The 72089-nt window shown below is 38.9% G+C and overlaps 1 protein-coding gene and 1 long non-coding RNA gene across 3 annotated transcripts in view; one reads left to right on the top strand and one right to left on the bottom strand.

The window, feature by feature from the left end:
* The window catches only part of LOC114003745, a 12542-nt gene extending 11576 nt beyond the window's left edge, over positions 1-966 (top strand). Inside the window, exon 3 of the long non-coding RNA XR_003546341.2 lies at positions 1-966. This exon is cut by the window's left edge and continues 3530 nt beyond it. This is a non-coding gene — a long non-coding RNA (uncharacterized LOC114003745).
* A 29256-nt stretch (positions 967-30222) lies between these two features.
* Positions 30223-66575, bottom strand: MED23 (mediator complex subunit 23). Of its 2 annotated transcripts, XM_027751929.2 has the most exons (30): positions 66464-66542; positions 64907-64938; positions 64715-64802; positions 63763-63887; positions 63513-63624; positions 62624-62722; positions 61965-62066; positions 61146-61215; positions 59447-59559; positions 58273-58368; positions 57703-57720; positions 51086-51286; positions 49498-49641; positions 47891-48036; positions 47080-47325; positions 46767-46909; positions 46058-46232; positions 44593-44756; positions 43343-43467; positions 42660-42865; positions 41553-41733; positions 39881-40051; positions 38535-38751; positions 37472-37708; positions 35928-36093; positions 34883-34955; positions 33486-33700; positions 32832-32952; positions 31998-32129; positions 30223-31334 (listed from the first exon to the last, which is right to left on the bottom strand). In XM_027751929.2, the coding sequence occupies exons 1-30, from the start codon at positions 66521-66523 to the stop codon at positions 31161-31163; spliced, it is 4152 nt and encodes a 1383-aa protein (XP_027607730.1). In that variant the 5' UTR covers positions 66524-66542; the 3' UTR covers positions 30223-31160. The 2 variants fall into 2 exon arrangements, with proteins under 2 accessions (XP_027607730.1, XP_027607734.1); XM_027751933.2 differs by lacking the exon at positions 57703-57720 and having other exon boundaries at positions 66464-66575.
* Positions 66576-72089: the final 5514 nt, after the last annotated feature.

The raw sequence follows: 72089 nt of genomic DNA, 5'->3' as shown, positions 1-72089 counted from the left end.
AATCTGTTTTCTAATGCAGTGACTACAGTGTATTGCAGTTCTATTCTTGATTATTCATGAAACAAATTATTATGTGTGTCCTATTACAGGGGCTGGGACCAGTTTATTGCTATGTGGGTATAGCCAAAACTGTGTATTCTATACCCTCTATGTAATTTCTGATGGACTGTTAATAAATGGATTGTTTACAGCAGCTACCCAGGGCACACCTGACACCTCAGTCTACAAGCTGAGTGTTAAAACCCTGTGAGGCAGAGGAGTGTTTTCTTTGTTTTCACACCAATGACTGTGTGATAACTGTGATAACTGTGTGATAGCTGTGATAACTCCCCTCCAGAAAGGCATTAACACCTTCACACCCAGCCTGAGGGGTCATCTCTGCTAATGGGTCACTATGGACTGGTATAATAGGCAGCTGCAACATTCGAAGATTCCAAAAATCTCCCATAACTCGTAGAGTTAAATTATCTATTGTGAAAGTCCTTGTTCTGGGGGAGGTACTGGGCATTCCCACCTGAACTTGAACATATATAAACTTCAGGTTTTGAGACTTCTGGTATCACTCACTGGATCGAGAAGAGGACCAGAACTTCAAGAGGACTGTGACTGCCACTTTCGACAGGACTGCCAATCATCACCCAGACCAACAGGTTTTCCTTTTCTTTTACTTTACACCCAGTGGGGCCACGTGGTGCTCAGCATAGGGGCTAAGGAACACCGTTCTGTTCTTGTCCCAGAGTGCTGGGTTATATATCTGTTTGTTGGGGGTGAAAAACAGTTTTCTCTGTACATTGCATTTATTGTAATCTTTTTTAGTAAATTGTAACTCTGACTTGTAATCTCTCTTGAGTTGGGTTAATTTTTCCCACTGGTTTACTTCTAAACCAGCACATGTGTGTGAGCTGGATGGTATTATTCAATGTAGAATACTTACTTCAAAGTATGGGTTTCTTCTTTTTGTGTTTGAGTGGAAAACTCAAACTAGTTCTTAAGAAAAAGAGTCTTCATGAAGTTGAAGGATTTGCTGCTTTAAATTTCCACTGACATCGGCAAATGTCTCTTGCACCTTCCAGAGTATGCCCTTTAGCAGGTCTTCCCTTTCCTTTCTGCCAATCCTTCTAAGGTGTTGAATCCGAATATATGGGTGCAAAAATCCATTGCAGAACAGGTTTTGAACACCAGTTATTTCACACAAACCATTAGCAGATATGGGTGATTGAATAACAATTTTCACCCAGCAGCAGAAGCATCAGAGCTGCAACAGAACTTATGACCTCTGAACAAGCCTCCACAGTTATGCCACCACCAAACGATTAGCCAAACATTTCCCCCTTTCTTCCATATCAGGAGCATTACCTCCTGATGGAATAAGGATCATAATTGTAATAGCAGCTGTGACAATTACGGAAAATGGAGGTCACATTGCATCATTATCAATTCCACTGCAGTGGCTGTACTCTCAGTTGTTTCCCTTCATTTCCGAAGCTGAGCATGACCCAATGAATAATTATAGCTTTACTACTGTCCTCTATGCAGTGAAATGATTTAAATTGAAATCCCTGTGATCATTGTTTCATTTCAGGCTTTTGACCAAATGCCATCTGAAAGGTCTAGGCAAAAATCCTGGCTACTAGAAGTAGCACTTGGATGAAGCAAAATGTCATTGTATATTCGCAGAAGTTCATTCAGATTGTCAGCTAACTACATTTTTAATAATGTCCTCAGAGCACTTGGAGTCAAGTTGCTTTTTGAAAACTCCCTCTGCCATTCAATTAAATGAATTTTGTATCTTGGAAATGAGTCAGATTTCTACTTATCTGGAAATAATGTGGCAGAGGTCAACATACTTGAATTAATGTACGAAGTTTCCACTTATTGACTCTGACCTCTAAAGCTCTTTTCAGTTCCTTTTGGTGCACCTGCCCAATCAAATTATTTTCAGTCACTGGGTTTTTGTCCAAGCATCAGCCTGGCTGGATCTGGGCTGCCCCCGCAGGTATCTCTGTGGGCTTCTGGGGAGGCTTAAGCCACTCATTTTTTCACAGCAGCACAGATTAATGCAAAACATGTGCCTTTGGCTTATCTAGTCTGTTGTAAGAGCTTTTCAACCCCACTCTTTACCTCCAAGATTTCTGCTGAGAAATACACATTTCTTCTCTTCTGTTCTCAGTGATCATATTTTTTGGGGAACACAATTCTGGAAAAGAAGCTCAGATCTCCATGCTATGCAGCCCATATAAAATAGAATTGTTGTTGGGGGAAAGAAATATTTGTGGCCAGAACCCATTTTGAACTGCAAGTCTAAATGGATGTATTCTCAGCCAAAAAGCTCTGGACCTGGAAACTCTGGGAAACCTTGAGGACTACAGGCTTTTTAAATTAATTAGACATTTAGACACTTACTACTAGTACTTCAATTAAATCCCTCTGGTCTTGACTTCTCTCTCTCTTACTACTACACAGTTTGCCCATCAAAATGTAAGACCCGATGATGGCATCATCACTCTGTTCACACAACCAGACATGCAGAATTACTTGTATCACATCTGGGAACTGTGCTCCTGGATAGGACAAAAAAACACCAATGAACTCTGCAAGGTGATAGATAATGCCACACAAAGAAAGAAATAGGTTCCTGATGGATTCTTGGAAAATGATAAAAGGATTAAAATGAAGAAAGGAGTGATATGGAGATAACACGGCCTTTTTTCATGAACATCTGAGCTGGCGGGAACTCGGGAAGTGGACCCTTAGGCCTATTTCATCTGTCTATCACCCCAGAATTAATTTATTGATTATAGCCACTCAAAAACTGCCTAAAGAAAAAGGTATAGAAAGAGATTTGACATAAGCAAAAAACTGAGGGGAAGTTCCATCAATGCTGCAGAGGTAACCGACAGGCTACCCTTTCTCCCTCCACCTTCTTGGGACACTTCGGGCTGAGCAACTGCTTTTTATACACATGCACTAATTTTACTATTGCTCTGTAGTACTTTAAGATCTTTACTTATTCTTCGTTAGTTCTTTTGGCTTTGGAGTTTTTGTTTATGTTTTGTGGTAGTAATATTCTTTGTAATCTGTTTTTGCTTTAGCATGTGTGCCTATGCTTTGTATTATTATTATCACTACATAGTTTAGATGTGCTTCTTTTGCAGTTAGACTATTCCAGACACACTGAACCCCATAAACTGTCACAAATTTGAATTAATAAACATGTTATTTCATGAACTATTAGAGTGAGTCCGTTTTTAGGCGCTGACAGTTTTGTCGATGGCGAAACAACTCCTAGGAAAAACCTGCTGAGGGTTTTTCTACCGCTATTCGGTGTAGTCCTTATATAAATAGGTATCAAATGTCCTGTCCTCTCGGTGAGTCTGTTAAGTGAAGGGTCTCATTAGGTGAGACGTTAACAGACTGTTTTGGACATTAAAAGGCTTTGATCTCCTAGGTGACGCTGGTAGCCAAAGAAAATAAGTTAATACAGGTTGCAGAAAATTCTTGTTTTCTTCCCCTTTTCACGTGACAAAGTCTCAGCAGGTTGGAGCTCAAAAGCCCAGCTCATGCTAATGTGACTCCACATGTCCCTCTCATTGCCTATAAGATGTCTGTGAGTGGTATCCTTGCTGCACTGAGAGTAACCCAAAATCCCAACTGTACTTAAAGCAGATGCTGCCAGGAATCTTTCTGGTTTTGTACCCAGAAAACTACATGTAAAAGTCAGAAAAGGTGCTGTAGAATCTGAGAAAGCTCATGGTGGTTGCAGTCAGTAACAGGGATAGGAGATGTTTCAGCTGATGCCAAGGGATGCGAACATATTGTGTCTGGGCTGCAGAGTGGGGAAGACTAGCACTCTCGCTTGAAGTATCGTCACAGTTGTGTGCCATGTAGATATACCTGCAGCTGTTCTTGGAGCTGTCCCCAGGTTTTGGCCTTTTGGCAAAGTGGATCCCATGGGGAAAAGAGAGTAGCCAATAGCTGAGGAGGGGGAGAGAGGGGTGGGAATGAGATTGAAATGAAAATGAAAACCACTGTCCCACTGCTGGTTTTAAGCTGTGCAAATGAATTTAGCTTTAAGCTAGTAGTCCCCCCTGACCTTATCTATAGCACAAATGTCTGTGTTGCAGATTGCAGTGCTCTGGCTGAACAACCACCGTTTCACAGACCTAAGGAGGAGAACATGATGAAATATTTAAAGGTAAATACACTGACATTTATTTGACATGTGGTCTTAGAGTTACTGACCAGTCAACATAAAGAGGATTAAAAATCTTGCTAAATCTAACCAGAAAAGCAAAACAGGATGCTTGTCGGGCAATTGGATTGTCTAGGAGAAGCCTGGGTTTTCTTACCACAACATTGATTTATGTCTCTAACTTAAATCAGAAAAACACAGAATCATAAAATAACTTAGTTTGGAAGTAATTTGTTCCTAATTTACGCTCAAAGCAAGGCTATCCTCAAAATTAGAGCAGACTTCTCAGGGTTCTGTCCATTTGAGTTGCAATACCTTTAAGGATGCCTAGCCTCACTGGCACCTGTCCCAGGGCCTGACAAATCTTGCTGTGATGCTTCTTTCTTCCTATGTTCAATCATAATTTTTCTTGCTGCATCTTGTGTTTGTTGTCTCCTGTCCTTTCAGTGTGCACCTCTAAGAAGAATATGGTTATGTTGTTTCTAACACTATCCATAAGGTGGTTGGTTGAAGACCATGGTTACCTCCAAAGCCATCTCTTCTGGATGAACAAGCCCATCTCCCTCAGCCTCTCCTCCTATGTCACATACTTGTGTTTTCCAGTCCCAAACATTTCCTGGTGGTTCTCCTTTGGAGATCAGTGTATTTACACCTATAGTAGGGGGGTCCAAAGCTGAACACAGCGCTCTGGATGCAGACTCACAAATGCCAGGTAGATGTAAATGAATCATTTTCCTTTGCTTGCTCCTTAGGGTCTGGTTAATAATATCTTCACCTAAGTTTCACAAGGAAACCTCACATGGAGGCAGAGTGCCCACGTAAGTACAGACCCACAGTATGTGTCTGCTCCCAAGCTTTTCTCCTGGAGTGTTGGGGACCAAGGTGAGCAGTAGCCAGGCACCTCTCCTCTTCCTGTTAAGTCCCAGAGCCAGTAGTCATCGTGTTTGCTTCTCTTCATAAGAACTGGGAGCAGACCCAGGACACTCTGGACCAAAAGAAAAAGATGGTGGGAGGATGAAGTCCTGCATAAAGTTGCCATAACATTGTTGGTGCAATACTAATAATTTTGTGTGTTTGCACACAGGAGAAGGGTGAGACATCTGTAGAAATTCAGCTAGTCAAATGCTTGCTGAAAAAAAACATGAAGGATATCTTCTCAATAATCTTCTTGTTACATTTTCATAAGAAAAACAGAGTAGGCAAAGAAATAATTCAGCTTAGCATTTATTCCTCTATTATTTCCAGGCATAAGAGGCATGTGACCTCCTGTGGAAACTTAGCTAAATCAGGTGGTCATCTACTGTTTGCATATTGCAGCTTCTGCTCTGAAGCTGAGCATGTCCTAAAAAGTTAAAAAATCAGCCCCTAAATGTAACTGAAAGCTATGATGCCTTATGTGGAATTTAGCAGTAGGCATGAATGACATTCCTCCATACCTAGTTATCAGCTGATGAGATTCTTGAGAAGGTGAGTCAAGATAAGCTGCCTGTAAGATGCTGCCTCAACTCACCTGATGCTGTTACAGAGGAGGGCTTGCATCAGGGGCAAATATTCATCTCAGAGGGCCCTGGAGGTACAACTCCCTCAGTGAATTCATAATGCCACCAAGAGACTGGGTGGACCTTGGTCCCCAAAGAGTACAAGCAAAGGGTAATGGATGGTGGAGGCCTTGAGAGACCTGAGAAATATTGTAGCAGAGGGCCCCAGGATGTAATTATAAATCAGTCAGACAAGTGCAGGTCATGAAAGGGATACAACTTTCAGAGTCTAATAGACCAAATTTTAGGTCACAACAAAGGAAAATAAAGAACATATATCAAGTGCATATGTGTGAAAGCATCCTTCTGTGGTGTGAGCTCAAAGGAAGTAACACGAAGGTACCAAAAATGTGAGCAAAGGCAGAACACCAAGAGCAGTATGGCTTCAGTATAGTCATCCTTGCTAAGGACCCCACCCCTGATCAATGCCCCTACTCACCTGCAACAGGTCTTCCTCGCCTTCAGTAGAGTCAAGGCTGCTTTTTAAATTTCCACTCACCATGTTTTGTACTATATGATGGCAATTTGTATGTGAAGTTATATTCTTCTTCCACACTTAAGTAAATTATAATTTTAATTCTAATTTAATTCTGAAATACCCTTCATATAACAGAAACTTTATCAAGAGTAACACCCCATTTACCATTTATCAAACACAACCATCTAAAAATAATCCTTATTAAGTTTACACAGACTTCAAGCAGCTGAAGGACCTCAATCTGTAGGAGGGATTTTTCTCTGCACAAAGAAGAAATGAATGCGTTTGTCTCACATCAACACCTTACTAATGGCCATATCCACAGTCCACTGAAACAAAAAGCCTGAGGGTTACTGGGTGTGGTGGGCCTCTAGCTACTGAACTTTGAGTAATCTGTCAGAAGAAAGAACATCTGAGCCCTCTGAAAGCTCATTTAAATAAAGTTTTTAATAATCAAAACATAATGTATACTACTTTCTAGTTTGCATTTGACATCTACACTTCTCATCACCATGACAACATAGCAAAGTGACCCATCATAGATTTTTCTAGAAATTTAGAGCAAAGTGTTTTATCATCTTGTTAATTCTGAATTAAACCTTTCTAAACAAAGGGAACAGCAAGGCTTCTGTTCACTAAACTGAAGTGCAAATACACAGAGTTTCCAGAGTTCATGGTAACCAGAAGTCTGCAACACTTTTCAGAAAAAAATGTTAATCAATTTGAACTACTTTCCTGTTCAGGTAGAGAAGTGAGGAGATGTTTTTACTTTCTTTTTCTTTCACTCTCTAAAATCATTGCTTTTAAGTTTGGGGTTTTCGGTATCGAAAATATGAAAAAAGTACTGCGTGACAGCATGTTGGAAAATATCCATCAGTTTAAAAGACAAATATGCAATTAAATTATGAATGGATTTCAAATATGATTTAACTAAAATTACGCAAGATTTAAAGACTGTGAGATAGATTATTCTTTTCTCCCCTGAAGCCCATGTTATGCAATGTAATTTAAGAAAAGTATTTTGTTTATTTATCTATTGGTATATATAATAAACAGGGTCAATTCCAAACAAGGAGACTGACTTCACAGATGGATTTAGCTACCTACTTTAGCTACCCAGAATGTATATGAACTTCAAAACCTTCATCACTGAAACCTTTCAAGTGTCTCCCACTGCTGGATTTTTGTGCTTCCTCTAACAAGCTCCTTGGGTTCCTGCTTGAGGCATCAAAGCCCCCAGAAGCCCCCTTCTCAGGGAGATCACTTACCTCCTGACTCCTGCTCTGGGATCCTGCTGGGGTTGGTACAAAGTGCCCATCACTCTATCATATCTGGTGAACAAAAGCAATTGCACAGCTGGGATTCTGTCCTATTTTCTGCCTTAACCATTTATTAGAAGTCTCACCTGAGACAGGAAGACCAAGATTATCTCTGTTGTTTGCATGGTGTTCAGCCCATATCTCCAATGTACTTATGGATTACACAGCCATGAGATGCTCTGCAGCTTACCAGAGAGTTCCTCAAGTCTTCTGGTTTGAGCTATACCATTTTGCATGGGAAAAGGAATGATAAGTATTACTCATTAGCTATTTTACAGCTTACTTGGTCTATTATCTTGAACTAGGTCTTAGATATTTCATTAGCCCAGTGAATTTAATAAGGAATTTAATGGCCTAGAGAGAAACCTGATTAAAAATTAAATATTACAATGTCCTGTTGTCCAGGAATACTTGTAGATGCAAAAACTTCACCTGGGTTCTTACACAGAGCTGTTCCTAAAAGTATGATACTGCTGCCTTCTAAAAGGCTCCTGAGGGCCACACGGATCTGAATGTTGAATCAGATATGAAAGCCTCGAGAGGCTTTCTGACCTCAGGAGAGGTTAGACCTAAAACATTCTTTCAACATCCTTGAATCATCACCCCTTGCAATGCTAAGTTATGGAAAACCTCAGCTAGAGGATGGGGAAAATTTTCAACTTTCAGTCTGGCAATTTGTAATATCTCAGTGCTGAGATTTAAATACATCTGGATTCACATAGTGTGGTAGTTTAATACGCAGGAGTTTTGAGATTTTATGCAAATAATTTGCATTTATGGCTGCTAAAATGCAGGACCCAATGCTGAGAAGAACAGGACAGCCCATAAAAACCCTAGCCACAAAAAGACCAAAATGCTAAATCACACCTTATTTTCAGTCAAATCCCCATGCCTAATATTTTCCCTGCCAGCACAGAGTGAGTCAATAGGAAATTCTTAATCCAGGGCTTCACACAGATTTTTGTCTTCTGAAATCTGGACCTAAAGTGCTGGACTCAAATCCCACTTTGGTTCACAGGAGTCTTTCTGCAGAGGTGCATGTGCACAGGAGCAGACCACCATCTCACAAGAGAATATAGGATTATATAGCAGGTACAACTTTTCTGTGCTTGTCTCAGCGGCTGCTATGCTTTCCTGTGGGTAGAGAGAGGAATCCCAGCAACTAGATTAAAAGTCATTATTCTCTTAAAATCCTATTTCTGAAAGAGACAGGTTACCTGGTACAAACAGAGGAGAGAAGTGGGTAGAAATGAGTAATGTCACAGTCTGGCTACCCACAACAAGGAACACTGCCTGCTATTAGGAAGCAGTGCGAAGCCTGGATGTGTAGGAGTCAAGTGCACTGTACTTTTTTAGAAAGCCTCTGAAGAAGAGAAGGCTCAAGGGAGATGTTATGGCTGTCTGCCACTGCCTGATCAGAGCATCTGAGAAGACAGAAGACATGACAAATTTCTTTTAGATATTAGTAAAATCTTCTTTGGCATGAGGGTGGTCCAATATTAGAACAGGGCCCAGGGAGGTTGGGGAACCTCCATCCTTGGAGACCTGATTAGATACAGTGCTGAGAAAGGTGATCTGGTTATACCTGCTTCAAGCAGGAAGTCAGAGTAGATGGGACTTTGGAAGATCCCTTCCCACCTAAATTATTCTGTGATTTTTCTGAATCTGTCTTTCAAGACACACAGAACCTGTCAGGAATAAGCCTTTGTTCTTTGGTCACACATTGTTATGATTCTTCTCTGAGTAATCTGGTCTAGTGGAAGGTGTCATTGGAATTAGTTGATCTTTAAGGTCCTGTCCAACCCAAGCCATTATATGATTCTATGATTCTTTGATATGTTGAACACACAAATAATTTTCAGTGTCCACACATACAAGTGGACAATCTAGACAAGATCAAGCTTTATTTTCTTTAAATATGTTCAGTGGAAATAATCAGGAAAATTTATATTTCTGAACTTCTGCACAGTACTCCAGCAGATAATCTTGGGATGTTGATCCAGACTTTTGGAGGTAAAACAAAATAAATTAAATTCCCAAGTCTGCATTTCCCAGATGGAGACTTGGACCCTGATACAGACCTCATTAATTGCAATACATGGGTTTATCATTGTTTTCAGTGGCTTTTTGTCTGAGGAATTTCTGGAGGTAATTTCCACAGAGGTATACTCAAGTTGGTGTTGGGACATCAGTACATTATGGATGAACCCCTGGTTATACTCCAGTGCCCATTCTCACTTACATGCATAGAAGCATAGGATTTTGCCTCTTTTGGCTGTTACTTGTAGGTTCTTGTTAGAAGCCTAAAGAAAATAAATTATACTGAGCGTGATTAAACTGTCACACTTTTGAGGTCTGCTCATTGTCCATATGGGCATGCTGCAAAAGTTTGATATAGAAGTAGACATAGTACAGAGAAGGCTGGTGTTGATTTCACCCACAGCCTGTACCACGAAGGAACCTCTGCCCTTGAAAGTGGCTGTGGTGCTTGTGATTCAGGCTTATAAACTGTGCCTGAGCTCATGCAGATACACAAAGCTTCATGCTCTCATCTGTTCCCATTCTAAATTAATAAAGCCTTAATTATAGGAGCAGAGGAGTGGAAACTATTTTTGAACAAATTAAAATACTCCATCATGTGTTGTGTGCTTTTTTCTACGCAATTGGGTTTTTTCCCTCCTCATTAATGCTTTTCACTGAGGATGCTAATGATTCACTCAGCAATGATGCCATTGCTTTTAGTTAATCAGTGCATTAGCAGTCACTGCCGGTGTCAAAATGAGACCAACCTCCTTGTCTCCCATTGAGTACAGTTCACACAGTGAATGTTAAGCAGTGAAAACATCCACAACAAAAGGTGTGTTGTAAGGTAGCTTTTACCCAGCTACCTTTCTGTTGCAACCATCACACCAAACTCCCAATGAAGTATTAATATTTGTTCTCCATAAAGAATAAATTCCTCTGCATTTTCTCCTCATCTGCAGAGAGAAAGTTACACAGTTAGAAAGGAGTCAACCCTTCAATAAAATGGAAAGAAAAGTTTTCAGTTGAATAATTTATCTAAAGATTATATAGGGCATGCAATGAAACAGGCTACAGCAGAAACGTTTGAGGAATCATCCATTTACATGGCAGTATTGTCAAACTTTGACAGCTGGACTAGGGATATAGAACTTGATACTTTCAGGTTTTTACTACTGTTTAGGTATCCATTTTCACAATAATTTATATTTTGTAAAGATGAGGAGAATATCGGTTTCAGATTACAAGAGGCTTGGATAACTCTCTGACAGAATATGGTGAGGGCAGTTGGCAGGTCTCACTGTCAAGATAGACAGAGGATGTGAAACAAAAATATGAAACAGTGAAGACCTGACTGAATTTTTGCCATTTGGTTTGCTTTTTATTATTTCTATAGGTAGACTGGCAAAAAACCATTCTCAGTATTGCTCATTGCTGGTTCCTTTTTTCAGATTTTATATTTTGTTTATGCTCTACTGCTGTATTTTGGACACTTTTTGCTGGACTTCTCATACATATCTCCTCCCATTGAAATTCCCTTCTTTGACCCCAAGATGAGGCAGCCAGACAGATTGCCCATGGGTATGGACACTGAACTGGAGGATACAGACACTTTTGAGAATTATTTTAATTTCAATCATTATCTCTTCACAGAGCCAGTGGAAAGACTCTCATGAAATTCTTTAGTTATGAGATTCGGCTCTTACCAAACACCTACTTTGAAAATGATGAAGACAGAAACTCTCTATTTAGCTAATGTAACAGAAGTGTAGTGGAAATAGATCAACACTGCTGACTGTTTCTCCTGCAAGGAATGAAAAAGGTAGTTTAGCATCTCAGCTCAGGAAGAATTTGGGAACATCAACTAGAATTCCTCCTTTGACTGTTAGAAAAATAACATAAAAGGTTTGTTCCTTACTTTGGCTTATGGTGATATGACTGCTGATGAATTCAAACTGGAAAATGCACCTCTAATTAACTCACTAGGTAGTTGCTTGTTACATAATTTGCCCCGTTTGTGATTCAAACTACTCAAGGATAAAAATAAGGCAGTGTCTCACTTATATTTTTTTAAAGCTGAATTGGTAGCATTGCTGCTGTTGTCCTATTTCTCCATGTCAAAAGCCAAACAAAGGCTCCTACTGAAAAGTTGTTTCATCATAGAGAACGCTGTGTGATAAAATGTTTTCCCTAGGCAGGTTTAAGAGGGGCTGACCCTCAGATGTGGAAATGCACAGAAACCACTGTTATAAAGTGAGTTTTGTGCAAACAAACTTGTTCAAATAAACTCGTCAGTGTCCTCTCAAGCTGCATAGATGGTAATTATTATTTAATCCAAGGGCACGTCACATGTTTTAATGGCCCATTAGCCAAAGGCAGGTCTGTGGGAACATGCTAGTGAGATGAATGGGAAGAGTGGCAGAGTCAAAGCGAAGGGAGGAGCCACGGGAAGATAATGGGATCCAGAGGGCCAGGAGACCCAAACCAAGCTCTTTTGGAGAGTTTCAGAAAAGATACGGAGGAAGAGTGAGTCAGGTGTTTAAATGCATGGATTTAGGTCACACGTGAAGAGTAGGGACTACCTGTCCTCCCCCACTCTTGGAAACAAACAGCTTTAATTACTCCAAAACAAATATTAGCCTCTCAGATTAAAACAACCTAAACAAGTCAATAATTCATTCAGCTAAACCAAAATATGTTGTGCATAATTAAACTCCTTTCAATTTTGATTGTTTGGTTGCTTTTTTTTAAGTTTTGCTTCCTTTCTATACTAAAACCTGTTGTTTTGAATGAAACGTCAAACCATTGTAGTCCAACAGCATTTACATGAAGCACTTTGACATTTTCAAACCAATACTTTGTTTCCATGTCCCTTTTTTATTTTTTTTTTTTACAGCCAAGGGATTTTACAGATCTGTGTTGCGAATGGAAAGAATACAAGCAGAACTGACCCAGTTATATATGAGTTTTCTGAGGTGCATCTGGGGCTGTTTTCTGAGCTGCTAGTGTGCTGTAGCACTGAGGGCTATATAAATGTGTATGGGTAATGTACAAATAGATTTAGAGAGGAACTGGACAAGATTCATTAATTATTACTATACAGGACCCTATGAACATCACTTTCAACAGTAAATTCTTAAATTGCAGATTATGAGCGATATTTACCAAATTATTGACATGCAATAATAAGTGTAGTGGGTGCCAGGGACATGAATATACAAGGCCACTGTGTTTTCTGCAGTGCAGGTTCGCCCTTCCTGCACTGCCACTTGTGGCACAGTGCTTAAGCTGCCTCTCAGTGGCAGCTTGCAGCTGCAAGGAACAGCATCATGGGCAACCAGCACCAAACTCAGCTCTTTTTAAACCTCCCTGGGGTGGCCCCTCATCCCAGGTCCCCTGAAGCCATCTCACCATGCTTGTCGTAGCTTGGTGAGACTGGTGGACATTGCCTATCCCTCTGCCCGTGTCACTGGAAGACAAGTTTCTGCCTACTAACAGCCTGTTCAGCCTGAGAAATTATTTAGGCAGAGGAGACAGTGCTCAGGTGAACAACAGACTAACCCAGAGCATCGCTAGCGCACTGCAAGGGTTGCTCTACTCACCTTGCTCTCCTGACCCTCAGCCAACACAGGGAAAGTCCCTGCATAGCAAGAAAACACAGCAATACATCTTACCTTCCTCTCTGGTTCATTTTAAAACGTACTGACAAAGAACTGATCTCTGCTTTTCTTTTCTTTTCATTTTACTTCCTTGTGATTTTATGTCCTAATCAAAGTGCTTGTAAATCCCCCACTGTGCTATCACAGCGTTTTAGGGGTTGAAAAAATTATAAGAGTCTTTCCCCAGCTGAGAAATAATGAAGGAACATCCCTGATCTTTATTGCTCAAATAAACCCAAGAAAAACAACTGATAAGTACAAAATCTTGCATGTGATATACTTTCTTATCTTTAATGTGGGATTTGGACTTGTGACACAATTTCACTGCTGTTCAATACATATGTCTGACTTTTCCCCTTTGTGGAGGAAAACTGAGGGGGGAGAACGGAGCTGCTTGAGGAAACTCTAAGGTTGAATTTGTAACTTTTGTGGTTTTTTTCCTTTATTTTTTCTTTTTTTTCATAATTTTCTCATTTATTTAGTGCACAAAATTACAATTCTGCATATTGCCAAATACTTGCAACCCTTCTACTTTGCTAAAATCAATTCCACATGGTTTTGAAGCACTACCACATCAAGATTTATTATGGCTACATCACTACTCAGTGTCAAGACTGCATGAGTGATCTTTGGAATATATGAAATGACTAAATTTTCATCTATAATTTGCTGGGAGTTTATATGACAGGGGTACAACACTTTGAAAGAGCACGCACACAGTTTCATTCTTAGGGAGGCAAAATCCAGTATGCCTGGAAGTCAGGAATTTTTACTGAAATGGCAGCATTATCATTCTGATGAAGGTTATTATGCTACTATAAATACCTGGATTTAGTCCCCTCTCTTCACGAAGCTATAAAAGATTCTTCTAAATTGCAATTTATTGAGTTAGTTTCAAGGATCTTAGCCAAAAGCATGAACAGCAGAGGACTATTTCACAGCTTTCTCATCAGGACAAGCAAAGCTCTTGAAGGGTACTGTGCAGACATCTCAAGGAAAGAGAAATGTTAATATCTGTAGATTTCTACATCTTTGAAGGTCTGGGGCTTTAGAGCACCTAATTTTGAAGAATAGTGGTGCCTGAAAATCCTACTGAGGGGGATTAAAGCTCTGTTATATAAGTTGATGAGAACAGATGCAATAAGAATGAGTTTCTGTCCCAGGGAACTCTAGACCTTGTACATGATGAGACACAATAGACAAACATGCTAAATATGTAGGGAATTTGGCCAATGTAAAATGATCATGTTTAGTATGAGCATCAGTTGCAGTTGAAAGACAGTTTAATATCTCACTTGTAAACTGAGGGGAGTAGTAAAGCTGAGTGTAATATTTCTGTGTGACTACTGGGACTTCTAAAGCATTGGTATGTTATCTGTCTTCTTTCACACACTCCTGAACCTCCATACAAAGTTTGTATGAAATCACCCAAAGCTTTTTTCCCTCCACTTTCTGCTGATACAAACAGCTGCTGGTTTGGAAGCTGTAACTTTGGCAAGGCTCTACAGCACTATGCAAGCAAGCTCTTCTTATGAATGTTCAGAAAAGTAATGGAAATGTCTTTGTTATGAAAGGGAGAGAAAAAAAGGACCAAATGTTTATGTCTCTATCTGAAACTTCTTTTTTTACCCTCCTTTCTCTGTGGAAAAAAAAAAAAATCCATCTCCATCTTGATGATCATTCTAAATTTTGACCTATTTGAGTTGTAGTAGATTTGGTAGGGGGCACTTAAGCCATGATTTCAGATACTATAGATGTTGACCAAACAAGTGAAAATTTTCTGTAACACACAGAAACCAGGGTAGCACCTGACAGTGACAACGGTGACAGGACAGGAGCACAAGTTTGAGAACCTCTGCAGAAGCCAAAGAGGACAGTACCAGGCTCAAGGGAAAGGATGCACTTAGCAGTTATTTCACAATTTTTCCTGTTATTTCCTTATGGCCGTCACATGGCCCTAATTACCACTATGTATATATGAGTACTTTACAGTCTCCATGGCCCGACTAGGAGGTAGGGAAGAAGTATTTGCCAAGTTTTAACAAATAATTTCAGAGCTTTGTCTAAAGTCATTTGGGAAGACTGTGTCAGAGAAGTTCTTCGAGGTACTTTTAGAATCAGAATCAGCTGGGTTGGAAGGGACCTCAGAGATCATCAAGTCCAACCCTTGATCCACTACTGCTGTGGTTACTAGACCATGGCACGAAGTGCCACATCCAGTCTCATCTTAAAAACCTCCAGGGACAGAGAATCCACCACTTCCCTGGGTAGCCCATTCCAACACCGTAGTACCCTCTCTGTAAACAATTTCTTCCTAATATCTAACCTAAACCTCCCCTGGCACAGCTTAAGACCATACCCTCTTGTCTTACTGATAGTTGCCTGGGAGAAGAGACCAACCCTAACCTGGCTACAACCTCCTTTCAGGTAGTTATAGACAGTGATGAGGTCTCCCCTGAGCCTCCTCTTCTCCAGGCTGAACAACCCCAGTTCCCTCAGCCTCTCCTCATAGGACTTGTGCTCAAGTCCCTTCACCAGCCTTGTTGCTTTTCTCTGGATCTGCTCCAGCACCTCAATATCCTTCCTGAACTGAGGGGCCCAGAACTGGACCCAGTGCTCCAGGTGTGGCCTCACCAGGTCTGAGTACAGGGGAAGAATCACTTCCCTGGACCTGTTGGCCACACTGTTCCTGATACAGGCCAGAATGACAGTGGCCTTCTTGGCCACCTGGGCACACTGCTGGCTCACGTTCAGCTTCCTGTCAATCCAAAGTCCAGGTCCCTTTCTGCCTGGCTGCTCTCCAGCCACTCTGTCCCCAGCCTGTAGCATTGCATGGAGTTGTTGTGGCCAAAGTGCAGGACTTGGCACTTGGCCTTGTTGAACCTCATCCCGTTGGAATCAGCCCAACTCTCCAGCCTGTCCAGGTCCCTCTGCAGAGCCTTCCTGCCTTCCAGCTGATTGACACTCCCCCCAACTTTGTGTCATCTGCAAATTTGCTGATGGTGGACTCAATCCCCTCATCTAAATCATCAATAAAGATATTAAACAGAACTGAGCCCAACACTGATCCCTGGGGGACACCACTAGTGACAGGGCACCAACTGGATGCAGCACCGTTCACCACCACTCTCTGGGCCCGGCCCTCCAGCCAGTTCCTAACCCAGCACAGGGTGCCCCTGTCCAAGCTATGGGCTGCCAGCTTTTTCAGGAGTATGCTATGGGAGATGGTGTCAAAGCCTTTGCTGCAGTCCAGGTAGACACATCCACAGCCTTGCTCTCATCCACCAGGAGGGTCACCTGATCATAAAAGGAGATCCGGTTGGTCAGACCTTGCCCTTCCTAAACCCATGCTGGCTGGGTCTGATCCCTTGTCCATCCTGTAGGTGCTGTGTGATTGCACTTAGAATGATCTGCTCCATAACCTTGCCAGGCACTGAGGTCAGGCTGACAGGCCTGTAGTTTCCCGGGTCCTCCTTCCAGCCCTTTTTGTGGATTGGAGTGACATTCGCCAACATCCAATCATCTGGGACCTCCCCAGTGAGCCAGGACTGTTGGTAGATGATGGAGAGAGGCTTGGCAAGCTCTTCCGCCAGCTCCCTCATCACCCTTGGGTGGATCCCATCTGGTCCCATAGACTTGTGGGGATCCAAGTGGCTCAGCAGGTCACTAACTGTTTCCTCCTGGATTACAGGGGGCTATTCAGATTCTTATCTCTTTCTACAAGCTCCAGAAGCCAGCTGTCCTCAGGACAACCTGTCTTACTGCTGAAAACTGAGGTAAAGAAGGTGTTAAATACCTCAGCCTTTTCCTCATCTTTGATAACTATATTCCCGCCCATGTCCAATAAACAATGGAGGTTTTCCTTGCCCCTTCTTTTGCTATTGATGTATCTGTAGAAGGACTTTTTGTTATCCTTCACAGAAGTGGTGAGATTAAGTTCAAGCTGTGCCTTCGTCTCTCTAATTTTCTTTCTACATGACCTAACTATATTCCTAAACTCTTCATGAGTAGCCAGCCCTTTCTTCCATAATTGGTAGGCTCTCTTCTTTACCCTAATTTCCTTCAAAATCTCCCTGTTCAGCCAGACCGGTCATCTGCCCCATCGGCTTGCCTTTCGGCACACTGTGACAGCCTGCTCCTGTGCTTTCAAAACTTCCTTCTTGAAGCATGTCCATCCCTCCTGGACTCCTTTGTTTTCAAGGGTTGTTTCCAAGGGTACACTCTGAACTAGTCTTCTGAATAGGCCAAAATCTGCCCTCCAGAAGTCCAGTGTAGAGGCTTTATTGACAGCCCTCCTTGCATCCCTGAGTATTGAAAACTCTATTATTTCATGGTCACTGTGCCCCAGATGGCCTCTGGCCGCCACATCTCCCACCAGCCTCTCTCTGTTTGTGAACAGGAGGTCTAGTGGGGCCCCATCCCTGGTAGGCTCATTTACCAGCTGAAGCAGGAAATTACACTCTATATACTCTAGGAATCTCCTAGACTGCCTCTTCTCTGCTGTGTGGAGTTCCCAGCAGACATCCAGCAGGTTAAAGTCACCCACGAGAACAAGGGCTGGCAAGTTTGAGACATCTGCCAGCTGCTTGTAGAATAATTCATCACCCTCGTCATCCTGATTGGGTGGTCTGTAACAGACTCCCACCAGGATGTCAGCCTTGTTGGCCTTGCCCCTGATTTTGATCCACAGGCACTCAACCTTATTGTTACTGACTTCAAGTCTCACAGAGTCAAGAGACTAACATGTAGAGCCACCCTTTCCTACCTTGCCTGTCCCTTCTGAAGAGCTTGTAGCCATCCATGGCAGCACTCCAGTCATGCGAGTCATCCCACCACATTTCTGTGATGGCAAATGCATCATAACTTTCCTGCTGCACGATGGCTTCCAGCTCCTCTTGTTTGTTACCCATACTGTGTGTGTTGGTGTACGTGCACTTCAGCTGGGCTGCTGATTTCACTTTTGACTTGGGCTTTCCACCCTTAGGCTCATCTCTGGAGAGCCTGGTTTCAATCCCTTCCCCCTTCAAACATAGTTTAAAGCCCTCCTGATCAGCCCCGCCAACTTATGGGCTAGAGTCCTTTTGCCCTCCCTAGATAGATGAAGCCCATCTGATTTGAAGGAACTAGGTACCATGGAATTTGCCCCATGGTCAAAAAAACCAAAATTCTGCTGGTGGCACCAATCCCTTAGCCACCTACTGATAAGATGAGTTTTCCTACTCCTCTCCTCATTCATTCCTGCTACTACAGGAACTGAGGCAAACACCACCTCTGCTCCTGTCCCATTAACTAATTGACCCAGTGCCTTGAAGTCCTTTTTAATTGCCCTGGTACTTCTTCCATTAATATCATTAATGTCATTGCTGCCAGCCTGGACTACCAACAGTGGATAATAATCTGAGGGCCGAATTAGCTCAGGGAGTCTCCTACTAATATCCCTCACCCGGGCCCTGGGAAGGCAGCAGACCTCCCTGTGGGATAGGTCTGGTTGATATATAGGGCCCTCAGTTCCCCTCAGAAGCGAGTCACCAACTACAACTACCCTTCTTTTTTTCTTTATAGCTGTGCTTGTAATCTGTCTGGTAGATGGGGTGCAACCAGGAGACCCTCCAGACAGATCTTCCTCTTGACTGTCCTCTATCTGATTCTCTGGGCCCAGGGCCTCATACCTGTTCTTTAAGGGCTCTGTGGGAGGTGAAGGGAGTCAGGAAGGGATTCTTTTACCTGTCTGGTCAGAGACCTGTTTCCACTCCCCCCCCATCTACTTGGTTTGCTCCATCTCCCTGATGGCAGGAGGGGCAGGGATTCACCGTCTCCTGCTGGACTTCTTTTGGGGGCAAGAGGGTGCGACTCCACAAGTCAATTTCCCTTTCACTTTCCCTAATGCTTCTTAGCCTCTCTACCTCTTCCTTGAGCTCTGCCAACAGGCACAGCAAATCATTCACCTGCTCTCATCGTACACAGACGCCACTCACACTGTCCTCTGGTACTAAAGCCAGGCTCAAACACTCTGTGCAGCCAGAGACCTGAACAGTTGTGTCCTTCTTGGGGGGTTCCGTCTGTGCTGACACACCGCTTGTGATAGCAGCAGCAGCAGCAGCTTTTGCTTTTTTGGAAATCATTGCTGGCTTAAGGGTAGTTGCAGGGGAAAAAAAAAAAGAAAAAGCTCACCCGAGAGAGCTGGGAGGTGGCTGTGCCCCTCCTGCTTGCCCTGCCTGCGTGAACTGCCTCGCAAACTGCCGTGCCACGTCCCTGTTTGCCCACTCCTGTTTGCCGCGCTCTGGGTTGAAGAACAAACCTAGATTCTTGCAGTTCCTTCCTGTAACTCAGCCATGAGCCTTGATGGTTTGTCAGCATTTTATATTTTAATTTCTCAAATACTCCCCCATTCTGTAATGTTTCATCCTAATGCTTTTTAAATTCTGTCCTACTTTTCTGTCTTTTAGCTTGTCTAATTTCAGGGGAAAAGATAGAAAACTGATGCCAAGGAAACCTGTAAATCACTTTATATAATTTGTAACACTACTGAAAAATCTGTTTGGGATTTATGTCAGTAAGAATGAAATATGCCATTTGCAAGCTGCCTTTTATAATTTACTAAGCAAGCTGAAAATATTTGTTAAAACAAGCTTTGTTAGTGTGTCATTTACTGGAGTAGAAGAAATAGTTTGTTGACAGATCACAAAAATTAGATTTTTATGGTCCCCCATGCACTTCAAAGGGCTTTCTTTTCTCTGACAGGGGTGAGACAGGATGCCACTTAAGAAGCATTGCACATGCTCTAGAGGACCATCTCTGTTTTTATTTCATACAACTATCCTTCCTGTATTTTCTTCCAGTTAGCTAAATACCATATGTTCCAACACCTTAATCTGAAAGAAATAGGTATATAGACACACAAGTTAAATGTTTAAGGGTCATGTGATGCACACCTGAAAAGCTTTAAATCAAGCATTTGTGTCACATAACCTGCTTTGGGCGCTCACTCAATTGTGTTTGCCATCAGGCAAACCTGGTAGCTGGGGTGTCTGTGCCAGTCGGAGAAGGCGGCAAAATCCCAGATCCAGATCCCAGTGAAGTGATATCAAGATTCCCCTGGACTTCACTGAAGTTTGACAGAGGATCTGAAGAAACACGCTGAGCACCTTCTCCGTTTCAAGACTTTTTTACATGAGCCAAAACATTGGGAAGGTACCCAGAGCAAAGACTATCCTAAGGGATAGATACAACACTAGAAAAGCCTCCTGTGCAGGACAGCTTAAACACACTGCATACAGTTTCCAATGTAAATAAGGCCCAGACCAGGATGTGTATATAGAAATCTGTTTCACAGCTTGCAGTGCTGCAGGTTCTGCTTGCACACTGGCTGGAAATGTTATCAAGCCAACATCTTCTTGAGTGTTAATTTCATACACTGAGAGAAAAAGAGAATATAATTAGAGCACCCTATTATTTTCATTTTGGCAGGAGCACTCATTCTGAAGAGAAGAAAGAGGTGGCCCAAACTGCGTGTGAGAATGGCGAGAGCACGATCAACATGCTCACTAAAACTCTTTGCAGTCTGGGAGGTTGGACCGTTGCCATAGCTCTTGTGATAGCCCATTTCTTAGAAAGCTATGGAAAATAAAATTAAATAGTGACATTCCTTTGCAAGGTGGCAAATATCCTAATCCTACTCACATGTTATGGTGATTGAGAGAAAAAAAACCCTAAATAAATAGTTTCTATCGAAGCTGCATGGCATATATGGTTCATTGCATTTTCCTGAATTCTCAAGGGATTTTTATACTTCCTCTGAAAATAATAATGAAAAATTATAGTTAATGTGCTTATTATTGTCTGGATTATTATAATTTCTCTTGCTCTCTTTTAAGGACAAAAAATCCTGTCTTCAACAAATGGTTACTTCCATTTGCAACATGGCTGCTTCACATACTTGCAGGGGTGAGGAGTTCAGAGCTGGAAGAGGCTGAATCCAGTGGAATTTGTGGCTGGTGGCCACTGAGGTTCTGCAAAGGAAAGCAGCGATGACAGAAGTGAGAGTGGGAGCATGGTAAAGTGAAAGAAGTGGGATAATGCCAACATGGAGCCTGCGGAAAACCAAGAAACTGCATTGCAGTGGCTCATGCATGACAGGGCCACACTTCGTGGGCTGGTCTGAAGTCTCTCCAGTTGTTCACTGCATGAGAGAGGAGAAAGTCAGGGGTGCAAGCCCAGGAAAGCAGGCATAAAAAAATGTGTCACGCGTCCCCACTCTGCAGAGCCCTCCCAGGGTGTGCTTGCCCAGTTGTGCCTCACGCCTGGGGCAGAAGTTCTCGCAAGTACTGGAGCACAGAAATTTTTCTCTGAAATGTAGCAATACTGTAGGGAATCATGAAAATCCTCTGGCCTTGCTTTTGTGTGCCTTTTCCTTCAGAAAATGCTGAGTAAAAAAAAAAAAAAAAGGTTTAAAAAAACCCAAGGAAATCTCAAAGGGAATTTGAAATAGTTCCCAGAGTGCAGAGGTGACAGAGTTGTTATCTGTCAAGGGTTATCCATCTTATTAAAGCAAATGCCTCAGCCTACAGTAAAATTAAGCTGCTGGGGAAAAAAAAAAAAAGAAAAAGAAAAAGAGAAAAAATGATTTGACCTAAATTATAAATAGCAACATGAATCACATTCTGTGAAAGCTTTCTTCCCTCAAAGATACTCTAGAGTGCTGCCCAGAATTGCATGTCATGGAGACGTGCATTTCTTAAAAATTACTGAAGAGGCATTTTAGTGATATGACAGACTGCAAAGCAGTCTAAGAAAACAGTAAAACAACTACTAACTTGCAAGATATCACTTGCAAGGACAAGATACTTGATATCACTTGCAAGGACTAGAAAGCAGTAACTATTGCTGCTGGATTTGTGCTTTTGTTTTTCCTGTGGACGGAAAGAAAAACAAATTCCTCCTTAAAGCAACTTCAATTCTGTTGCAGGTGTCATAATGAGTGCCAAGTCGAAGCCACGAGCCAGAGGAATGGGAGCTCCTCTTTCAAAAGTGATAGGCAAACAGCATCTCCAGCTTTTGTCAGACCAATCTAGAAACACTTTTGCTTAGAGCATGTGAGGCTGCAAATCATGAAGTTGCCACAGACTGTGACCTTTCTTCAAGACTGTTCGTTCTTTTTCAGCAAAAACTCAGAGCTTTGTGGAAAATGTCTTAGCCACATCTTTTTCTAGTGGGAAGAAAAGGAGTTTTCATAAATGTTTCTTTCAGAATTGACATTTGTTGTCTTTGTTTTGAACTTAACACGGTGGATGACTGGGGAAAATCAGAAGTTAATTTTGTCCACTGTTCAGGATGACTGAGCCCCTCAGCAGTGTCTCATCTCACCTCTCTCTTTTGGCTTATTTCTCCAAACTCCAAACCTTGCAGAGCTCAAACCCAGCTTTTAAAATGTGTAAAACTGAATCTAAATATTGGAAGATGCCTTTTTTATTAAGAAAAAAGAGGACGTTAAAATGAAATTAATATGGTGGCTGTTCTCTCCCATCTGTAGTGTGGGAGTTTTATTTGTCCTAATGAGTAAAGAGAGTTTAAAATTCTCCAATCAAAGAGTGGAGATTGGCACACATCTACCTTAACATAATAAACTTATTTGAGGCTACCTCTTGAACTAGATACAGCACATACAGTGATTTTGCCATTTAAATTTGAGGCCCATGGGACTCCAGACCATAAGGCAAGGTCTGGGTGCTGTTCAGGCTTCCCTCGGTCGCTCCATTCTAGAGGTGGAAGGCTCAGAAAAGCCTCTGTTGTGAGCTGTTGAAATTCAGCTTGACTTGCAATGTGTGAGGTCTCAGCACACTCTTCCCTGCACTTACAGCCAGGGCCCTCTGAGGAACAAGCAGGAAATGGTCCATCAGCCAGGAGGTAGCAGGAGAGGTGAAATCCTCTCCATCCTGTCCTGTCCTCAGAAGGGCTATGGTACTTCCAAGGCATCACAGGTTTTAATCTGAAATCATAGGTAGGAAAGAGACTGTAAGGACTCTGATTTCAGCTGTTCCTGGTGCTTGCACTCAACATCTCTGAAAAAGGCATTTTGCTGGAAAAATCTGATTCTCCAGCTGAGTTCTCGTAAGGAAAACAGGCACAAAGCCATCAAAGAAGAGGAGGTGACGTGGCTGATATGTGACCTGCACTTCCAAAGTGTGGGTGCATGCAGGCCTAGCAACCTGTTACCAGCGTGGGCTTGGTCCTTTGCAATTCAACCGGCAACAACAGCCTGTGCTGTGGCTAGATCAGCACCACACCCCCCACATCTTCCTTTCCAACCTCACAGGGCTTTCCCCCATCCCCGATCTACTTCAAAAGCTACTAAGTAGCCCAAACATACCGGTTCTACACTTAGGACTTCATGCTGGTAGCCCTCCACGAGCACGTTCACCACAGGTTGCATCATGTTTACCACAAGCTACATCTCCTGCAGCATGGAGGCTGGGAGATGCTCATGATGCTGATATTCCCCCAGGCTCTGGTTCTCACCCAGCCTCTCCCATGACAGCTCCTAGACAGGATCCACTCTCAGAAGGGAAGTGTCATTTTTATTTTCACAGGGCAGTTCTGCAATTAAGGAGGAGGGAAGTCACTAGAGGCACAAACAAACAGAATAGGTAGGAAGGGAGAAGTGGAAGACAATGTTGCTGCTGAACTCTTTTTATCATGTAGTTTAACATGGCTTTCACTCACAGAATAATGCTAATTCTTCAGTGGTAGAGAGGATACATTCTGTCTTTCCCCTTTCTATCCATTGTCAAAGCACTGCTGCTGCTTAAGAGGCTACATGTCTGCTGACGGCAGATGACAATCTGTCTCTCATGCACGGAGTCAATCTACACTCCCCCTAGTCACTTCATCACCTTTTAAAGAAAGGCAGCAGAAAAATAGGGGATTTACTTCTGCAAGGCCCCTTCAAGGCTAGTTCAGCAAGGGTTTAATAATACAAAAAGCAACAGAAAAGATTAGCTACAGCCAGGACTCCTTTCTGCTAAATTATACCTTAGAAACAGCATCAAGAAAGGAAGGAGCCTATGACGATTTTCTTAGAGAATTCAACCTCACAGCCCTTCAGAGAACACTAACAGTTTTCCTTTCCCATGTTTATCTCATCCTCACTTCTTAAGGTTCTTCTCCATTTGCCAAACACCTCCATAAATTCATTCAAAGATATCACACATGCATCCTGCTTTTGCAGCACTCACAGGAAAACTGATATGCTAATAAGAAAACTCAACAAATTTTTTCTTCCTCAACTACACAATTTTTCTCTTTCTGCACACCTTCATTTATAGGTTGTAAGTTCTTCAGTGCAAGGGACTGGTTCACTCAGGACCTGGTTTTGTGCTCTATACTTTGACATATTTATTAAATAAGGGCATGCCTCAGTTATAGCTGCAGTGAGAATCAACACTGAATTTTTCAACTTCAATCATACAGATAATGCTATGCTGTCATTTCACAATGAACATGTCAGTTGTATTTTATACAACTTTCAGTGGAACTTTACTAATTTTAAACATAGCTGCTGTTGATGCCATGACAAATACATTCTTCAAATTAGCGTGGAATAGGCCCCTGCAGGACTTGTATCTCAGTGCCAATGTTATAGAGGACTGTCAGACTACTTTCTCTCTGCTCATTTTTCGCTATTTGTAGCCATCACTCATCTGTTTATAATGATGTGAGTCTCATAACTTACCAACACTCATATGTCCTCTCGTTTATCTATTTGTATTTAACATGTCCAAGAGATCACTAGGTATTATATCCCATCAGTACATGTTAAACTACATGATAAAAAGAGTTCAGCAGAGATGTACTGATGGGATATAATACCTAGTGATCTCTTGGACATGTTACCATGTGGATGGTAATCACACAACCCAGCATCCTGCACCCAGCTTGGCCAGCCAATCTTCCTTGACTCAAGGAGCAGTAAATGGGGAGTGGCAGGTTCCTTCCCAGAGGCCACTTCAGAGCAAGAACCAAACCCTAGAGGCTTGAAGCCATCTCTCCTCTGGCTCCAGAAGGACCCCAACATTGCTTGCGCTCCCAATTGCTTCTTTAATGCAATTCCAACCAAACAACCCGTTCAGTCTCATTCATCTGCCTTGTGCCTTATGTCCAGTACTGGAGAGGAAGAACAAATGCTCTAACAGCTAATCCAAGTGTGACGTCATCTGCAGCTTGTTTTATCCCACATTTTCCAGGGAATGCAATGCAAGCCTTAGCCTATCCCCTTCCAACATCACAGATGGAACAACATTCCCTCCCAGGTCCCCAACATTACAGAGACATGCATTAAGGAGAGATGTGTCCAAAATCCATACTCGTGCAGACCATAAAAATATGAAGCATATGAAACTTGGTTCATACATGTGGTGAAGAAATCTGAGAGTGACTATGCTCTTCTGGATGTGCAGGCTGATTTAACTTGGCTCAGCCCACAGCAAATGAGGATCACCTTGCATTTCTGGGCCTACAGTCCCACAGCTGTGTTTCAGTCCCCAGGTAGGTCCTACCTCTAATAAAAAGCAGCAGCTTTACTACAGAGAAATTATTTGTTTGGTTTTTTCCCACATTTCTTTCTTGAATTCCAATGTCAGCCAACTGTAATTTGTTATTGCACCAGTGTTTTCTGCTTTCACTTTCCAAACACAAATATCACCCTCCCAAATCTTCAATAAACAAATCTGGCCCAAAGCTTTACATTAATCTACAAAGCTCTTCTCATGAGTGAAAATCAATGGAGCCTCACTGTAAATCTGGAACATCAAACTTTCAATTTATTTCTAGGACAATAATATGATCAGAGCCCTGCACAATGTGCAAATTATATATCTAGGAACTATTTAATGTTGGGGTTTCTTCCTGTGCCTGCATGGCCTCCCTCAGTCTCTCCTTCCTCATGCAGCTCAGCTTTATGCTTCAAAGGCATCTGGGTTCCTTAAGAATTTCTCGTGCAGCACTGATGTGGGGGCAATTAGGTGGAAGGGCTTTTCAGCTTTTTAATTAAAAGTTAAACTATAAAGCAGCCTGGGCCTGCTTGGGGTTGTGGCAGAACTAAAAATCCTCTGCCTTTGATGGCTGACAGAAACCCACTGCGTTCCTCTCACCAGGACGGAAGATTCCCTCACATTTCAGCAGAAAAATATTAGAAGGTGCCCACTTACCTTTAAAACAACTCACTCCTATTAAATCTGACATCAGATGCACACCATCAAGTCATAGAAGGTTTCTGTGTGAAACACTAATGAGGTGAAGGACCAGACCTGGACAGCAATACAGTTCACGAAACCTTATATAGAACAGTCATACAGGAAAGAGAAAGAAAAAGGAAAAAAAGACACCCCACCAAAAAAAAAAGAAAAAAGAATCTTTCTTTTGATAGAAAAGATTAGAAGAAAGGACGCAGAAGCACAGTGGTATCTCTCTGATCATGGCTCACAGCAGATGTGCAAGCGAAGAGACAGGGGAGCTGGATGGGAACCTCTCCATGTTGGATTTCTGGATCCTAAACTAGACAAAGAAGTTCACGCCCTACTGCACTTGTATTTGCTGAAGGAAGAAATGCACAGGGAAAGCCAAAAACATTCACCGCCTTTTAGAGTAGCAGAAGGTACTGCTACTGAAACTTACGTAGACGTTTTATTCAGCTATTCATTCATTATTGTAAGATTACTTACAACAACAAGTGTGGTGGGGGTAAACTCATCTTGTGGAGAGTCACAAGAAAGTTAATTCAACAGCCAAAGCAACCATTTACAATGATATTATCCATTGTTTGGTCCACCTTCAGAAAAGGCTGCACAATTTCAGGTACAGCCTGCCAAGCCACAAATATCCTTTTATGTCCTAAAAAGTCTTAATGCTAAAAATCATAAGGCTGTCATCTATTGCCTTTTTTTTTTTTTTTAGGTGATCAAGTATAAAAATCTGTCATCAACTCTGGCTCTGGTAGCTGTTGCATTAATCAATGCTTTTAAAAAAAATAATCTGACACATTTTAAAAGACTAAAAATCTTTGTATTTGTTTGGAAGATTTTGCAAATCCCATAGCTCTGTGGAGTCCTCCAGTAAATTTATGAGGAAGACAAACAAAACATGTTTCAAACATCAAGGATAACAGTGTAATACGGCCTCTAAGTTGTCAAATCTTGGATCGAAATGTTGGTAGTTCCAAGGAAGATCTGAGTGTTCAGTATGTTGCATTATACTCACAATCAACTGCAATCAGATCAAATTTTTTGAAGAAATCTCCCTCTGGTGGCTAAAAAAGAGAATTCAAATCTTCCCTAATCTAAATCTGGGTTTTTTTAGGTTTAGGAATCTACTGACTCAGTCAGTCATATTAGAAAAGACTGTTCAAATCTTACTTAATCAATATGCTACATGAGAGTCAGATGAGGTGAAGGAAGACTGGTATGATTGTGTCTATTCCATACTGGCTACCTATGATTTGGAATACAAAACAAAAAACCAAAAGCCAAAACCTAAACCTCAGATTTATGTTACCCCTCACTACTCACAACTACTTTGAGTTCCAGCGGACTGACAAACACAATATGGAATTTTAAAAACCAACCATATGACAGCCATAATCAATTACAAACACTTCTGAAATTACACTGGAATTTTGTTTTGCTGTGCTAGCACTTTAGAAAGTGAATTTGGTTAGGTGGGTTTTAAATGGCAAGACATTTAACTGAAAGCAAGAATTATTAAGGATTAATTTTTAGACTAGTATTGCTAAAGATGCAAATGTAGATTATTGCTAAAGAGACACCTTGTTCCAACTAGCGAGCACCTTCAGAAACCTGGTGAGTTTTGCAGAGAAAGAGTACATGCATGTTGAGAGGAAGAGACAGTCTTCCCTTTGCATTTTTGAACACGTAAAACATGTAAATCACTAATCCTACTAGGTAAGCAAGGGTCCTGATTCATAGCACTGTTAGTGGGATGTACATCCTTTAAGCTATAAGTCAAAGTTCAAATGTAGTCCAGTATTGATGAAACACAGCTTTTTTGATGATTTGCCAGTGCCAGTTCACCTGAGGCAAATCCCATCCACATAGTGCCAGACTGGTGCACCAGAGTCAGGTTCTTAACATTACTGTACATTTGGCAAGGACACAAAGCGGAATGAGGGAGCTTTAAAGAATTCCAACAGCTCTCATAATTGGTTTCTGAAGACAGCTATTCAACTTCCCCAATACCGCCCGAAATCCCAGTGACTGAAAACAGGTGCTAGTTTGAATATTAAAAGGGATACTCTGGGTCCCACATAAAGCACCAAAATTATTTCAATATCAAATAAGACAATTCAGAAAGATGCTCAGTTAGAACACACATGCAGAACAGCCATGAAACAGCGTGTTTCTACACGCTTTTCTATTAATGTGCTCCAAAAACTGTTTAGGAAGAAAGGAAGTCTCACTGTTGACAGAAATTTGCAGACCCACAACCATAATATTGCATCTCAGGTCTGCCCAGAAAGCCTATGGGAAGGCCTGTACAGAACAGTTCACTAGATTTTTGGAGATCAGCTATGTTCATCTTGTTATCAAAATCAAGTCTAATGGCATTAGAGTGACTTGGCTCCAAAATGGAATATAGGATGTTCAAAACCAAACACATAATCATAGAAGCATTCAGGGGTGAAAAGACCTTCAAGATCATCGAGTCCAACCTTTGACCAAGCACTTCTGTGTTCACCACTAAACCGTATCTCCAAGTGCCACATCCACATGCTTGTTGAACACTTCTAGAGGTGATTCAACGGCTTCCCTAGGCAGTGTATTTCAATGCATGAACAACCCTTCAGTGAAGGAATTTTTCCTAGTATCAAATCTAAACCTCCTCTGGCACAACTTGAGGCTATTTCCTCTTGTCCTTTCACTTGTTACTTGGGAGAAGAGACTGACCCCCACCTGGGTACAACCTCTTTTCAGGTGGTGTAGAGAGCAATAAGGTCTACCCTGAGCCTCCTTTTCTCCAGGTTAAACAACTCCAGCTCTCTCAGCCTCTCCTCATAGGACTTGTGCTCCAGACCCTCCACCAGCTCCACTGCCCTTCTCTGGACACGTTCCAGCATGTCAATGTCTTCCTTGTAGTGAGGGGCCCAGAACTGAACACAGAATTCAAGGTGCAGCCTCACCAGTGCTGAGTACTACTGGCACACTTGTATCCTAATATCCTACCGAGTACTGCTGGCCACTTCATTTTTGATACAAGCCAGGATGCCATTGGCCTTCTCAGCCACCTGGGCACACTGATGGCTCATGTTCAGTTGGCTGTTGACCAGCACCCCCAGGCCCTTTTCTGTAGAGCATTTTTCCAGCCACTCCTCCCCAAGCCTGCAGCACTTGCATGAGGTTGCTGTGATCCAAGTGCAGGACCCCACACTCGGCCTTATTGAACTCACACCACTGGCTTCAGACCATCAATCCAGCGTGTCCAGATCCTTCTGCAAAGCCTTCCTGCCCTCCAGAAGATCAACACTCCAACCAAACTTGGTGTTGTCAGCAAACTGACTAAGGGTGCCCTCGATCCGCTTGTCCAGATTAGTGATAGATACTACGCAGGACTGGCCTCAGCACTGAGCCCAGGTGTGACCAGCTGCCAGGATACAGCAAACATAGGCAAATGTGTCTTCCTGTCAGACTACAAATTCATTAAAGAGCACTCACAGTTCTGCTACTCAAATACACTTGGCAGAATTTAGGATCCAATTACAATACAAATGACAGCAGAAAAAAACCCTTCCACCCATTAAATCAACAGCTCCTTTTTGTAACTTAAATTTTTACAGAGAGATATAAATCAGACCTGAGCTTACCAATCTGGACTCTATTTGTAACAGGTTAAAGCTGTCATTAATGTACAGCTGACAGAGAACCTGGAACACGGAAGTATATTTGCTATGGTCAATACTTATTTTTAAGGTAACAGGTATGGAAAATAAATACGCTTAAAAATACTAAAATGGAATTTTAAAGTTTTTTTTAATTAAAAATTTGTCCAAAAAGATGAGTATTTACAAAACATTGAGCCTTTCAATTCTGTTATCAAAACCTGCTGAGCCCAGTACACATAAACCTTACAGTAGAATATTATACAAATCCAAAATACGGTAAGATCAATAAAATTCATCTGATTGACTTAATAAAAACTACACCCTCCTCCAATAGGAAACATCGAATATGAACCAGTGCAGCTGGAATTGAATATGCAGACTTCCAATAGATTCATTAGAGACAGCCTCTGGGCTGTAACCTAACAGTCTAGTAACTGACACTAGATCAAATCCATTGCTTGTGTGCTTAATGTAATCTATATGTACAAAATTTACAAATATTTTCAAAGGTTCATTCCTAGTCTTTGTAAAGATGTCATAATTAACTCAATAAAATTGAGGCAATCTCTGTCTAGGAGTGTTTATGTATAAGGGCTTAAGTTGTCTGCCCAAAAGACAAAAAGAATTTAAATTCTTCTGCTAGACTAAAAAATAGAAAATAAGGCAGAACTCAAATTTTAAAAGGCCATTTTTTACCAGGCTACACACACTGAGTGTCCTTTCTTATTACAGGTAGAAAAAAGGAAAAATCCACATGACTCAATCTCAGATAGGGAGCAGAATATGGTAAACTCTTCAGAAGTCCATGTATTTGTTTGCAGAGAAGTGTTACTCAATGATTTCAGAGAAAGGCAACACAGACCTCATATAGTGTCTAGCATAAATAGCTAAGAAGACTGACACGCACAGTGATAGGCAGCTTCATGATGCAAAAGAAATCAAAGCAGAAATCTGCACATGGTTCTCCTTCCTTTTATAAAGCACATAAGATTCCAGATCAGATGAGGTTTCACCTTGGTCAGTAACAGAAGGAAGCCTTCACATCAAGGTCAGCCAAACACTTCATTTCACTGGGTTACTGGCAAAGCAACATTGACAGGCACTTGGCTGGGCTGTTGTGCTGGTGACCCATTACTGAGAGGTGGTTGTGCAACAGCAGCTGATTCCATTTTGCTGATGTGTGTTATGAAGCGTAACCGAAGTTTCAAAGCAGGTCTTAAATTACAAATTATTTTCTCAACCTGTTATAAAAAAAAAAAAAAAAGCATTCGGTAAAAAACAGGAGTATTTTTATGTGTCACTACTGTACACAAACATCACATCAGCACAACAAAAAATGGAAAAATATATAGTAAATAGAGTTATTTACATTAATATTTTATTAATCATGCTAACTTTTGGACCTCTTCTGACAACTAACCTTAAAAAACCCCTCCCTGCTGTAACAGTTAGACACCAAAGCTCTGTAAAACAAGTAACACAATTGATTTTTCCCTGAATGTGGATGTGGATGCAGTCCTGCTTTTGTAACATGTGAAGATACAGTAATTAATCAGAAATTACGTAAAAACTTAGAAGATATAGAATGAAATGAGGAAATGTTATGAAACATCCAATAGCTTTATTTCTAGCGACTGTTTTAATAATAGTATTTAAAGCACCCTAAGGCTGTATTTTAAATTTTGGACTACATAAATTAATCTTGGAATCTGAGATACCTAGTCTACTGCATTTGAAGTTTTTAAGTTAGTAGAAGTGCACCAACTTCCTAATTTGTCTATAGAGATCTAGTCAACTGTTAAGCAATTTGTTGTACTGCTACCTATGAAAACAATTTATAAAAAGGTTAAGTTACTATATGGGAAGAAAGATTAATAATGTATCAATATCTACTGTTTACTTACTTGGTCTTTCACACTATCACCTGTAAACATATACTTCATATGATACAAAAAATCACATATAGGATCCATGTAGTTCAGGTGGGAGCTGTACCGATCTGCATTCAGGAGCATTTCATAAAACGCCACTCCAATCTGTTTCCACGGACACAAAGAACAGCCCAAATGAAAGTAATTTTTAAAATGCTTCAGAGTAGAAATACAGTTAAACAGTATAATAAATATGTACTGCTTTTCAGGTATCTACGATTCCTATCAATTCATTTTCTTACAAGGACAAATGGGCAGATCTAAGCCATCCCATTATGCTTAACTAAATGATTCCCAAGTTAAGCTTTTCTTTCTAGAAGAGTGTTTGCAATATGACACTTTTCAGGTCATCTGCCTACTGGCCAGCTCTATCTCTTTTCTCCTCCCCTACCCTTATTCACACTGACTTGAATGTAAGAAACAGCTTATGTACCTCCATCCTCACAATTCAGCTCTTGCCCACTTCCTTACAATGCACAGGGGTTTTAAAACAGGCAGTAAGTCTGATGCATATTTTGCATGCAGTTTGAGAGCCAAAGAAAGCACGTATTGCTTGATATTTTTTGGGCTGTATTTCTTTCCTTGTTTAAAAAAAAAAGTTCTAGGTGTTTTATCCAATAAGATTTCAGTTAACTGGGTAGGCTGAATACCAACTCAGCAATTCAGATTCTTGCAATTACTGTTTAATTCATAGAGAATTTAATTGCAAATATTTATTAAAGATTTTGACCATATTCTGCTTTGTAATATAATTGCAAAGCTAAAATAATATGTACCATATAAAGCAGACCACAAGCTACTCTTTACCTCTATCATGCATCGTGTCCTCTCCTGCTGGAACCGTTGCAGAAAAGGACCAACAAGGTGGTAAACGTAGAGCAACTGGAACTCTGTTTTCACTATGGGTATCAGTGATTCTGTGAGGAACCTGCAGTATGTCAAGACATTTACTACTTCAGCTTTTGCTTATTTTGGTTTTTTTTCTTCCTTCCCCTGCCCTAAATTCTAGCCAAAACATCACATTCTCTTTCACAGATATAGGCCTTTATTTTAGAAAAAACAGTGTAACTCCACAAATATTAGTTATTTCAAACATTAGTTATTTCAGGGATGCTCTAGAATTAAGAATAACATTTACTGTTACAGTTGATGCTTTGGGAATATGCTACAGTTAATACTTTCAGAAAAATTCAAATTAATAAAAGCATAAAAGCTAATGAGGATAAAAAAGGCTCATTAAAAACAGTCACACTTTATATGATAGCCTTGAAGCCCACAGACAACAGGAGTTATGTCAGTGGAAGAGGGAGCTGGAAAAAACTTGTGACCCATCTGGAGAATTTCAGAGCTCTCCTGTACATATTTATCTGCTGGTGTAAGTGCTCTCAGGTAGAGTTTTGTCATCTACAATATGTACGGAATTCAAAAGACAAATCATTGATCAAATACCATTACACCTACTTAGGAATGAGAGAGAGCTGTCCAATGCTAGAATGATGCCAGACAGCATGTGCCAAGGCCAAAGTGTAGCTACAGCTCATCTCAGAATAAGACTGGTGACATGCCGTGAAGTCAAACAGCTGGAATGGGTAACCAACCCACTCTGTCTCTGATGTCAAGCTGGGACTGTTGATAACATTCACAATGCAATCATGGAGAACAATCCAGTATGGCTCCTGGGGGAAAAAAAACACAAAACAAAATAAAACAATCAAAAAAAATCCCAAACAAACAAAAAAACCACATGTACAAAAAAAAAAAAAAAAACAAAACAAACCAAAAAACCAAACAACCCAAACAAAAAAGTCAGAATTGCTTCTAAAAAGAACACTAAGAACACTATCTAAGATAATGTTTCCTCAGCTCTTTCTACTATTATTGCATTTCTAAAATGTGTATATATATAAATGTTATAAACAACATGGTAGTTTATAACCACATCTGACAAAGATGAAAACTGAAGCAGCACAGTACAGAAAGCATCTGTGTTAGCAGGTATGGCACATTCAAGAGTGTGGCACAATCAAGACACATCTAATGAATTTAATTGTTTAATCAGCTATTATAAAGGTCTCCAAAAGAAGCAAAGCAGAGGCAAAAAACCTTAATGGAAGGGGACTGAGAATTTTCTAGTCTTCTGAGTGCAGGCACAAACAGACCAAAAAAACAATATGAAAACAGGAATAACAAAAGGCAAAGACTATAGATGAAGATGCAAGGAGAGGGAACAGGAAGAATAAAAAAAAATAATAAGGATTAAATCCATGTTGGCTTCTTTCCAAGAAGAGGAGCCATTTTATTGCAGAAGAGAAGTCACAAGGAAAGGATAGTTGTGGCACATATAAGCAAGAGGTACACAAGATCGTGTAGTCTTGGTCAGGTATCAAGAGTCATGATATTCAGAAGATCAAAGTTCCTAATGATACACGAACTATAGTACTGCACACGTTTCCTTTTGCAATCTTAGGCACATCTCATTTACATGGTTTAAGAACTACAGGATGTGAAAATGCAGGTATTAATAAAAAAATAGCTTGGCATCAGAACCCTTATAGATTTTCTTATTACATTGCTCCAGTTCTCAATACTACACACACCGCATTTAGCTATATATTTAAATAGAAGTGATTTACTTCTTTTCATTCTAGCCCCAAAAATTAACAGAAAAAACAAAAAAATGGTCAATTTTTCCATGCTGGAGGAGTAGATGTTTCTCAAACACGCACACAGCCTTCTGACTAGCTCTTTGTGGAATCTACAGATGTTAGTTATACGTTTTTACAGCATATTCTAGGAAGATGATAAACCTTTCATGGAAGAAGATATTTTTTAGTTTAAAATACAACATATTGACTCACTGGTAAGGCTGTGATAATTAGTCCAATTGCATTCATCCAAGCTGTGATGTTCTCTCTTGGTACCAGGGGCTGACTAGAGATAAAGAAAAAAGAAAATGAAAGCTCTGAAAATACACAATTGCAATTTGTGTTTCTCGTGCATCTAAAGGCAAAGAGTATTTCTCTAGCTGAGAGACCTATAAAAACATAAACAGGTATTTAGAAAAGCCAGAAGATGATATAAATGCTACTGTGATGTTGTGTGCAAAACTTTGTTTGGGCACGTTTTGCATTAGTAGCAGGTTTCCTTCAAGGCCTACAATCTTTCTTCCTTAAGCTTTAGTGCTTAAGGTTTGTTTGTTCCTTTATTGACTCCTTCCCTCCACGTGTCCAAAACAGAGCTAACAATAAAATATTACTAAGCTGAATGAGGCCAAATTCGAATCATTTCAGTCTGTCATTGCTCAAAGGTGTCAACTGAATGACTACAAGAATACTAGGTCCTTTCTTTCACTACAGTATTTTTCACAGTGGCTGAGCAAGAAACAGAGCTATGGGTCAAATTTAACGCATCATGGCAAAAGGCTAGCCTTGGCACACCACTGTTTCAAAATACCTCTGATTTACATTAGCATCTGGAGGATTCAAAGTTCTGCCAATGCTTCTTGCCCCTTTCTTTGCATTCAAAGATACTGTGACGTTAACTGATGAAATGTCCTCCTTTCAGCATAGCTGAAAGAACAACACACTTTTTCCAGTCTCCGCTTCTGAACCCCAAGGATAAGACCTTCATCTGGGTGAGGTCTTCCCTCTAACTTTTATGGGCATCATGCCAAGTCAACTGTTCCTGAAGCACACACAATCCACTACAGCAATCTAACACGTGATTTTTCTGCTTGACCCCTGTAGCCTTGTTTGTCATCCAAAAATGCTTTATACATATAAAACTTAACCTATGTACACTTAATTAACAATTTAAAAAAAAAAATTAGTATCATGGACTACCTTGGCAATCTCTAATTATGTATGATATATTGCAGGAAACTATTTCAGAGAGCCAACATACCTCTTCAGCACAACATTCAGTAGAGCATTGCCCACCTCCTTCCCTGGAACAGCCAGAGCCATAAGCTCAACACAGGTAACGTGCAGAGCATGGGCAGCTGGGTTAGGAAACTCATTGAATCTCCAGTCACAATTTGGAAATGGACCAGGTGATTTGCCTGCCATAGGTGACAATGATTAAGGAAAAAAAACCTACCCAACACAGACTAGTATAAGCAGCACACTGATTAAAAAAAAACCAAAAAACAAAACCAATGCATATACCACATACTAAACTGAACTGAAGGATACTGAAATAAGTAGAACAACCGCACTTCATAAAAAATAAGAGATATAGAACAAAAGTATCAATATGAGATACTGATACTCAACCACTGAAGGACTGCATGAATACATAGCTATAAATATATTACACACACAAGGCCATGCAAAGGATAAAGTTCCCCAATTAAGGGGTTGGAAAAAACAACACCAACCACCTCATTCACTCTCTGCTTCCAAGATGAGAAAATGAAAATATCAGGGATTTTCTATTCTGCATAATCAGAAACCATTAATTTGCCTCTCTGTAAGATCCTCTATCAGACTTCTTTATGTACTTTATGTAAAAGGACCACCTGCTTATCTCTGAAAATATTCCACTTTCCCAAACAAGACTTAGTTGAACTACATACAGAAGAGTCTCTAAACACGGTTAACATTTGCATAAAAGCAGAGGTTTATGTCATTTTAGATTTCTTTGGAGAGACCAAATAAACTTCTTTCAAGTTACATATCAAAGAAAGGGAAGTTCAGGAAAGTGAAGGAACACATAAAATCCCCAAAACTGGTCAACTCTTGTAAAGCTGCTCCAGAAAGAAGCCAAAGTCCAGGGAGATGCCAGTAGTGCTGTCCTCTAGTTTGCCAACTATTCCCATAGAACTTAACATCAGCTCTAGTCATAATGGCAAAAATTAATAACAGGCAGTAATTAAGAAAACATAGGTTTGTGTTAAATAACTTCTATCTTTTCCTTCTTAAAAAACAGATTCTCAGCAGTCTTTAACAGCACATATATCAAGCTTCAACTAGACACAGCTAGTTATATACTATCTTAAATGTGTCACTGCTTCCAATATTTCATTCTTAGTAATACTGATAACGGCATTGGAAAACAGCAAGCTCATTTTAGGCAATTTTTTTAAATACTTATGCTTTGCACCAAGCTTATTTTTTTGTGGCAATTAGAAGTCAATTCAGAATGCATAAACATCAGTAATTGTATTTCCATGTGATGCTTTAAACAGTGAAATATTTATATAGTTGTACTGTACTTTGTTTTCCCCATATCTTTCAAGATGTTTACTAGGGCAACACAGTCCTTGTGTAGAATAATAAGGTACATGGAAGTAATCTAATATGAATTTAGACTGATATATGCAGCTAAATAATGACTCCAAGCTTTATTTCACATCTGAACAGACAGGAATTGAACTTCATATTTTGATGAAATGAAGCTACAAAAAATTGTCATAGCTGACTTAATGCAAACTTTCAGAAGGATATTGTCTACCAGTCTTCCAATGAGCTTGCAATAGTAAGTGTCATCAGGAACCCATGGATTTTCTTCTCGGGGATTCATAGCACATTTGAGGTAGGTATCACTTAGGCACCAGCCCAGAGGGCGATTATCTTTGAGAGAGCCAATTATGGCATGAACAAGTTTTCTCTTGAGGTTTGTGCGCTCTCTAAGATGCCCCTCATAATAGTGAAGAGTGTTGTACAGGTAAGTCACTGGTCGGTCTGCCAAGAAGAAAATGGAAACAGCAAAAACCAGAAATAATTTCTAGCATCACTCTATGTTTATGGTGGCAAATATAAAACTAAAACCAAGAGCTATACAAGACTAAGTTGTATGTATTTAAGAGCAGCACATATGGAATTGATTCACATTCTTTATTTCAATATACTCTAAAAAACCGATCTTCCTTTGTCTTGTACATACTTTAATGTGTTTGCAGAACAAAAGAAATGGAACAAAGAAGATCAGTATTACTAACTGTTCACATCTTAATGATAATATTAATATATTTGTAAACAAACCAACTAAATCATCTCTTCATATAAAATAGGAAGGATTCAGGCATGAAGTCACAGTAAAGAAAGAACATTGTAAATTGTCTGAGCATAACATAGCAACAATATCTATAAAAAAAGACCTTATTATAACAGTGTAGTTATTAAAGCATTAAAAAAATCAGGTAAAGTTATTTGAATCTTAAGTAAGGATAAAGAGAGGAACTGCTTTTCAATTGTTTCAGTCTTGGTAACAGAAAGTTTGTTAGGACATCAGTCCAAGTACTTACTGCTAGAAGGGAATGAAAGGGAAAGGTGTGAAGGAAGCATGAATTAGCAAGAGATACCTGATTTAAAGCAAGTTCACTGTTAGTAAGCTGAAATTCACTAAACAGGGAATATACCTCTCTGTGTAAATGTACACAGGGTTTACAGAATACGAAAGGAATAAAACACTGCTGTGCTAGTACATGAAAATTATGAGTGAAGGAGATGAAGGAGAATAGAATGACTGCAACAAGAATATATCTGTGTGTATTCATGGATAACTTACCATGAAACTTGTATAAACCTCCCAGATGATCCAATAAAGTTTCTAGTGATTTAGACACTGGAAGCAATTCCAGAAATCTATGAATTACAATATCAAACACTGGCAGAAAGCGCAGGCATACATTTCCAAAATAAATTGGTAAGTACTGCGGCTGGATCTGAACTGGTGGATTGACTTGCTCTGCCAAGCCCTCGAAATAAAGTTTTTCAGGATATTTCTGGAGGGAAAGAAATCCAACAAAATCTAAATCTCTTTCCCTAGAAGCAATGGATTAAACATTCAGCATCTATATTGCTTTAAAAAAGACACTTCATAATCCTCTTCTTATCACATTTGAATTCAATGAGATGATTTCACTGTAAAGCTTACTGAAGAAAATTCAACTCTGACTGAAATCAGTTATTAGACTAGTAGATAACAACTTAAAAAAAAAAACAAAACACAAAACAAAATTTCACCACCACTCAGAATGAGCATAAAAGAACACTAAGCATATCAAGACAAAACTGGAAGCAGCCAGCACTTAACTGTCCTTTGTTAAGTACTTCAAGAGGAAACCTGGGGGAAATCAGCACTACTGAAATTTTCTGCATCATATACTGAATTAGAACACCAGAAATAATATGCATAGAATAATTTCCCTGGGAATGAACTGGAGTGTACACAAATAACAGATGGGTACTACTGAGCTTATGACGTTTTACCTGTTAAAACACTGTATGGCTAAGGCAGAGGGCTAATATAGACCAAATAGCTTCTGGAGCAGAACTAGATGGCATGTGTTAAGTTACATGAGAGTTTGCTTGTATCTGTTCCATCTCAGCATTCATTTCGTTTTTGACAGAACAGTCCATTGGTACATCCTTTTCTAGCCAGCAGAAGCCAGTACAGTTACAGCGGCATTAAAATCTCAGCAATTTTCTTCCCTAACATATCAGGCTATCATGTTCTTGCCACACAAAAGACTGAAGAAGCTTTAATAATTAGAAGAAAACATAGGTTTAACTATTGGTATAGTCATGAAACACTAGAAAGAAATACCTTCTCCCTGATGCATAAAAGCTCTGTTCTAAATGAATTTCAGTAAAACTAAGATTTTAAAATCATTTGAGTTAGATAAGCAAGAATGAACTTCCAAGCAATTCTTAAGCTGTTTCTTTCTTCAAATATTACTGTTTTATAATTTTAAAGTTATTACATATAGTAATTTATTATTTTTACACTAGCCTAAACAAATTACAGCTTACTAGGTAACTCCAAAAACTGATCAAGCTGACCTGTAAGTGATGGCTGATCTCACATCCACAGAAAGTATTACAATAAAAGAATGCTATTAACTTTGATACCTTGTGGTAACTCATGTGCTTTGTATGCCAGTCATTCTGCAGCCAGTGTTCTGGAGAATTCTCCTTCACAAAGTCACTCACTCTGTTTCTGAAATCATTAGGCTTCAATAAGAGTAATTGAATTATGAAGTAACAGACTTGAGCTTCATTTCCTTCATGACTACGCATAGCCTGAAACAAAATGGATCAGACAATATGAAATTACAGTTGACACTGCTGTCTGCTTTATAGCCCTAAACATCGCAGCAGTCACATTTCCTAGCCACACTAGGTACATCCACACACACATTCACACTGAGCATATGGTCTTTCAACTCTATTTTTCAATAGATTCAATCCTCATCCCATTCTTTATTCCACAGGCAGAAAGTCTTAAAACTCCCTAGTGATAGCACTTTCTCTAACAATTGTAGCTCTCTTTTATCTGCCAGTTCTCTTATTGAAAATAACCGATTAATGACAATGAAGTTGAGATTGCTTCAAACTTTGGCCACTCTGATATGTTTGGACTTGAGTTTGAAAACCAAACTAGAATTCAAACAAACAGTTTTACATTAAGGTGAGGTTTTAAATTATACCTAAAGCATTATTACTGGATGAAAATCTAGTTCTCTCTGGGCAAATACTGCTTTATTTTTAGGATAACATGAAAAAATAGAGAACATCATTTCTCCCTTATGATGAAACAGGCTGAATTCTAAACAAAGCATATACTAATGGCTACAAGATTTTCCATTTGTTTCTTAATCATGGCATGCCATATCCCTTCTATCTTTCTTCAGAAATCACAGGACCATAGAATCATTTAGGGTGGAAAAGACCTTTAAGATCATTGAGTCCAACCATTAACCCAGCACTGCCAAGCCCACCACTAAACCATCAGTGCCACATCTACAAGCCTTTTAAATACCTCCAGGGATGGTGACTCAACCACATCCCTGGGCAGCCTATCCCAATGTTTGACCCCCTTATTTTTCCTAATATCCAATCTAAACCTCTCCTAGCACAACTTGATGCTGTTTCATCTTGTCCTATTGTTTGTGACTTGCAAAAAGACACCGCCCCCTGCCTGGCTACAATCTCCTTTCAGGTGGTTGTAGAGAGCAATAAGGTCCCTTTTTTCCAGGACAGCCCCAGCTCCCTCAGCTGCTCCTCATAAGACATGTGCTCCAGTCCCTTCACCACCTCCATTGCTCTTATCTGGACTTGCTCCAGCACCTCAGTGTCTGTCTTGTAGTGAGTGGCTCAGAACTGCCTGTAGTGCTGCACGGGGTTGTTGTGACCCAAGAGCAGGACCTGGAACTTTGCCTTGCTGAAACCTCAGACAACTGGCCTCAGCCCATTGATCCAGCCTGTCCAGATCCCCCTGCAGAGCCTAAATAACTGCACAGCTCTGAGGTCAGAGACCCAAATCACTAATCACGGCACTTAGTAATACTAGTTCAATGGTTGCCAGTAAATAACCAAGAAATGCTTTTCCTGAAGGCTCAGAGAACTACAAGACTTGGAATTTTACACTGCTTAAAGAAGTAATCTATTATTTTACTTGATTATTGGTTTAGCAACTAGTATTTAAGACCAACGCATTTTTAAAAAGATTGCTCCTATGAAAGTGAATCAGAAAGCAGACTGCATGAAGAACTGTCATCTTATCTTCTGAAGCAATACTTACCAAACACAGTATCAACCTATCCAGCGTTACAATATTGTATTTCCACACCATGTCATTGAGAATCTCGATGCATTTATTGAGCTGCTGGCCTCCTGCAGAGGTAGAGAATTCATACACCAAGAAATCTGCAAATGTTCTGACATGTGCCACCAGAGCTCTGGCCCCAATTCTTTCTAACACTCTAGCAGGGAAGACAAAGAAAGAAAAAAAAAAGGCAACAACAAGTTGTTACAGTTATTAATATATTTTTAACTGGTCTACTTGATACACCTTAGTGGGTTTTAACACAGTTGTCTTATTAAAAAAAAAAAAGACAAAACTCCCTCCCTTTACTAAATTAATTGAAGAAAACCCCAAAGCAAAGCAAAAAAACCCAAACAACAGAATTCCAAAGTCTGAATACTAATCAGGAGAAATGCTTCAAGTTTACCAATTTCATCTGCAGTATTCTGCCCAGAACCCATGCTTTACTTATGCAATTTTAGTTATACACCTCTTAGGACAATCTTCTGCAACAAAACTTCATTTTTCCATGGTATGCACTTTATTACAGCCATAGCATTAGTACGCTATTTCCTCAATGCACCGAAGAGTAACACATGCTATCATAAACACTGTTTCAACAGACCTAACAAGGATTGAAAAAAAAATAAATATCCTTTTCACTACTGGAACTGATGCTGTTACTACCAAGAACAAATAAAAAAAACATAGGATTACTACTTCAATAATGAATTTTCATCTTAATCCAACATTTGTTTTTAAAAAAATACTTGGTCTTTATCCATGCGTAAATTATAAATAAATGTGTTATATTTTGTTTACTATTTAAGATTGTGTGAAACACTGCTATTACAAGTAAACTGATTAGTTCAAACACGTCATATCCTTGTTTCTCACCAGGAAAAATATGCATTGCAGACCAATCTTAAACACTGCACAATTACTATAGTATGCTGGCTAGTACCTAGCTCCACTCTCTTTTTTCATGCTCTGCATGCTCTGAATTAATTTAAAAAAATCAAGCTGTTACTGCAGAAGGCCTGTGTCCTCAGAACTGGGAATGTTGCTGTAATAAATTTGAAACAGCATGTCTTTTAAGCTCACCTGAAGCCAATTTGATTAATGTGATCAGTGTCTAACAGCATCTTCCATAGGAGACAAAGAAAAAGCGGAGATGAACCTTGAGCAGAAAAGTGTGTGATTATGTCATTTTCATTGGTCATAGACTTCCACTTTCGGTATTCTTCTTCCACATTCTTCTTCAGGTTAAAGCGGCTTTCCTGAGGTACATTATTCTGCTTGAAGAACACCTGAAAAAAGTAGGCTTTGCTGTGACTGAGAGCCTATAGAACAACATTTGAACAGGTAAACTTTAAGAGTTCTTACTTTCTTACGACTTCTTACTTCCTTTTACAATACAACCTATTAGGTAGGGTTGTTATTTCACTGTGACATAATAGTGACTGTTTCATCACTAACATGACAAACTGCCAGAAAAAAAGGCTTCTCCAACTTTTTATTTTATTTTTTTAATTTTTAAAACATCTGATTTGCCTTGCACCAGAAGTATCAGTTGACCAAACTTAGCCTAAGAATACTCCAGGGGAAGCTAATGCTTTTCTGAAGAAATAGCAATGTCACAATCATGCTGCATTCTTCAGGTACTTGAGATTAATGCAGTCTAGACAGGGGAAGAATCCCACCAACTCACAAAAGGCAAAGGATGTTGTTAAGAGGGTAAGTTCACTGTGTTTCCAGTTATAAAATCATGAGTTTTAAACTATTACCTGCAGAGGAGCTGGGAAACAGCTTAGTGTATGTGATGCCCAGTTATGTGGAGTAAAACTCATGATAGTCTGCAGTATGTCCTTGCACCAAGTTCCCTGAATTGAATCAGAACCTGTGAAAAAATCTAGAAAATGGATCAATGATATTAGAATTTCACAGAAAAAACATTTCTTATTGGTATTCCTTTTGTCATCATATGCATCAAGGCTTTGCTAGTTCAACTCAGTTTCCATTTTGTCCAACTTCTCCCAGCCCTTTTCTTTGACTCTTATTTACTCTACAGAACCACCTGGATATTACCTTTCTCATGCTATTAACAATAAGAAAATTATTTTTAGGTTTTGAGCTAGAAATAAAGCAATCATGATTTTAACATTTTATATTTAATTTCCTGTAATGGCAGCAAGATAAGTTTCTGCTGATTAACTGATTAGATTTTTTTTTTAAAATCCCGAGGAAGATAATGATGATGAAGTTGTCAGATGAGATTTTATATTGCTTTAAAAAGGCTTCTCAGAAGCACCTGTCCCAATTAAGTAGAAATAAAACAGAAGCCTCATTCCTCCAACCCTTGTGTTGATTTCATTAAAGGTTCAGAAATGGTTAAAAAAAAACAAACAAAAAACCCACAAAGAAGTCCTTTTCCTTTCAAATCACCTCTACCAGTCTTTGTGAATCAGTTGTTCTAACTCTTCAGCGACTTTCTAGACTAGAATCATAAAAAAGGAGAGAAAACATACCCGTCAAAGCTAACAAAAACCTGATCCATGTCATTGCATATTGTTAAAACATTAAAACACACCACAGAAGCTTCCCCTTCTCCCTTCCCCAAGAAAGGAAACCCAAAACACACACTACTTTTTCTTAAATGTAAGCTGTAGAGGCTTCCACATGAGCAGTACAGTTGCTGTGAATATTCTATGGTTTTTTTCTAAATGGCATGTATCAGTAGTCAATACAAATATTTAAATTTAAAATAATGAAGCTAAAAATAAGTCAGTAAAAAAACCCCAAACCCCAGTCATATGGTACCTCTGTGTAAACTTTTAAACAATGTCTGATTTCACTACGGTTTTAATAACAGCTTCTTGCCTAAATAAAAGTAGCTACAAGTTAAGATTACACTTCTTTCAAAACCAGAAGTGCATGGAATATGTTTTATGACTAGATCATTTCCATGATATTCTATTGAATAGTATTTTAGAGAAATGGCTTGACCACAGCTTTTACTTGGATGTACGGCTATTACCTGTCACATGTGTTGCCCTTGCTAGAGTTAAGATCAAAGCCCTGTTGAGTTCTTCTGATTCTCCTGAAAGAACTGTTTTGGGATCGCTGAGGAACCGTGTGAACTGCGGTTGGACTTCCGAGCTGCCCAAAGCTGTGATTAGTCTTAGAGCAGTGCTCTCAACACTGAAAGAAGGAAACAGTCCAGTTAGCAAATAATGTTTCTACTACTGCTTCTAAGGTTCCAAAACCACCTATTTTTCCTCCATTTTCTGCTTCAAATAATACAAATCCAAAAAGATCTGTTTTGAAAATTATGCTCTTAATCGTTTCGAAAAGTTTGCTGTTTCTACTGTTTAATAAATTTGTTATAAACTATTTCAGTACTTTATTTTTAAATAAAGCACTCAAAAGTAGATTTAGTGAAAATTCCAGCTGCAGAGCCCCTGAAAAAGAGCCTGAAGTCTCCCCAATTTAGAGCCCACTCACTGTTACCTTTTGCACATCTTCATCTAAAGAAGGGTACACAGATGAATAAATATATGCAAAGCCAGAATAAAAAGGCATGAATAATGCATAGGAAGCTTCAAAGCTAACTACCACCTTGAAGCAGACAGCACTAAATTGTCCTTATTAAAGAAATGAGGAAGTTGAGGAAGTACAGCTTTTGATTAAAAGTACTTTTACTTCCAGTGCTTTAGATGGAAGCACTTTTCACACCAGGTAGTTTGAAGTAATTGAAAAGACTTTTATAACATTGTGTCTTTGAAATACCAAAGCCATAGATAAGTTTATTCCATTTTTGTTGCATGCAGTGCTTATTAAAAGTGACTAACATCTGTATTTCAGATTAAGATGACTAAACAAGAGTGAGGTGAATAAAGAGAGCAAGACCTTGAATTTAAGGAGAAACTTGTTTTAATTTGTTTTCTTTATGCTTGATAAAGGATACGCAACTGGGTAATTTGAATTTGGACTAAGAAACTGAGAATCCTGGTCCAGTGGAAGGTGTTTCCGCCCATGGCAGAAGAATTGGAACTACGTAATCTTTAAGGTCCCTTCCAAGCCAAACCATTCTATGACTCTATGAATTCACTGTGTAATTAAGATTTTCTGGGTATGAACTGATAATAATGAAGTTGCTCTGTTTCACATACTCCTACAAGATTTATTGTACTCTGAGAGTGAATGGACACTATTTTCTACAACTTTTCTACAATGAACCCCAGATTCTACATAGAAACTGAATCTCATACTCTTCAGCTTTGTTAACAGTAAGTTACTCTTAAAGCTTTTCCCTGGAATTATCTCCATAACCACTCTAGAGCTTCTCTAACCAGGTTTTCCATCTTTCGTGTATTTAAATTAGCCACTGTTTTATGCATTGTTTAGGCTGCTATAAGACACACACCTTGATGGAAGTACTCATGTCCCGTTTAAGCACAGTTCTCAAGGGATTATGGCTAAATATGGCAAACATCACTCACCACAGATGAAGCTGGTTCTGATTAGTCTGTGGCACAGCAGCCAAGGAATGAAGATGGCTGAGGAGCTGGACTCTGTAATGAGGCTGGATGTGATGCATCCGATAGCTAAACATTTCTAGCAGAGTATGCAAAATTCCCCATGCGTGAGATTTGAACACTGTTGGCAGGAGCTGACCTTATGAAAAAAATTTTGTTAAGTAAGTTTTAGAATGGATCACACTTTGAAATACAGCTACAGAGTACACTGGTGTTATTAGGCTGCAAGTCAGATATTTGATTTGAAAAATGTACTACCTCCAAAGAGCATGTGTGCAAGTGCTGTCTGAAGATGCTGTAAATGTATAGAGCTTAATAATTTTTTGAATTAACATATACAGCAGACATGCAAATTATTTTAATGAGGGCAATTAAGTATCCTGTGTATCTAATTAGGTAACTTTGCTTACAATTTTCCATTAAGCATGTTTTTGCACAATGCAGCATAACTAGGAAGGTCTTGACCATACAAGTGATGGCATAAATGGACAGCAGCACATTCATCTGAAATTTACTGCAGCACTAAGACAACTTTTACAATTTCTTTTACATTAAAATAATTTATATATGCTGCATCATTATATTTTCAGTTTTATTATGGTCTCTAGTTGCCATTAAAAGAAAATACTACTTAACAAAAGGAAGGGGGGAAAAAAAAGGTTTTCTTTCTTACTGATAAAGCCTTTGATGCCCAAGGATTCTATTTCCATATAAACCAAAAGGCGACTATAGGTTTCCACAAGAGCAGGAGCCAAGGCCACACTAGATTTTGCATGGGCCAACTTAATCACCCTTGTAGCTATGCTATGAATTAGACTGAGGAAAGAGAGAAAGTGTTTTTCAATCAAAAACATGGACTTGAAATTTATTAACTACTTAACAGATCCATACACAACATGTTCAGGCACAGGAAATCTTTCTCATGATAATTAGCCACAAACAGATTTATGGGTTTAAAACCAAAAAAAGTTATCTGCATACTGTACCTCATTTTGGCATGAACTGTGAGTGAATCCAAGAGGTTCATTGGCAACGGGGTAATAGACCCTGATGCCGTACAGTTAGTCCCTGGAAGAGGTGTTCTCATGTTGCCATTTCCATAAATAGTCTCTACTAGTACACCCATTGGCAAAGTGAAACACTCTGAATTGGTTGAATAAGCATTGCACAACAAGGCAATTTTGTAGTCATTCATCTGTAAACTTTTATTCCTTAAACTCTGTTGCAAAAACCTGCGTACCGAAGAGGTTAAACATTAGGCAGAAAGAATGCACAGACATTCCAAAAATACCATCACAATAACTTCAGTCAAAAAAATCCATTATAAAATAGTAGAAAAAAATCAAAATAGTTGTTAATTGCACCACATCAAAAGAACTACAACTTATGCCACAGTTTCATTGTGTTACGATTTTTCTATATTAAACACCTCAGCAGATAAATACACTTTAAAAACCACCTTTCGAGATGAAAACTTAACCCAATGTACTGCTTATCCACACTTTCCAAACCACAGCATAACAAAACCAGTCAATTTACTTTCAGATTCTCCATTAGCAATAAAGACTTATTATTCTGCAATAAAATATATCATTTCCATTAGCTGGATGACAGCATTTCCCTTTTTATGAAATATTTTGAGTTTGAACTTTGTCTTTTTGAATTACTTTGAACTCATTCCTTTGATAACCTTTATACAGCAGCCCATCACACAATACATTCTGAATACAGACTTGGAACCTCCTATTTCATTATGTCTAGGCACAAATCAAAACATAACAAAAACCCCACACTCACTCATGGTGAAGTTTGAGAGAATGAGGAATGGGAATCTGTAACTTGGAGTTGTCACTATGGGCCTTCCGATTCAAATGAATCCAAATGCAGGTCATTGCAAAAGCATGAGTTGACTGGGGTTTGTTAATATCAGGTACAGGAATGCACTAAAGAAAGAACACATGAATGTGACAAATCACATGGATTAATGTGCAGAAAATCGACTTAGATAGACAGTATTCACAAGGTCACGTTTTTCTTTTTTTCTGACCTGCAGTACCATAAGGAACATTTTTAAAGAACGGATTCTACCCTCATCGTTGTATGCAATGTTAAATCAAGAGCTCTGGAAGAGACCTGGACCTCAATAATTATTCTGAAAAACACTCAAACCAAACAAATTATCTAAGACTTTGGCAAAAGGAAATTCATGCTTAGAGTATACAAATTCCAGACATATATAGTTACAAAGTATGCGCTTTTCCTCTCAGCCTCACACATACATTATTCTGAAATCGGTTATGCTATGTGCTTCCATAGTAGGTACTCAGTGGTTCACCAGTATTTTCTGAAAAATCTAAATTGTTCAGCATCACAGTTAATCCTTAAAGATTAATACATTTCTTATGAAAAGGTAGAAATACACCCCAAAATTAAAAGTTTTGGATACAGACTCAGGTATATTACTGCCACTGGAAAAGGCACTCTGGCTCTCTCCTTTTGCCAACACCAGCATTTCTTTCCCTTTGATACAGTTCCTACTGCACAAGCACCACTGGCTGCACAAGTGAGACCACCACTGCATAATCAACAGGACTGCAAGAGAGATACTTGTAAGAGCAACAGCCATAGATAACATTTAAAGTGCTTGTGAAATTGAACCCTAAGAAATGCCCTAGTCACACAAAGACTTTAAACAAGTGTAACTCGGAGTCATCACTACAGCTAAAGTAGTCCCATCACTCTTCCCATATTTTATGCTGACAAAAGCAACTGCAAGCTCCTGACACAAATTGTACCAAAGAATTTCTGTGAGTCAAAACTAATATATCGGGGAAAAAATTGTTACATATCAGTTTGATACACCACACATTTGTATTATCATAACCACTGACCCAAAGCAGAAAGCACTATGAAAAGAGTTAGCAATCACACTTCACAGTGCTATCATGATAAAAGTTTAAGAACTTCTAACTGTCCCTTCTAGAGGAATGTATAAAGCATGACTAGGATTGGATCTGTCCCAGCACAATGAATTTTAACTAACCACTCAGTTCTTTGCAACTGAAGCTGTCTTTCAGTGTACTATTCTGTTACAGCTCAGATGTAACAATAAAATTACACGTTTTTCCTTAATAGTCTCCTCAGTGCTTTAACAAACTCCTCAAAACTTTAGTCAAACCAAAGTCAAGGAAGAGAGGAGTCAACGTAAGTTTCTTCTTGCCCCTAAAAACAAACATGTTTACATGGATAGGAAATCCAAGTAAATCCTAAATCCTAAAAAAATCATTTAATTATGAAGCATCTCTCTTCAACTATGCAGCACGTATGTGTTTTAAGAGTGACTCAAGAATGATAGTAATACTAACATATAAAGGTCCCAGTTGAATTAAAAATTAGAGACTTACTTCTTTCTCAGGATACAGGAGGTCAAAAAGCTTCATAACTGGGAGGAAGTCAGCCAGTGCATTCTTCTGGATGCTGCCAGAGATGAACTGGAGGAGCACCCACATTAAGTGGTCTCTCCCCTTAATGAGACCACGGCCTGCCAACTGTCAAAAACATTCAGTAACAGATAAATACTGCACACCGGAGAAAAATCACTGCAAAGATTCCCATAAAAGTACAAGGGCAGACTAAAACAGTTCCAGCAGAGATCAGTGAGAATTTTATAGCAGGACTTCAGTAGAAATGTACATCATGTTTCCAGAAAGAAGAGAAACAGGTACATTAGTTGTAACACACAAACAGACTCTGGGAGAGGCAGAACAATTAATGGTAAGATTTAAAATGCATTTAACTCTTGAGGATCACTGCTTTAAAAAATTAGCAACACTTAAATACTATCTTAAATTGTCACCCTGCAGCCTTGTAGTGAAGTACAGTATTGTCATTAGCATCAGGCCACAGGTTTTATAAACTCTTTCTATAAAAAAAGTCTCTGAACCAGAACAACTTGGGCTTGCTTCATCTGCACTCGTGGATTTTTTTGTGTGTGTGATTTAATTTACCTGTAACAGCAATTCTCTAACAACCAATACACTACTCTTACCTTGCTTGCTGTAGTGTTATATTAGATTTGTTCAATTGTTTTGTGTCATGACTATTGTTTTGATGGTTTATCAACAGTAATTACAGAAAAACAGCCCTGGTAAAATTAATTTTAGGGATAACAAAGACAGCAGAGAACTACAATCCATCACCAGTAAAACATAGCATACAGAGTTACATTTTTATGTAACATGGAACTGAGGACAAATGAAGATGGAGCAATGTGTAGTGCATGTTAGAAGCTGTATCTAAATAGTCACAAGTTAATCCTATAATGAGGAGAAAGAACACCCCTTTCCTACCATCAACAGCATACAGCTCTCTAAGCAAAGAGCTCAGGATGTTGCTGACTGACTGTAACCTCTCGTTTCCCTTCTCAGGACTGGCATCACCACCCTTAGAACTCAGAGAGGCATTGAGCACCAGAGAAAAGGGCAAATACCAGTATCAGTTTTAATGGAATTATTATTATAACTTGGGAGTTTGATTGTCAGTATCACTGTAATTGGACAAATTACCTTTGATTAGATTGCTTTGAGTTGATTGATTAGACAAACAGCAAGTTCCCGCATTCATTTACATGGCATGTTTTTTAGTCCACAGACAGGGTGTTCATTCTGTTTTAAACTCAGTTGTAAACTAGATGCAACAGCACAGTACTTGGATCTTCTGAATTATGCCAGTTTATCTCTTTATTCTAGTTATTCACACGTTTTGAATCCAAACACAATGCAACATCCTATATATGAATATACTAAATCCAGACCTAGCTCACAGCACCGTAACTTGAGAATCTGACTTACTCCTATACAGCACAATATTAAAAATTTAGTTAATTCTTGCACATAAGGTACTTCTTGCAGGGGTGTGTGACAATTTTTTAAAACATACTTGTTTCGTTTTTTAAATCCCTCTTACCACGTGTGAGCGATACAAACAATTTACCTTTTGATGGAGCGACAGGACCATATGAGGAAAACTTGCAAACTGAAAGAGCACAAAGAAAATGAGCTGGCTGGAGAGATGCTGCCACAGAAGCTGACTGGTTCCACCATCATCAAACTTCTCTTCAGTCTCAGATCGTTCCATGGCATACACCACAAGATCCACCAGCTGGTCCTCCAGCACAGGGCAACGTTGCTTGTGCTGTAAGGCAGAGATCAGATACAGTATTCCAAAAGCCTTGCCATTAACTCCAGAACTTGCACAGTTGAAGTTACAGTACAGTATTTTGAAAGAAGGCTGGGAAGCATGAGATGAAGTCTGAATTTAAGTTAAGGATAAGTCAGTGTATTAAAGCTGCACTATGTCACAGGTCACAATGACTTTTACATTTTATCATACATTACATAATTGCCTACTCAGTTCCAAAGCACAGCTCATCAATGCACAAATAACATCTGGGGATTTTGTGGATTTTTTTTAACAAAGGCAAGCAGAATGTTATTTCTTTGATCTTGCATTCACAGAAAACAAAGTCTTTTAATGCACAGGTAGGGGTTCTTTTGTTTGTTTTGGATTTTTTGTTAGTTTTTTTTTCTTCCCTCTTTTCAAAAGTAGGGCTCACCACAAAGAAAAATATGTATCACCTATATCACCAAATGCAGAGGAAACATCCCAATACCTGATGTAGGTATTTAATGACTATTCTCTTTTTCACTCTCATTTTGGGCTCATCTATAAGCCTACCAACTTGCAGCAGAATTAACATCTGGTCATTACTCGTATAATTAGATGCTGTCCTATTGACACAACACCACAAGTTACAAGACAGCATCAAAAAGGCTTGACAATTAATCAGTGGTATGTTCTACATACTATGAATAGAAATTACATCTCATAGTGATGAGCTCTTCGGATGTTTGATGGCCACAATCTTCACATTGAGCTACACAAACCCAGAAATAAAGATACACACCATCTCTGATGACTTCTAGTAACGATCAAGTAAGGGATGTATTACATATTCAGATGCACATTAATACAGATGTATATAAAAGAAGGCCCACTACGTGTGAAGATTATAGATCTTCAGTTGAAAACCATCAAACATAATGTCATATGTTACAAGTTCTTTAATGCAACAACCTTTTCTTATCACTCTGCATTTGTATTGTTACACTCATACAATGTACTGTTACTAAGGACAAAAACTTTTTGGGAATTAAACTTACTTTAGAAAATGCTAGCACTTTGGAAATAATCTAACCTGTTTGTTTCAATGCAATCTGTATTCCAGAATGGTCACATTTATTTATTCATTTATTTGGGTTGATGCCTGTAACATAATGCAGCCTTAAAGAAAAAATTATTACTTTAATGATACAAAAGAAAAGGAGCTGAGCTGTTCAAACTCTAAACATGAAAATGCAGTATCCCTTTCCAGAGGCAAAAAGGTGTTTGTAAACAAGTTTTAAAATATCACCCAAATACTAATAAAACATTTTAGGGATGCCTCAGATGAGTTCTTTGACTTACTAGCCAGGCAGACTAAAAAAACCCTTTTAACTAATAAAGATATAATAAAAGTAAAGAGAGATGCTGAAAGGAGATGCTTGTTCTACCTTCATTGATGGTAGTCTTTTGCTTTGAAAAAAAAAAAAAGATTCTCTTCAATTAAAGACAGAATGCAAGAATTGGAGAAGTTGTCAAAATACAGTGAACAGCATCCCCTATTGCATGCTCTTCGCCAGCTCAAAAGTGCAGAAAGCTACAATTCCAGCTGTGCTTTCTTGAAGCATGCTTAACACAAACCTCTAACTAGAACAGAAAGCATCAATTATACCTTTTCTTCCAGAACACCATGTCATTATCACAGACCAACCATGGTACAGGTTTACACAGAGCAGTGTTATCACCATCAAGTCAGAATACTTCGGGTCTTTTGTAGTTCATTTTTCCCCCCCTCCCAAAGCAACTAATTATGAAGCAGAGCAGGGTGCAACAGACAACACTAAAGACTAGTTTATAATCCAGCATGCAAAACTACTATGTACAGGGCTTGAAATTTAATAGTTTTCTAAGCACTGGGTTAATGTCCAAAAGCCTAATCATGTTAGGCTATACGAATTTAGAATAAAGTTATTGAAAGAATACAACAGGAAAAATATTACTGTTAAAAAGAGAGCCAGAATTTCCAGTAGGACTTTTCATTATTATTATAATTCTAAGATTGGGAAAAGTTTAAGAGCAAGAAAATTTAAAAAATTAATTCAATCTTTTATTCTGAAAATCATACTTTTATTGCTTTAAGAACAATCTCCAGTAAGAAACATAGCAATACTTCATGTTCTATCTTCATTAATTTAATTTTCTGGGAATTTTTTTTCTGTATTTTTAGTGAATATACATTTTTGCACAGATTTTGTACTTGTAATTTTAGAACACTCAGAAATAAAATACTGGCTGCACAGGAATTTGCAGGATTGGGTCCTTGTTTTATTAATTGCTCACAACTGAAAGAACATCTCAGTATATACTGAGATGAATAAAAATACAGGTGACAGCTGATTACCTTCATAAATAAGTAGGAATTCATGTTATGGTATGGTTTAAGTAAAACAAAAACAAGCAACAAAAAAACCCCAAACACAGTTTTGGATTGCATATGGAAAAATATAGCATTCAAAATCACTATGCTTTTCTCCTAAAGAGAAAATAATTCAAATTTTTATAATTTGGTTACACAAACACATATTCTCCATTTTGTCCTGAAAATAACATTTAAAAATCTGATGAATAACCTAATTGAAAACATTTTTAAACCATAAAGAAATACAGTGGGGGGAAAAACAGCTACCATGACACTTTAATTTCTTGAGACTAGCCCTCTGATGATGGAGTAGTGGTGGTACTTTAAGTGGATCAAAGCTTCTATTGGATGGTGGTTTGTTGTTCTTATGTGAGTTTGGATTTTTTCTTTTTTTTTTTTTTTTTGGGTGGGGTGGTGTTTAGGTGGGCAAGGTTAGCATTAGATGTGTTCCTTCCTAAAAGAAAAGTATTTTAAGAAGTCGGTAAGGCTGGCTGACAGTTATGATAGTTTTTGAATATTTGAATATTTTAAACAAACAACATTTACTATACTTAAGAAATGGATTCAGAAGACCAAATCACAGAGACCAAAATCCCTACAATAGTAAGTGGATAAATGATATCTCCAAAAGTCCAATTCAAAATGCCTGAAGTAGTTAATACAAGACAGAACTACTCCCACACTTCCATTTTCCAAGACTGCATTCTACAAAACCACAAAACCTTAAAGCTTATTCTTTGTATTATGTCTGATTCTATTTCTACCAAGTTTGGTAGCCATTCTCAAGTTTTCCTCATTAAAAAAATGGAGTAAGTTTCAACAAGAAACTTGTACACGTGAGTGTTCTCAATGCACACCCCTACAATCAGAAATATATAAAAATAATCACACCCCTTAAATTATTTGCCAGGTTAACATAGGTAATATTGGATAGTAAGATCCCAGCTATTTTAAACATAAAAGTGAAAGGAAAGTAAATTTTTGAATATTGCATTCTGTCATTCCTTTCACAACGCATGGACAGACAGGAAATAAACAACAGCTTCCCTAAGCTAATTATCCTGGTATTCTATCCTGGTTTGTAGCTAGGAGAGAATACAATTACACATTCACCTGAACAGATTATGGCATAGATAATTTCCTACTCAAAGCTGCAGATCACCACTGCTGGTTGAAAAGGTGTCCAACCAAATATACTATTTAAAGAGCAAAATCATTTAATACAACTGCTGTTAATTAAAACTTTGTATAACATTACAGAAACAAGACACTTGAAAATTACCTTCTCTTTCAAATATTCCCCAAACCAGAGAAATAAAAGTAACAAAGCTTGTGACTGTTTAGAGGACTACAGTAAGATTGTAACTGCAATTATGCAAGCTAGAATGGCTTTTTATTCTTCATGTAAGTATGTACATACAGAGAAAGTAAAGATATAAACAAAAACATCCAAAGTGACTTCATGTCCTTAAGACATTAAGTAAATTTCATTTTAAGAACCAACTGTAGGATCCCTAAACTAAATCTCAATCTGGTATCAGGGCACTAAGACATTTTGAACTGTTAATCATTTTCAAAAAAATAGATAGCTACATAGTTCAAAAAACTTATTAAAAAGATAACTAAGAATCAGGAGTAACACTCCAGCTAGTAGCAGAATATAAATTGACATAGAATCATAGAATCATTTAGACCACTAAGATCCAGTCTAACTGCAAACCACGATAACAGACATGATAAAATACAGTTTAAATCTCTACTTCCTATAGACTAATTCAAACAGGTATACAAGAGTACGTACTATCCCACACAGAAGAACACAGTAGCAAAATCTCTAAGTCCCCCGACACCAAGAGAAGACACATTTTGAAGTCCATATTATTACATCTGGACTCATAGCCATACAATTGACAAGGGTATTAGAAAACCTCATCCCACAAGAAAACTTAAAATCCTGAAAGGAACATGTGAATCTATAAATATATGAAATTTTACCTTCCTTTTTTACCCTGCGAGGTTAACAGGACAGCTGGATTTGTATGTTTTTTACACAACAAGAGATGGCTTGAATGAACAGTTTTCTAACATAGATCTGCTTAGTTAAGACTGAACCACAAAATTTCGTTGTTCATCTTCAAGAATATTTGAGAACTAGGACAAATCTGGCTGAACCATACCTAGATTCTGATGCCAAAAGATTCAAATGAAGGCTCCAATCCTGCAACTGGATCTGTGTAAATAGTTGACAGGGCATACAAGCAACTTCACATAAATAATTAATGATCATAAATAAATAATGATCATTGCTTTGAGGTGTTTCTGTATTTATTTTGAAACAAACGTGGCACTATTTGCATTTCTATTATAGCAACAGTTCATTTCTGCAGGTTATTTCTCTAACAATAAAATACAAAATTATTAACCATTTTACTGAAAGCATTGATATAGTTACACAATTTCTGAAAAGCATGCTACTATTTTTGTCAGGTGGCTACATTAACAAACTCAGCTATAACATGAAGTTAATTTGTACCCAAAAGTGAGTAAAATTTCAATGTTTTCCACAGTTTCAAGCAGAGTATATTAATGTTTAAATGGAACGTATTTCCTGTTCTATACCACTACACCATTCACCTCTATATTTGTATTTTTAACTCACATATCTTCAACTCACAAAATTTCAACAGCCCAAACATCATTATGCTGGTATAATCGTAGCAGCACAGCTATAGTTCATGTTCTGTCAGCATTTCCTTTATAAGCTACATTCTTCACATTTGTTCCTTGGCCATAAAAATTCACGCCAAGATGAAACTTTGTGTAGGAATTCCTATACTAGTAAACAAATTTTAAGGAGTATAGATTAATATGGTAAAGTAGAAGTTAAAACCCAGCATTTTTAACATAAATGTTTTTTGACCTGAAAGCACAGACCACCCATAGTTAAAAGAATAAAATGGGTTCAACGTATTTTTTGTCTAGATCTTGTATAATTTACCAGCTACAGGACGGATAGAGGAATAGTTTGGTTTATTAACCCAATGCAGACACAGAAATAGACACACAAATACTACTCATTTAAACAGGAAACCTAGCAGCTCATTTCCAAGGTTTAACATTTCAGCTGCTTTAAGATTCTCATATATAACACAAAGTACTGTTTGCCAAGATGTAGGAATCTGCTCATTCAAAAACAGTCCCAATTCAGAAAAAGCACCGGTGTACTTCACTTACAATGGGAAATATACACAAGGTTTCAGGATCATGTAAATTTTATAGTCAAGTTACAAATCTGAAAGAAGTTTCTTAAATGGAAACACTGACACAACCTTCACTATAGTATTGCAAACAGCAACGCTATTTTATAAATCTTATTTTTTAAAGTAGGTGTGGAAATTTTTAGTGTAACAAGGGATAAACTGTAAATATAACACCAATAATTTCAAATTTCAAGCAGAAGCCCACTTGGTTGATTTGCTCAGGCGTTTTATTTATTTTAAACAAGTAGTCAAAATTTTAAGGAACTACTTTTTGTGTGGTATTCTGCACTACTTTTCTTTCACCTAGCTTGGGGAATATTATAATTGCCTGTTGGTAAGTTTTTTACAGAGGCTTCCTAATGATAAGAAAATTCCGCTAGTAAACCTTTTTTTTTTTTAAATTATGTATTTACAGCTTTATAATTTTACACTTAAGTCCAGTGGTTGTTTTTCCACCTGCTTAAGGAAAGAAATTTTGAACTAAGCATCTCTCCTCATCTGAAAATTCCAGCAAAGTAAAAAGTTATGACTGGTATGAAAAATAGTAACAGTCCACTCCAACAAAAATTTTAGGATCAAAGGACCACTGACTGTCAGCTTTATGCTACATCTCTCACATTTCTAGAGATCTGCAGTGAGAATCTGCCCTTGACTAATAGTCCTGCCAATTTCAAGCCCTGCCTGTACATGTATTCTCTAACTGGAATCAGTGGCTACAAAGCGGCCAGCGTATCGTTAGTCACAATACAACAGTAAGGTTGTGAACATACCTGAGCAATGTTCAAGGTCTAGAGCATTGGAGGATGGGCAGGACAAGACAGGACAGAACAAAAATAAAGGAAGAAAAAAAGAAAAGACAAAACAGTGACTATGAGGCCAGCCTCAAGGATCCCCAAGTCAGACTAAGCCCTCCCATTCTAAGGTATAAAAAGAAAAAAAGTTAACAAAACAAAACCCAGCTTTCAACTACTCTAGTACTATAACATGCCAATATAACAGAGTACAACAATGCTTTAAAAACTAATGAACAATAACCAGTCTCCTACTGTCTGTCAAAGGTGTACTTGAGGCTGGCCTTATAGGAAAAAAAAGCAATGCAAAAAAAAAATCATATTTTAAATCTCTACTTTTCAATTTAACATTCGTAAAGCAATATACAAATGATAGGAATAACAGGTCCAATTAACCTAATATGATCTCATAAAAAAATAAAAATAAATTAAAAAAAATCACTCTCTGTACCTAAACTGTTTTGCTTAGTTAGCTATAGCAAAGAAAAGAGAAAAAGAATAGTGCAGATTCTATGCAGAATTAAATCATGTTACAGCACAGTACAGTACCTGCTTATTCAGACCTAGCATATTGCAGACCATATCCCTTGAATACGGTTGTTCCAGCACATATCTCAACAAAGCAGTCTGTGGCTCAAACAGATCCTTGAAAAAGAAACAAGCAATCACATACAAACATATATTGCCTCAAAATTATGTTTGATACTGAGTTTATGTTTAACAGAATTAAACAATGTAAGAATGAACGTTTAATTTATGCAGATATGTACTATCTGGCAAATTGTCTTGGTCTCTGATAACCAAAAGGAGGAAATAATCACGGCTCTTAAGAAGTGGCAGATTTTATGAGGACCAAGCAGAAGTACATTGTTCACCCAATAAAAGGATAGAACAGCCTTGAACTCAAAGGAAACAAGGTAAGAAAACTGAGGAAACACATGACCGAAGTGCACAAAAATCACGCGTAGTGTGAAGAAATCAGATGTGGAACAACTGCTCACTTCATCTTTCAATAGCTGAATAACATTAAAGAAAAACATTATCTGAAGCTGGGTTCAAAACAAACAGAAGGACCTGATTCCTCAAGCAACGTGAAGTTGAAATATGGCACTCCTTGTCAAAGGAATGTTGAGGATACTAAAAGCTTAAAGGGGCTCAAGAAGAGTCTGAACAAATATTTGGAAGATGAAGGTTAACTAAATACACAGAAATCACATCTGTCTCAGGAAATACACAAAATGATAATTGCTGTAGATTACGAACACTATACATGTTAATAGAGACAGTATCTTTATATCCTTCCTTAGACAGGATACAGGGAATGGGATGCTGGACAACGTGGATTTCTGTCCTGATTCTTTAGAGTTTTTAAGTTCTTTTAGTACATCACTATTTCACACTCAATAGTTTTAAGTTCAAACAAGCTAACTTAAATATAAGTTTGAATTGTAAAATTATCTTTTTTATGCAATGATGAAGAACACAGAAAAGATGAAATTACCATCCCATTGTCTTCCACATAGCCACTGCTTAATTACTTTTCCAAACAACTCTCTGTTCTCACTTGCTGTCTCACACACACACACCCACAAAGTACATTAAATTATGTCTCATGTTCTTCAGTATCCTGGGCAGCAGCTGAAATTCCCCTTCCCCCAGAAAATTATATAGAAGTTTCATATTTATTGAATATAACATATTTAAGAAGTTTAATAAGGCATACCTTATCATATGGTAAGAGACCTTTCAAAGGAAAACGAAGGGTTGTAGGATCCAGCTTCCATGAGTTACACATGGCACCTGAGTTATTTACCACAGGAAGGAGACTACAGCGACCTACATGCAAAGAAACATAAATTCTAAACCAATGAAATTGGCCTATTCCCTAATCATTTTGATGCAAAAACTGGCCTCAGACACTTTTATGCTCTCCTTAAACTTCCACTGCTTAAAGCTTTTGACCATAGGATTGCTTCAGGCTGATTTTATTTATCTAACCAATTTTCAACTAACAAAATATCTAAGGAGTAAAATCCCCATTTATTCAGATTAGGTACCTTAAAAATAAAAATATTTGCAAATACCAAGCTAAAAGTACCTTTTTAAGTTACCAGAAGACTGTTCCCTTGCCATTGCTTGACCTAGGGATTTGATTTCAGTACACTGATGCTTTCCACAAAGAAAATGCCATCATAAATCTAATTATATAATCTAGTCTTACAATTTCCCTTCATTCCCCCTGTGGGTAAGATTCTGTTCAGCAAACAAGTCAAATGTAGGGGTGTGTATTCCAATTACACTCAGTGGAAATCTAGTCAATTCAGTCAGCATAGACCAACGTGATTCAGCTGATCACACATGAAGTGATCCGTAAGCTAAATTTACACTTGTTAGTCAGTGTAGATTAGGCACCTGGGATTTATTTCATAGGTACCAAGCACACCTGTATATCAGCATCTAAATTGAGGTGCTTCAATTTTGACTTTTGACAGTTCAAATTCCATGACTTCTATTACCCAAATTGGCCATACTACTACCAGATAAACCAAAAAGTAAATATTTATTTCTTCCCTTCAACCATAACTATACAACTCATTTACACATAACAATGCTCGGAAAAAATTGTGTGCGATCCCCATGAGTCATATAAATAAAAGCTATGCCACACTTTCAATACAAGAATAACTACAAGCTTCTGAAACAAAATGCTTTGAAACATTACAGATGAATTTACATTCTTAATCTCTACACTGAATAAGCTCAGCTGCAATAAAATCTAAGAAGGAAGGCAGCTGTTATTAAACTACTTAATTTTCAAAGCAAACATAAGACACTTCTATCTTCTGAAGAAAATGAAGCAAGCATCACAACTAAAACAGCAAATTTTGATCACTAGACTTCTAACAATAAATGAAGCTGAGCATTTCTTTCACAGAAAAGTAGAACCAGAACTTATATGAGCAAGGAAATGTTCACACAGAAGCCTGCAACAACAGAGTGAGGGCTGAGCAGCTACAAAAGCTGCAATGGAAGTTGAAGTCAGAAAACACCCCATGACTAACACACCAGCGGATATGTATTAACTCAAAATCCCTGAGCACAGAAAACCTACAATTTTCTTAACGTCTACAGTACTTAGAAAACATATGACCATGTAACAAGTGGTTAACACTTAGTAGTTAACACTTCCATTACCAGGTTGTAGCAAAAAATTATTTTGATCTCATCAATATGAATTTTCCCCTTCAAAGCAAAATCTGAAGGGAATCAAGCCTGAGAACTGACAAGAGTAAAGACATTTCATGAAACAAAAGACCTGACTCATTTGACTTAGATGATATATGTCACTAAGGGTTATAAGAAACAAAATAGTTCAAATAAATTAATTTATTTTAAAGTCATTAATTAAGTCATTCTCTTACCACAAATGGAATTTATCCTTGCTGTAGGTCTGAAGGTATCCACAAAATCTGATACTAAATTACCTAGTAACTGGGTGAGAAAAGGAGGAAAAAAATAAGAATTTAAGTTCCAGATAATGATAAGGAGCATTTAAGACTCAATACTTTACACATTCTAATAAAAATAAAGGAATCTACTAAAATAACTAGCTTCCTATAGATTTCAACAAGTCAGAAAAATCATTCAGAACCTAAAATCACAAAAGAAAAAATGTGACATTAGAAAGAAGGTGCAGGAAGCACTCTTCTCAACTTGCACTCAAGCAAGAGTTTATATAACTGCTTCTCCTATGCAAACTATATTATTTCAATGCATAACACTTAGTAACAGATGCTTTAAGGCAAGCTATAATTCCTGTTCATAATACATCTGTTTACCTCTGAATAACAACTCCATATAGACAACTGACACAGATTAGTACACTCTAGTTTAAATCTTGTCTCAAAAGTCAGTAATAATTTTCCCACTAATTCAAGGGAGTCCAGATTTTATCCTTTTCGTGACACCTATTTATTTTAACAGAATGCAAAATTAAAAACTGGATCAATATTACTTTTTTTTTTGAAACAATGACCATTTTCATGGCATCAAATATTTTTGTATCACTGAATTTAAACACAGCTGCTTCTGCAATCATATCAAGCCTGCCACTTAATTTATATGACTAAACACAGAGCTTACTGTTGAATGCATGATTTTAAATCTCCATGAAAAAAATTCAAGTAATTTTGTTTTGTGTGCAACAAAACTCCAGATTACAGTATTTGATATATCATTACCCAATGAGGAAGTTTTCCTTCGGGGTATAGTTTTCTGATTTCTGTAACTGCAAAGTAGGCAGGTAACAAACATGCATTTCTTTCCAAAATGTAGGCTACCACCTATAAATGAAAAAATACATCAGTGTAAAAGACTTTGAATAAGGTAAATGAAGGTGTAGTCTGCCTACTAATCTGAGATAGTCCATTAAAACAGATAAAAGAATTAAAATACTTTTTCTGAAGTTGTATTCTGATAGTACTACTCTAGTCTAAAACTTGTTTTTAATTGTATAAGCCTAAGTTAGACTGTCTAAATCTAAGTAAAACCATGCCTCTATGTCTGCCTACAAAGTACTGCCAACAATTACTATTTTTATTCACTAAGAAAAAAAAATAAAGAAACTAATCTGAGTATTAAATCTCATACATCTCACCTTAAGCAAGTCAAACATTAGGCCTGACTCTCCTGTTAGGGATTTTAATGCATATTTAGGATATTTACGAAAATTGCTTTGTTTCCTGCATAAAATGCATTTACAGTCAAGAATAAGGGCACAATGGCTCTTTCCTGTTTAAATGTACCAATGTTCAGAGCCATCCCACCTATTACAAACTCACTAGCAACAACAGAATGAGGCCTATCTTTTTCTGTAGTGATATAGTATTCAGATAGTTACCTCTCTTGCTGCTAAAAGCTGCTGTACAACAGCTGAGCTCACAGTGTTTGGAATTGTTAAGATTTTCTCTAGGATCACTTTCAACAGGTCTCGAACACCCTAAAAGAAAGCACGTAAAATTAAGTAAAATTAACATCCCCAGATATTCTTTATTTTTGACAGAAAGATTACACAATCAAAATGGTCAGACAATATTTTGACAGAACTAGATCTTTGTTGCTAAGTGTCAGAAGACAAATGGCTGCTGAGAATTTGAACACTAATGACATAAAACTGCTTTGGAATGTCTCAATCTTAGGATACCTCAGATGAGAAAGTAACTGTTGATATTTTGATGTGGATGCAGAGACATCCAACCTACAATGCCTCGTGCAGGCGGACCAGAGTGCTATGCTGCGTTTTATTTTGTAGTTTATTTTGCTCTAACGCAATCAACAGTGCTGATGAGCTGATTCTCTGCAAGACATGCGTGGTTTCCTACTCCTTCCACTGGAGTTGTACTCTGCCAAAGACTCAGCTTTCCGGACCCTTCTGCTATGTAGCAAGAGGAGTTAAGCAGATGACAAAATTTCAGCCTTAATGCTTGATAGTGTTACTTTCATATCTATATCACTTCTGCAACTGCATTAGGGTTATTTAGCCTGTAACTGAGAAAGGATGAAAGGGGACTGTGATAGCGAAAAGAGTAGGAAGAGTTACATTGTAAATACAAAATTACCTCTTAAGGTAAAGCTCCACTATGAAAAAGCATTAAAAGTGGTCTCACTGAAATTTTTTTCTCCTGTAAGCAAAGCAGACTTTGAAAGATTGGGTGTCTCTGACATAAAATCATAAAAACAAAGCTACAAACCAACATATTTTAGCACAGAGAAAGGAATGTGGAAGATACCTTGTAGTCTACACCTCCAATAATCTTCCGGACCAATTTAAACGTTAATGCCCACAACTGAGTCCTTTCCCATTCAAGCGTATCAGAGTTTATCAGAGATTCACAAACCATCCTAGCAGAAGATAATGCAAGAATGAATGAAAGATAATAAGCACATGTTTTCCAGAACTAATGGTACAATGTCATTGTAAAAATACTTCCAATATTACAATTTCCATCTATCTGATCAATTCATTCCAACATAACTTACCTGGGTGGCAAAAGTCCAGTTTCTACTGCCATTGCTAGGCAGTCATAAAGAAAAGAAATTCTTTTAGGACTATGCTGGCTATGAATAAATCTTACAATCCACTGGACGCACTGTTCGTGGGACTCCTGAAAAAGCAGTAGAGGGGAGAAAGAATGCATTTACAGGTAGTGAAACAAACTACAAAATTCATATAGTATCCTACTATGAAGAAATGAAACTAACATAAGAACACGACTACGAATTGGTGGAAGTGATCCACCAATAGTCCAACCTATAGTTTTTCCTACAAGTCTTTTGATCTTATCTTGAAGAAGTTCACTTGTCCAATAGAAGTTGTTCAGGTATCCAGTACAAGAAACATCTCCTAGTTTAACCACTGATTTCTACAGTCAACTTTGGTTTTCACATATAAGTTAGCACGAATAAAGTAAGACAGAACTGTTCTATATTATTCTTCCCTTTTCAAAGTCATAATCAAATTCAATAAAACTAAAGTTGACCAGGTCTCCAATGGAACAGTGATGGAACAGTGCCTGGAAGCACCTAGGTTTTGGAAGGTAATTTTTAAACATAAACATCTAGTTTCTTTTTTTTTTTAATTTTTGCCTACTTATTCACTTATACTAGAAATTCTGTAACAAATTACCTTTATCTTGTTTATTTTGTTACTGTTTACTTCCATTTGTTTATTTTGTTACTGTTTACTTCCATTTGTTTATCTGTATTTGCACTGCACACCAACTTCTGCTGAACAACTATATAACATTACAAATCTCAAAACTAATTTTTGTCTTGCAAAATCTTCCTATATTCTTTACTACACAATATCTGAAAGCAGATTCTGAATGACTGGACACAGACCTTACAGCTAAAGTGCCTGTCTACTAGACGAGGTATCTTTATATTAAAGAAAGTATATAAAGTACACATAAGCAACAAATAAAACGTTAACCTGGGAAAGACTGCTCCAGAACTGCCTAAAAGCTCCCAGGCAGCTGATCAGTTTGGTTCTCTCATCTTCAGGAGTGTCCATAAACATACTAATGCAAATAAGAACATCAGTTATTAGCAGAACCCAATGAAACAAGTAGAAAAATACATCTTTGCAGAAAATCTTGCACAAATAAACTAATATTACACTTACCCAGGAAAAGCTTCTTCAATTACTTCTGTTTTCTGTAAGAGAAAACCCCCGAGTGAGCTACTGTTAAAACGTGTTTTTTAAAAGGTTTTCTAGGAGTGTCACCCACCAGGACCTTATCAGCTATTGTCGCCCCAGTGTTTCCAACTGTGAAGTTCCCATATCTACCAAGAAGCCCATTCATTTGTGCTCTACAAAACAGTGACTTAATGACCCAATGACTTTGGTTCATAAAGGGGAAGTCCTGTTTAATATAATATCTTTCTATCATAAGGTCACTTGCCTAGAGGGCAAAAGGAAAGCAGTAGGCATACTTTTTATGGATAATGCTTTTACTACTATCCCTCACAGCATCCTTCTGGACCAGCTGTTAAACTGTGGGGTGAGCGGGTTCACAGCACGCTGAGTAAAGAACTGGTTGGAGGGCAGAGCTCAAAGGATTGCATTGAGTGGGTCTGCATTTGGCTGGTGACAGGTCACTAGCAGTGTTCCTCTGGGCTCAACTGTAAGGTCAGCGCTGTTCAATAAATTTATCAATTATATGGATGCAGGGGTTGAATGCACCATGAGCAAATTTTTTGATGATACTAAACTGAGAGGTTTGTTGACTCTCTGAGGGATGAGAGGTCATACAGAAGGATGTGGCAATTGGTGGCATGAAATTTAAGAAGTGCCGGATTTTGCATCTGGGACAGAGTAATGTTGGGCACAAGTATAAATCAGGAACATATTGGCTGGAGATCAGCCCTTTGGAAAGGGATCTGGGGGTGCTATTTGACAGCTGGCTCAATGTGAGCCAGAGGGAGCCCAAGCAGCCAGGAGGGCAAACCCCACTGTTTGCTGCTTGTGAACACTGTTTTTAACCAGTCGGCCAAAGAAGTGATTATTCTGCTGTATTAATCCTTGGTGTGGCCTCACCTTAAGTAGTGTGAGTAGTTCTGGGGCCCGCAATTTAAGAAGGATGTGGAGGTCCTTGAATGCACCCAAAGCTAGTGTAAGGGCTGGAAGGACTGTCCTATGAGTAGAGGACTTTGGGCTAACTGTGCTTCATTTTGCAGGCACCATTGTGTGAATGTATTTCCACTATTTGTTCACACCTTATGCTGTCTGAAGAAAAAGACATTCATCTTCTCACAGTCTCCTTCAAAGCGCCTCCTTAAACAGCTTATTCTGCCGTAAACTCAGTGCACTGAATTTGGTGTTGGGTAAGCAACGGTTTTATGCCCTTTTTATGCCCAGTCCTGCTCTGCGTCAGCTTTTATGTAACACGCAGCGAAGAGCGATTTCAGCCCTGAGAAAACCCCCTCCCCCCACGGATCCACGGATCCCTCGGGCCCCGGAGCCGCCGCTGGCACAGCGCCAAACACGGCCGGGGAGGGCGGCGAGGCTTCACCGCACCAACTACGCCAGGAGAATCAGTGGCCCCTCTTCCCGCCGGTTTTCATCTCCTTCGAGATGCCTCCACTCCGAGAGGGCGCCCGGTGGGCCGCAGGGACCCGGACGAACCCCGGGCCTACCCACAACCCTGCGCCGCCGGCGGCGCCCCGGGGAGGGACTCACCACCACCTCCTCGAAGATGCTCTGCAGCTGCGTCTCCATGGGCACCATGGGGATGGCCATGGGGCCGGCCGGACCCCGCCGGGCCCTTTGTCAGTCGCAGAGCAAGGCGCCCGCCACCCCGGCTCCCGCCCCCGCCGGAAGCTCCTCCCGGATCCTGCTCCCCGGGAAGCGGCTGCTCGGCACGGCCGTTCCGGGCGCCGCCGCCCGCCGCTGCCTGCCCGGCAACGGGGAAAAGCGGGAACAGAGGGCGAAGGGGGAAAGCAACAACCACTTAAAACTTGGGAGTGATTTGGGTTTGGTTGATTTGTTTGTTTGTTTTTGTTTGTTTTGTTTTTCTTTACGAAAATATTTTCTTAGGCTTCTTTGTTTTTTGAATAATCCTTTCTTACAATAATTTGGCAAAATACTGGTTCTGGTTCTTATGGCAATCATCCCTTGCATTATTGTGGGAATATAGTTTCCTGAAATTACTGTGGAGTCATTAATTCGCATAGTAAGTCATAGAACAAGCTGAAAATGCATTTGTCTGAAGACACCTAGGAATACATTATCACAGAATCGCAGAATTTGTCAGATTAAAAGGGACCACAGTAGATCATCCAGTCCAACCTCCCTGCTTAGGCCAGGTCATCCCAGAGCACATTACACAGGATTGTGTCCAGACAGTTTTTTAATATCTCCAGTGAGGACGACACCACAACCTCTCTGGGCAACCTGTTCCAGTGCTTGGTCACTTGCACAGTAAAGTTCTTCCTCATGTTTAAGTGTAACTTTCTTGCATCAGTTTCTGCCATTGCCTCTTGTTGTATTACTTGGCACCACTGAGCAGAGCCTGGCTCCATCCTCTTGACGCCCTCCCTTCAGATACTTATAGACATTGACGAGGTCCTCTCAGTCATCTCTCAAGGCTGAAACAGGCCCAACTCTGTCAGTCTTTCCTCATAAGAGAGGTGCTCCAGTCCCCCAATCATCTTTGTTACCCTCTGCCGGACCCACTCCAGGAACTCCACATCTCTCTTGTGCTGAGGAGCCCAGAACTGGACATAGTAAAATACAATAGTATTACACTTAAAAATTAGTATAATAGTATTACATTATGATCACAAAGTCATTAAGGTTGGAAAAGACCTCTAAGATCTTCAAGTCCAGCCATTAATGCAGCACTACCAAGCCCACCACTAAACCATGTCCCCAAGTGCTACATCTACACGTTTTTTGAATGCTTCCAAGGATGGTGATTCCACCACTTCCATGGGCAGTCAGTTCCAATACCTGACCACCCTTCCAGTGAAGAATTTTTTCCTGATATAAAATCTAAACCTCCTCTGGTGCTACTTGAGGCCATTTCTTCTTGTTTTACACCTTGGTACATGGGAGATGAGACTGACACCCACCTGTCTACAACCTCCTATAGGGTAGCTGCAGAGAGCATTATATTTATGAGGTGGTTTTTATACTAAAAATAAATGTAAAATGCCAAATCAAGCCAGTTTTAACATTTTGTGGGTCTCTGATGGTGACACTGTATTTTCTGAGCTGTCTGTGGCTGTTTAGCTGCAAACCTAAATTCAGCTAGTGCTGGTAATCAGATGCAAACTTATGTTTTCAGCAGAAAAATAAAGTTGATTGTCTCTCTGTTTGATCAACTATCAAGCTGATAACTGAAGGCCTCAGAGCAGTGTGAAGTTAACATTTCCAGACTCAGAACTGAGTGGAAAATAGCAGTGTACTCATAGGGGAAAAGCTTACATGGAATTGGATAAATAATTATTTGTTCTAAATGTAAACAGCTTTTGTGTAAATAGACCTAGAAGAATACATAATATAAACAACGAGAAATGCTATAAACATCAACCATGTTTCTGTAATACTTTCCACAAGAAGTACCGTGGGAAATTGTGATATATGGGGCACCAGTGCTTGCATACCTAGCAGAGACGTGTTGTAGCCAACAGGCACAGTACATGTTGAAGGCAGTGCTTCCTTGTCAGTAATGGGAAATATCTGGTTAGGAAACAAACAATGCTTACCTGTGTATTGTTTACCTACATATACATGTAATGGATGACCAATGAAAACAGAAGGAATATAATTGAAGGTCTGCTTTTACTTGCTTGTATTGCTCTTAAAACTGGGTTGCCTTCTGTCTTAAAAAGAGGTTCTTTATTCTGTAAGAAATGTTCATAATACTCTTCACTGTATGCTTATTCAAAGTGTGTTGCAGAACAATCTGACATACCCATGTATGTCCTGTCAACATCTACTGTCAGTACTTGTCCATCCTGGGCAGATGGACTTGTATTTTATCAAAATGGCAATGCCCAGGATAAGTGTGTACTCAAATTCTATGCCAAGCTCCTAATCCATTCCCATAGTGACCCAGAAGACAACTGGAAATGCAGCCCCGAAGAAGTTGTTTTACTCATGCTAATACCTTATTCTTATTTTGAGGACCAGTCTGCTATTTTTACTGTTTTTCTGCCTTATTGCTCTGTCACACTCACTGGCTAACAGCCATTCCTATCCAACCTTTTTATGTACCACGATACAATCTGTACACTACTTTGTGCCTAATGCAACTTTACCTTGATTTTAGATCATTAACCAAGAGGCATTCTAAATGGTACTTACCATGCCAGCCCAAATCTAACTGGTCACCGTTATTAGACAGACTTGGTCTAATCTTAACTAGAGTCCTGATCCACTACTTGTCCCAAATACTATACCATAGAATTTTGAGTTTAAAAACTCAACCACTCAACCATAATAGCCTTGAACCCCCAAAGAGGTCCAAACGGTGATTTATCTCCTAAACGAACACCTCATCTAACCAGATCTCATTTTAACAAAACTGAACTACCTATGATCCTATATTTGTGTAGCAGAGTAGTAGAGAGAAGACTCTTGGTCAGACACAAGAAGTATGACACTGGTTATGTGGATTATTATTATTAGATTTATTGCTAGTACAGTATCTAAATATTGCCAATACAGTATACAATATAAGCATGTTGAAAGGGTTATCATATAAGCAGCTAGGAACATACAGGTTTACATTCTTTATCCTTACAGAATGCACAATCGCAAAGCATCAAAGGACCTATGGAACTATTTCAAGATTTTATCACCAGATTTTGGTGCTTTTACTCACCCATTGAAAAGTGAGTGTTCTTTGGGCTGGACATCCTCTGCAGGTGTCCCTACCAGGATAGGGGGAACTGCCTGGAAGTTGCCTGCAATCTTGGGAGACCAGTTGGCCCAGTTGGCTCAGTCTCCAGCAGTGTTTTAAACACTTTTGCAAACCAATGTGTACCAAAGTCAATCAAAATCATCACAGCTCCTGGTCTCTGGAATGCATCATTATGCGAGCATCCAGACAGTTCCTCCTGTAGTGCCCACTGGGTGTTCTTATCTTAGTAAAATCATATTTCTCATCAGAGACAATTGCAAAGGAAAGGGTGTGCATGTGTGGGGAAGGGCACATTCAAAGACCTGGCTATCTTATCTCAGTCACACTTTGGCAGAGAATCTAGGTATTGGGGTGGAGCTGAGGGCCAGGGATGCCACAGCAGAACAGGCATCCTGCTTTGCCTAAGGGAGCCAAGTGTCCATGAGGAGAAAGTACTGCCCTTCTGTGATGGGATTGCACCCAGGTGACTGCCAAGGCATGAACTACTATCAGACTCTGTGTTAGGTAACACAGAGCCGCACACCCCACCAAACAAGGAAGAAAAGCAGCATTTGCGTGAGGATGAAATGACCCTCTTCATCCAGACACAGAAAAAGAGACACACTTTTCAAAGTAACTGTAAATATATTACTCTGGCAAAAATGCCTTCATCAAAATGACCATTTGTTTATGGATGGAAACATTTATGAGAAAAATGGTTAAACTTTGGAGTTCTTTTTCCTGAATGCCATTCATTTTAGAAGGTGGATGATAAATGAGTATAAAGGTGTCTTTGAATTCGTAGTATGTAAAGCTTGTCTATTTCTTCATGGCCTTAGAGAACTTAGCTGTAGGAGTGAAAATTGAAAGGGTCTAAAACACAATGCTCTTTAGAAATTACTCTCCCTATTTTCCTGACATGCTTGCTGACATGCATATGTCAGAAATGTCCTGCCTGAGTTCTTTGAAAGTATCTTCCAGTTTTTGAAAGTGCCAGATGAATAGAGGACTGCAATTTAACTATAGGGGTGTGGGTTTGTTTGTACCCTAGCCCTGCCTTTGTGTAGTATCAGTCTGTATGCAGTGGTCACTTAAATTTATGATTTAGTAACTGAAAACAGAAAGGATAATAGATAATTATTTCCTTCTTCCCTGTTGTTTTCTTTACTCTTAAGTATCGATCATATTGATTGCTTTTTTTTTAATGTGAATTTTCTTTTGCTGGGACGAAAAGAAGTATTTTTGAATGTGTGAGGCCCTTGATCTTTAAATAGAAAAGTTTAGGTTCTTGGTTAGTGTTTATTAAGTTTTATAATCTTATTTTATTGGTGAGAAATGTCATAGAAATTCATCACGTGGGTAGTAAAGTATGTGAAATTAGAGCAATGATTGTGTAAAAGTAGCAAAATTGAGTGTATGAGATCACATCCTGTTCATTTTAGCTATTACTGAGCAGTGCTTAAACAGCCTCAAAGCCTTCTCTCTGAATAGCCTGGGGGTGCACAAGAAGTTGGGAGGGGTTACACCTGGGAGTTCTGACCCTAGCTGACCAAAGGGATATCTCACATCATATGAAACAGTGCTCAGCAATAAAACTTTGGAGGCGGAAAAGAAAGGAATGATGGTGTTTGCCTTCCTAAGTAACTATTACATGCGGTGGACATGGAAGTGGCTGAACACCCCCCTGCTGATGAGAAGTAATGATGAGCTCCGGATTTTGCTTTGTTTGTTCGCTTTATCTATTAACTGTCTTTTTGTGAAGTCACTTTTTTTTTCTCACTTTACCCTTCCTGTTCTTCCCCCCTTCCTACAGCAGAGTGTGAGAGGATGTGTGGGGCTAAGCTACCTGCTCAGATTAACCAACAAATGTGCTTTTTGGCACCCAGTGTGGGGCCAGAGGGATTCAAGATAATGACAGATTTGATAGGAATATGCTCTACTGGATTTATAGCTGGTACATCTCTTTAGCTATTAATTGATAGGCTGTTGCTCTCACCACAGGACTTTCTTGCTTTGCTCTATATTGGAGTGCAGCAATTGGTCTTGGCTGTCCTTTGCTGTAGTGCTTTTCATTTTACCTTCCTGTGCTTAGGAACATTTTGATAACAGCACTGGCTTCGTGTCTGGGCTGGTGGATGCCCTGGACACTGCTGGTGTTTCTATACTGCTGTGGTAGGCATGCTGTAATTACAGTCTGAAATCTGGTTAAAGGGTCTGTGACCTAATAACTCCATGCTGGAGCAGATACACCTCAAAGTGTCTGTGGCTGTGGATAGGTCCATAGTGAAGCAGGCACACCCCTGAATCACAGAATCATAAAATCATTTAGGTTGGAAAAGACTGCTAAGTCCACCACTAAATCATGTTCCTAAGCACTACATCTACATGTCTTTTGAATACCTCCAGGGATGATGACTCAACAGTATCCCTGAGCAGCCTGTCCCAATGCTTGACAAT

This window comes from Pipra filicauda, unplaced genomic scaffold (genome assembly GCF_003945595.2).
Source record: "Pipra filicauda isolate LSUMZ 115617 unplaced genomic scaffold, ASM394559v2 scaffold23_size5868930_pilon, whole genome shotgun sequence".
Classification (NCBI taxonomy): Eukaryota; Metazoa; Chordata; class Aves; order Passeriformes; family Pipridae; genus Pipra; species Pipra filicauda.
The sequence above is the reverse complement of the archived record's forward strand: the minus strand, read 5'-3'. Positions and strand labels throughout refer to the sequence as shown.

What these genes read in the sequence shown, in the direction of transcription:
- MED23 (XM_027751929.2), bottom strand. Translation starts at nt 66,523, where the DNA reads ATGGCCATCCCCATGGTGCCCATGGAGACGCAGCTGCAGAGCATCTTC. An exon ending in TCCTGTCGCTCCATCAAAAG is followed by an intron (nt 49,642 to 51,085) that starts GTAAATTGTTTG and finishes TGTTTTTGACAG; the next exon opens with TTGGCAGGCCGTGGTCTCAT. An exon ending in CAGAACCAGCTTCATCTGTG is followed by an intron (nt 44,757 to 46,057) that starts GTGAGTGATGTT and finishes TCCTTCTTTCAG; the next exon opens with TGTTGAGAGCACTGCTCTAA.